This window comes from Trichosurus vulpecula, chromosome 5 (assembly GCF_011100635.1).
Source record: "Trichosurus vulpecula isolate mTriVul1 chromosome 5, mTriVul1.pri, whole genome shotgun sequence".
Lineage (NCBI taxonomy): Eukaryota > Metazoa > Chordata > Mammalia > Diprotodontia > Phalangeridae > Trichosurus > Trichosurus vulpecula.
The window spans coordinates 147,651,004-147,723,092 of record NC_050577.1 but is presented as its reverse complement, the minus strand read 5'-3'; the positions used below and the strand labels follow the sequence as shown (position 1 = coordinate 147,723,092).

Below are 72,089 nucleotides of genomic sequence, written 5' to 3'. Positions count from 1 at the left end.
TAAAGAAACAGTTATTTGGAGAGAGGCTGGCAGAAATACAAAGAGTGATATGGAAAGAGAGTTTGTGGAATGTGACATATATCCTTGGCAACATTAGAAGTGGCCTGCCAGAGAGCCTGGATGGACCTTTCCTGATGTGCACAGGTACTTCAGCCCAGTCTTATTTCACAGACATTATTATATTTGCCGTGAAAAGTCTGTCTCGGTCCTATCTATCTTTGCTGATATGATCACCCTTCAGGCTTCCTCCTCCTTCTCTTTCCCAGATGACAGGATTCAAATTATAGGACAACTTGGTGGCCCAGTGGATGGAGTGCTGGACCTGGAGTCAGGAAGACTCATCTTCCTGAGTTCAAATCTGGCCTCAGACACTTACTAGCTTTGTGACTCTGGGCAAGTCACTTAACCCTATTTGCCTCAGTTTCCTCATCTGTAAAATGAGCTGGAGAAGGAAATGGTAAACCACTTAAGTACCTTTACCAATAAAACCCCAAATGGGATCATGAAGAGTCAGACACTACTGAAGAACAACAGGATTCAGATTTAGAAAAGTCCTTAGAGGTTGCTAGTCCAACTTGTTCTTTTTTTTTACAGATAAAGACAGTGAGGTCCAAAGAGATAAAGTGATAAATAGCCAAGGTCACACAGGTAGTAAGTGGCTGGATTCAAACCCAGATCCTATTACCCCAAATCTTTTCCCCTACACCATGCCATGCTGCCTCTCTGCAGAGAGAGCTAGCCATGGAATAAGCGGGGGAGGGGGGGAGGAATTTGGGAAGCTGGGCAGAAAGGAGTAAGATTGCTAGGTTAAGAAAACCTAATAGCTTCCCTGAGGCTAACATACCCAGAATTCATCAAAACCCAACCCAAGAGCTAGCGCTGTTAACTGTGACAAGCTTCATAAAAGCACTCTCCAGGGCTAGCAGCACAAAAGAGGCCCTTAAGGGTGCACTGGGTGCCACGGACAGAGACTCCTGAATGCAGTGAAGTCACTCTATTACTTAGGAGGAGAGGAGGGTGCCTGGGTGGAGAGAGGGGTGGGAGGTAAGATGGGATCTTCTTATTTTAACATTCTCAAAAACTAGGTATTGAAGAACTAGGTATAGTTTTTACACTGCTGAAGGAGTATAAATGTTATTAATGTATATCTTCCCCACACACCAAGTTTTGGAGCAAGGCCCTGGTTGTGGTGCTGCCTAAAGATGACAAGGGAAAGACAGTAATTTCCTGGTTTTCCTTGGTTTACTGCCTTAGAATTTTTTTAAGGGCCTGGACACATAAACCAACTTGCCTATTTTTAGAACTGTATTAGGTACCTTCTGATGTATGGAGGGGGGGGCGGGGAAGAAGTAACCCGGGGGATTAAAAGCAGGACCATCATGCCCTGCATGGGTGACTCTTTAGCCTGCCTGGGTTATTGCCAGACTGGGTGAGGAATCAAATTTTCTAGTTTATTCTGTGGAACCACTGCCTGGTTATCCTTCAGAAAACCAGTCCAGCTGGGCTGGTTACCTCCCCCTCAATGGGAGAGAGACGTGTCTGGGCAGGGCCCTGTCAGTAACTGCTTGGTTTTGCAGCTCTCTACACTGACTTTCCTTTGGTGCCCAGACCCAACTATAGCTCCATTGTGTACCCTGGGCAGCATGGACCAAAGCAGCCCAGAGCCTAGCCCTGGGAGAGCATATGCTGACACCCAGCCACAAAGCCCCACTTTGTTCCCAGAATGAGATGATTTGTCATTAGCTGCAGCACTAGTCCCTGGCAGATCCTAGCATGTGGTTGGCGGAGAGCTCTGGGGATGGATCCCAATGTCTCGGGCTGCTGGCTGGAGAGCTCCCATGCTGAGCCTTCCGCCTTGAATGGAAAGGATGGCCTTTCATGATGTCTCTTTGGACGAATGTTGTCTCTTTATCCACAAACCTGGCAGGTCTTCAATCAATCCATACATTAACCAGGAAGAACTCATTAAGCCCCTACTATGTGCCAGATGCTAGGTACTGGGGATATTGGGACAAAAATGTCCCTAACTCCAGTGGGCTATGTGGCCTTTTGCCCAGTGATCTGCAAATTAATCTTCCCTCTTTGAACTCTGGACTAGGGCAGGTGGAATTCTGGAAATAGGAGTAGCCTGTCTTCTCTGGGACCTCTGTCTGGTGGTCTCCTATCATTGCAATTTGCTCTCCCTGCTACATGGCAGTTGCTTGTAGGACTAGGATTTCAAAGTCTAGAAGACCAACTCATGGAGAGACCTCTTTCAGACTAGTTATCAACCATGGTTCCTTGTGTCTAAGTGGGGGTCCTAACCAGTCAGGAGGATTGGGGTTCAAATCCTGCCTTTGACACTTGCTAGTTGTGTGACCCTGGGTAAGTCTCTTCATCTTTATACGCCTCAATTTCCTCATCAGCAAAATGTGGGGGGAGGGGGCTTCTAAAAGTCCCTTCTAGCTCTAAATCTCTGCTGCTAAAAGCAATCCTGACTCCAACAGGGTGATAGCTGGTGTCTTTTCACACAGCAGGAGTCATTTGATTTCATAAAACCCCTAGTATTGTGTCTTAAAATGGCTTCAACATCCCACAGCCCATTCTGTGTCTCCTTCTGGACCTGCCCACCCCATCTGTGACCCCAGCCACTTGATGGAGGCCAGCAGATACTTCAGTGAGGGTGGAGGGTGACTTTTCTATAGTCAGGGCAGCATCTTTTTATGTTCATAGTTGTCAGACTTTCCAAAGTGGATGATGAGGAGGGCCATGGAACAGAGAGATTTCCCCGTGCTGGCAGCAGGTTTCCTTTCTTCCCATGGACAGCTATTTATCCCTCTGACCACAGGTCTCCCTCCCTCCAGTTCTCACTGAGGAATAGCACAAACTTTTTTGTTGTTGTCGTTTAAGAACAATTCTTCGCGGTCAAGCCCAGGTTAAGTTCCAGGGTCAACAAGTCAGAGGAGTGCCAGCTATGGTTTCATTTCTCCAAGAACAAAAGCAAGGGTGGGGCATAGCTTTTTATGTTTGTATCTCCTTCCTGCCTATATCAAGTCCAAGATTTGGAATTGGTGCCGTTAGTCCAAATCCCAGTTCTGTGCATGGTCCCGTTGGGCCTCAGTTCCCTCATTTGTAAAAATGGGTGGAGGATTAGACCAACTGGATTCTTTGTTCTCTTCTAGCTATAGATCTATGACCCTGTGAGCTCTTTGGCTCAGTTTTCTGAGGTGTAAGTTGAAGGGGCTAAAATCTCGGCTCTAACATTCTGTGAGGCTGTTAGCTAGCACAGCATTCTGCACCTAACAGGCATTTATCAAAGAGCACTTAGAACGGGGAATTCCTGCAGAACTCCTATAGTACCACTGCACAGAGAGCAAGGAACATGCCTGAGCCAAGATTTATCCACCCTTAATTCGCACAGAGCAAGAACAGCTTGTGTCCACCAGAGGGACCCTCCACTAGGTTCGTTCTCCGCTTTCCAATGCGTCAGGGAGCAAAAATGCAAGCCCTCCCTAGTCTCTGCAACAGCCTTTTATGAAAATGAAACTGACAGGAAGGTTTCTGCCCTGCTCTCTCCGCCTTGTCCCTCAAGCCTCCTTTTCTCTTCTCTTCCCTCAGCTCCAGAAACTCAGGGGAAGGAAGGGAATTTAAAGCTGAAAGATCCTTTCTGAAGCTTTCAGGGAAGAAACATGCTTAGGGTCATTTGTTGAGTTGTCTGAGTTGTCCCCTGCCCAATGGCCCCGTCCAGCAGCTGTGGAGGAGAGAAACTCGGGCACTATCTATAACTAGGCATGAGCTGGGAGGCTGGCCAGACCCATCCGCTCTGCTGTTTCCCTGCAGAGGAGAGGTCCTCTCCATTCCGACCCGTAGAGATGCCTTTCAAATAGCCCTTTGTCGGGAAGCCGGGCCTTAAAGAGAACACTCGATGCACGCACAGTGACTAGAGGATATGCCATTCTATATTTATCTGCAGTAACATAAGGTCGCAAGCATCGGAGAAGTATTTGAACTTACCAGCCACAGTGATAAATGTGCTATTCACAACCAGTGGTCCACTGGGATTTGCTGTCTGTAGCTGGCACAGTAGTGAATACAGTAGAGGGAATGTACGAGTCAGAAGGGACCTCAGAGGCCACCAAGTTCAATTCCTTCCTTTTATGTTTAAAATTTAATTTATTTTAATTTAATTTTTTTAAAACAACCCTTTCCTTTTATAGATGACAAAGCTAAGGCCATAGAGGTTAAGTGACTTATCCAGAGTCACATAGCTAGTTGTCTGAGAAGATATTCAAGCCAAGATCTTGTTGACTCCAAGTCCAATGATCTAACCCCTGGAACATGTGAGGGAATTGAGGGGATTGGATCAGCAAATTTATTATTTATTTTTAGCGTTCTTTTTAAATCTTGAAGCCAAGTTCTCTCCCCCACCCGCTGGAGAAGGCAAGTAAAATGATAGCAACTACACATGTGAAATCATGCAAAACATATTTCCATATTAGTCATGTAGCCAAAAAGAGAGAGACCGTTATGCTTCAATTTGCACTGAGTTCATCAGTTCTCTGTCTGGAGGTGGAGAGCATTTTTCATCATGAGTCCTTTGGAATTGTCTTGCATCATTGTATTGCCGAGAAGAGCTGCGTCATTCAAAATTGATCATGATTACAACATTGCTGTTACTGCGGACCATGATGTCCAGATTCTGCTCACTTCACTTTCTATCAGTTCATATAGGTCTTTCTATTGTTTTTTTCTGAAACCACAACCTCATCATTTCTTTCTTTTAAAAAAAAATTATTTTTCCCCAATGATATGTTAAAACAACTCTTAACATTTGTTTTTTAAGATAGATTTAACCAAAAGGGAAAAATAGGGAAATTACACTATATGTCAGCTATATCAATATTGTTTTAGTCTATTTAAAATAACTAGACAACATAGGGTTGGAATATTGCTGTGGTGTAGGAAATGAGTTGGTAGACTTAGAAAAATATGGAAAGATTTGGACTTATCAAGGAAGATGTTATCCACCCTCAGAGAAACAGAGCACAAGCAGGCATTGTATGTTCTTACATAGATGCATATGAATATATATGCCTATATACGAGTCTGATTTTAGATATCTAAGCATATGTATGTGTATGTAAGTATATGTGTGTATATGTTTGTATATATGTGTGTATACATGAGCACGCACACACATGCGCGCACATGCACACATGCACACACACACACACACACACACACATATACATATCCGTGCTTAATTGTAGCCTTCTTGGGAGAGGGAGAGGGAAAAAAGAACAAAGTAAAAAGTGCACAGCAGAGAACAAAAGAAAACTTACAAGGAAGCAAAGATGGACAGCTCTGAACACAATGTGTAATATTTATTATATAGGTTTTCTCTAAATGGAACTCTATTGCTCTATATTTTGCTCTCTTACATTCTGCTGTGCACATGGCAATGCTTTTTTTCCTTTTCTTATTTTGTATTTAAGTTTTCATATTTAAGTTCATAATATGTTTCTGTTTCTTTTCTTATTTTGTATTTAAGTTTTAGTATTTATGTTTAAAATGAATTAATCTTCAAAAATAGAAAAGAGTTATTTTATTGATTATGGAACACTGAAGAAATTTTGTTTTTTAAAAATGTTTTGAGTTTGAAATTTTATTTCACCTTCCCTTCCCTCCCCCCTCCCTGAGATAGTATGCAAATCTGATATAAATTATACATGTGCAATCATGTAAAACACTTCCATTTTAGTCATTTTGTGCAAGGGTAAAAAAAAAGTATGAAAGAAAGTCAAAAATAGTATGCTTCAGTCTGTATGCAGGTGATTTCAGTTTTTTCTCTGCTGGTGGATAGCACATTTCATCATGAGTCCTTTGAGGTTGTCTTGGATCATTGTATTGCTGACAACAGCTAAATCATTCACAGTTCTTCATCATACAATATGGCTGTTACTGTGTACAACATTCTCCTGGTTCTGCTCCCTTCACTTTACATCAGTTCACCTAAATCTTTCCAGGTTGCTCATCATTTCTTATAGCACAGTAGTACCACACCACAATCATATGCCACGACTTGTTCAGCCATTCTCCAATTGATGAGCATCTCCTTAATTTTTCTTTGCCACCACAAAAAAGAGCTCCTATAAATACTTTTGTACATATAAGTCCTTTTCCTTTTTCTTTTATCTCTTTGGGGCAAAGACCTAGTAGTGGTATTGCTGGGTCAAAGAAAGGGCTGCTTCCTTAGTGGCCATTGGAACAAATAATTCTCATCTGCCAGTTCTGCTATGAAAGTGCTGAAGCAGGCGATGTGGAGCTCTTAGAGCTTGGTCAGTCTTAGATGCCAAGGTCATCCGCCATATCCTGGGCCATTGTCAGTGGTCTTGACTTTTGTCCTGATTACTCTGGAATGAAGAGTGAGGTCAGCACCTTTTTGCAACTCTGTCTCACTTAAATCCAATTTATGCTCAAGTCAAAAGACATCACCCGTATCATTACCAGAGATGTGCACATAGATGTGGTCAATGCACACATAGCCAGAGCTAGCTCAGAGTTTGGGAGGCTCCAAAGGAAAAGTGTGGGAGAGAAAAGGTAGTAGACTGACTACCAAGCTGAAGGTCTACAGTGCTAGATTGTTGTATGCCTGGGAAACCTGGACAGTATGCCAGCGATATGCCAGGAAACTAAATCACTTCCATTTGAATTGTCTTAGGAAAACTCTGAAGATCATGTGGCAAGATAAGGTGCCAGACACTGAGATCCAAGACCTGCCAATTATTCAAACTCTGCTGCAGAGAGCACAACTCCAAATGGGCGGGCCAAATGCCAAACATACATTTGCCTAAAAGACTATTTTACAGAGAACTCGCACAAGGCAAGCACTCACACAGAGGTCAGAAGAAGTGATACAAGGACACTCTCAAGGTCTCTCGGAAGAACTTTGGAATTGATTGTGAGACACGAGAGACATTGGCACAGGACTGCCCCACAAGGTGTGTCTGCATCAAAGAAGGCAGTGTGCTCTGTAAACAAAGCAGAATTGCATAGATTTTGCTTTATGATCAAAGAAAAGTGAGATGAGATGCACAAATTTAGAGACATCTCCACTCCAAATGTTCATATGAACTATTTGTGCGGGACATATGGTAGAGCATTCAGAACTCATATTGGTTTGATCAGCCACAGTAGTACCTTGACCTCAATGTAGTGATGTCACTTTGGTCCTCTTTAAGAACTAAGTATAACAACAAACACCATAAGCACCACCACATACTCTGTGATCCAATGATACTGTCCTCCTTACTGTTCCTTGAGCCGGACACTCCATTTTCTAACTCCAGGCATTTTCTTTCTTTTTTTTTTTAATTCACGTAATTTTTTTAAACTGTGTTTTTATTGATGTCTTCTATCTTTTTTATATCATCATAGTTTTCCTCAGTGTCTTTACATTCCCTTTACAGAGAGCCAACCTATATTTTTTTTAAAGAAAAAAAGAAAGGGGGAAAAATCAGTACACCTGACCAATACATCGAAAAAATCCATCAACGTTGAGTGTGCAACACCTGTGGACCTCCATGAAGGAGTGAGTTGGGAATGTCTTCTCCTATTTCTTCATTGGATTCATGCTTGATCTTTAGAATTTAGAATATATTCATTTTTGATTTTTTATGTGTGGTTGTTCTTTGCATTTACATTGTTGTAGTCATTGTGTGTGGCCTCTAGGTACTACTTCCCTTATGAGCTCAGGTGTATTAATTTCGAGCAGAAGCTTTTGTGTAAACAAAATGATCTATTTTTCAGTTTTATGTAAACAAAGTTACCTATTTTGTCTTTTTGCATTTACCTGGATCTCTTGTTTGGTTAAGAATACAGCTTTTACCTGTAGCTGTGAAAGATATATTATTTGCTTCTCTTCTTATAATTTTTATAACATGATCTTTAAAATTAAGATTGCATATCCATTTAGAACATATTGTGGAGTGTGATGTAAATTGTTGGTCTAAGCCGAATTTCTGAGAGACTGCTTTCAGTTTTCACAGTTTTTTTTAACAAATAGGGGGCTCTTTTCTTTAAAAATTACTTTCTGCTTTATTGAAGGCTCAGTTACTGCGTTCTTTTTTTCTGAATTTACCCTTGTGTAGTTTGTTTCATTGATCTATTTCTCTATTCTTTAGCCAATACCAGATGGTTTTGATGACTGCTACTTTATAATGTACACTGGGACCAAAAGTGCTATTCTTCCTTTAGCTTGACTTCTTTTCATCATTTCCCTTGATATTGTAGCTGCTTTGAATTTTGTTGTTTTATAAGTTCCGTAACCGTTTGATAATTTGATTGGCATAGCACTAAAAGTGTAAAATCACTTTGATAATATTGCTATTTTTATTATATTGACAGGATCTTGACATGAGCACTAAATATTCCTCCAGCTATTTAAGTTCTTTATTTCTTCAAGAAGCATTTTGTAATTGATTCTGTATAAGACTCTGTGCTTTTGTGTATTTATCCCCAGATTTTTTAACGCATTTTATAGTTATTTGTAATGAAATTTTCCTTTCTATCATTGCTTCTTGGGTTTTGTTAGGTGTTTTGTTGGCCTGAAACTTTGCTGAAGCTATTTATCTCAATTAGTATCTTTTCTGATTTCCTAGGATTTTCTAAGTACACCATCATATCATCAGCAAATAAAAACAGTTTTATCTTCTCTTTAACTATCTTTATGTCTTTAATTTCTTTCTCTTGTTGTTGCTGTTGCTAGCATCTCCAGGACTATATCAAATAATAAATAGTGGGGAGGGGAAGCTAGGTGGCACAGTGGATAGAGCACTGGCCCTGGAGTCAGGAGGACCTGAGTTCAAATCCAGTCTCAGATACTTGATACTTAACTAGCTCTGTGACCCTGGGCAAGTCACTTAACCCAGATTACCTTGGCAAAAAAAAAGGAGATTAGGCTTCCTTGCTTTTACTCTCATATTTATTGGAAAAGGTTTGTATCTACATTGGGTTTAGATAGATGCTTTTTAGGCTAGTTTTTTTTAATCACTCTACACTCATACTTTGTAGGGTATTTAGCATAAAAGAATGTTGTTCCTTATCAAAGGCTTTTTCTGCATTGACTGAGATGATCAAGTGATTTTGGATGGTTAGGTTTTTAATATGGTTAAGTTGATTGCTTTCCTAATGTTGAACCATCTTTGCATCGATGGCATAAATCCTACTTGTTCATAATGAAAGATTTCAATAGGAAATTGGCTGAATAAGTTATGGTATGTGATGTGGTGGTATACTATTGTGCTGTAAGAAATGGCAAGCAGGATGGTTTCAGAAAAACCTGGGAAGACTTATATGAACTGATGCAAAGTGAAGTGAGCAGAACTAGGAAAGCACTGTATATAGTAACAGCAATAATTTAACAATAGCTAACTGTGAAAGAAATCACTACTTTGATCAATACAATGATCCACAACAATTCCAAAAGCCTTATGATGAAAAATGCTCTCCATCTCCGGAGACAGAACTGAAGAACTCTGAATGCAGATGAAGTATATTTTTTTTTTACTTTTTGTATTTTTGGTGTTTTTCCCCCTGCAACATGGCTAATGTGGAAATATATTTTGCATGACTTCACATGTATAATGGGTATCATATTTCTTGCTTTCTCAGTAGGTGTGGGAGGGGGTTGACAGGAGACAATTTGGAACTGAAAGCTAAAATAAAAAATAATAAAGTGATGAGAGTTAGGTTTATGTTTTCTTCTATTTGTTTCTAATATTTTTTCAAATTTTGATTTTTTTTCTTTTTCCATTGTAAACACAATATTATGTCTTCAGTCATTTTAACTTAATTTTTCCTACTGACTTTTCCCCACTCCTTTGTTCCCCCTTTCCCTTTGAGATTTTGATTATTAATTCCTTTTTCTTGCTTGCTTTTATCTAGTTGTTTAATTCTTCCCTTCTTTTTTCACCTTAGTCAAGTAGATTCCTACTTCCTCCCCTCCTTTTCAACTAATACAATTCATTAATTTTTAAAACTTCATTTTTTCTGCACCCCATTCCAGAGAGAATTTTTTCTCTATTATCTATCCTCTCCGTCTACTCTAGACTCTCATTCTCTTGTTCATGACCCCTATAATTATATAGTCTCTCTCTATTCTCTCTTCCCTATGTAATCAAAACTTCTGAGGTACAGGCTGAAGAGGAGGGAACTGAGATGGGGCCTGGACACAGGCCTTCCCAGATGTTCCCCTCTCCCAGCTTCATCTCCACCCCCACACCTTCTGCTAGAATAGCACCTTTTGCCATTCAACACAGCCCCCACCCTCTTCAGCATCTCCATCCTGCACTGCTTCCCCTTCCCCAAGGTGATGGGAGGAGAAGAGTCAGGAAGGAACTCTGGAGGGGAGCAGAGATGGCTCTTCTTTCTGCTCCCTCCGTCTGCCCACCTGCCTGTTTGTCCATCATCCTGTTTTCTACTAGCCAACTGCAGCTCTCCGGTGAGCATGCCCTGCCCTTCCAAAGGTGGACAACTTCTGTGCAAAGCCATCATGATGCTCTTTATGTTCTAAACTACTGGTATATCTATTCCCCCTCCCCCATTATTTTTGTTTTAACTTTGTAATATATTAGAGATTCTCCCACATATTGTGATGTTTAAATAAATCACAAAACAAGCAAAACAGGTATTAAGGAAACAAACCTCTCCAATTTAAAAAGAAGCTGCATGCTGTACAGAGCTAAGAGAAGGAGATTTTGAGTGGTTACAAGAAAAAAATAAAGAGGTGGATTTGGGAAAACAAAAACAAAAAGCTTCTGAGGTCTCCATTCTGGGCTATCTCCTCTAAGCAGTTTCTACCTCTGCCTTGCAGAGCTTGCCCCTTAGATTCCCCCTTCCCATTGTGCCTCTCTCCTAGAAGGCCACTTCCTACAGGGGACAGTATTCACTGCCCCAAGGTAGGATCCCTCTCATCCACATCCCTGATTACATAGCCCACCATTGATCTATACCTTCTCCCTTGCCTCAAATTTCCTCATTTGCCTCAAAATTTTCTCTCTGGGTCCATGTCCTCCCACTTCCCCAGGTTCTACTTGCCCCAGGACTTCTAGCTTCCCCCACCCCCTTCGAGGTAGGATGAATGGTCTTTTCAAGCAACAAATTCCCTGGACAGCATCCAGCATCAAGGCCCCGTCTCCCCTCACAGAACATTTCCCTTGGCCCATAGCAGCATTTATCAGTGGAATGCCCTCCTACCACCAAAAAGGGCTTCCTTCTTTTCACTCCTCTTTTCAGTCCTTTCCCTCTCTTCCTCATCTACTTCCCTGCAGGTTCTTTTCTTCCTAGAGACCACAGAAGGTCACCTTCCCTTCATTGCTAGCCCTTGATTTAACCCATGTACATCACATACTCTCTTTTCCCCCCTGTTCCCATCCCCTCTTTCACATACTGTCCTATTTGGTAATATAGTCTCACACACAAAAAAATTGGATTCACCTGTAAGCAAGTCACCAAGTTCAGTCCATAATGCCCCAGGCCCATGTATCAGTAAGGCAATAAACACAACATCAATGATAACCGTGAATATGCCTACGTAGTTCTGTATTGCAAAGTATGAGAGACTCTCCATTTAGAAGGTAGAAGTATAACATTTATTCAGACATCAGAGAACCATATCCCATAACCAAATGTTCAGCTCCCGCAGCCAGTTAGCCCACTTTATTATAACAGCAAGGAACTTAAAACACCATATAACAGTCTGGAGCCTCACCATCCCCAAACCTCTCTGACCCCCTGCTGGGGTATTCCCAAAAACAAACTCACAGTACAGCTACCACAGTCTGTTCAGCTCTATCACAACAGCTATTAGCAGCCATAACAGCGGGCTCTCTCTCTCTCTCTCTCTATCTTTATCTCTCTGCATTTCCTGTGACATAACTTGCTTTTCCTGCCAGGAAGCTCCTCCCACCACATGTGACTTAGGCTTCCTGTGACATAAGCAGGTCACATGGCCTATTAATGGGTGGGAAAGATCTTCAAATCTAAACTGCTGTTACAGCCTGCCACTCTATGGTTAATCTCCACCTAACTTCTACCTTCACTCCGATGTCCTTGTTTACATGTGGAAGTCTTTTACTGGTCTCTCTGTCACTCTGTGGCTGAATTTGGCTGTTGCATTCATTTGCGCTGCCTTCATTTTTGATGTCTGGCATGTCTGAGAAGCAAATGATCTCTTCAGGTCTGGTTTTCCTTCTCAGAATCTTTCAGATGCCTCTTTATTATTGAATGTCTATTTTTTTTTCATTTATGGTTAAGCTTTGATTTTCAAAGTAGTTCACCCTGGGCTGCATCCTAAACTCTGCTGCACATTATTTTATTTCCTCCTGCATTTTCTGTTGAGTGCAGGGTAGGCTTGAGTTATTCAATTTTCCTTTCCTTTGTATTTAAAGGTCTTTGACCAGGTTGCTGGCAGAACTTGCAGTTTCTGAATTGAAGTATTAAATTTAACCACTACATGCCTTGGAGTTTGCAGCTTTGTTTTTTTTTTTTCCTGGAGGTGATCTGTGAATTCTTTCAATTGGCATTTCATTTTCTGTGTTCAGAAATTCCAGGCAACTTTCTTGTATTATTGCTTGCATTTTGGTGTTCAGGTTTTTTGTCTTGTCATAATCTTCTGGCGGACCTACATTCTTTAAAGTAATCCTGATGCATCCTGTCTTCAAGATCAGTGTGTTTTGGAGCCTGTTATGTAGATAATAAGCATATTTCCTTTTTGCGCTATTGTTTTTTGCTTCTCTTCTTTTAAATTGTCCTTCACTTCTGCATATTTGCATTCTCAATCTGTTGTTCTCTTTTTTGTTTCTTTGGTGAGAATGGCCATCCCAGATTCCAATTTTCCTATTCTGCCATGTGTAGTCCATAAATTCTGCTCTCATAATTCTCATTTCTCTTTTAAACCTCTCAGGAACAGCATGTTGTATTTCCTTGTTCTCTTAGAATTCTACAAGGTCCTCAAATGTTGAGTTGTTTTTCTTTGTTTTGCAGCATTTTTTCATAGATATCTGAACTTGTTTACTAGACTTGAAGGCCATATTTCCTTCCGTTGTTACAGTTTCCTCTGTTGATTTATGTACTTATATTTAAGGTCTTTGAGTTACTTTTTTCTAATTTCAGTCTTTTTTTTTTTTTTTGTCTTTGATTTTTCCCTGCCATTCACATTTTTGACTCCTTCCCCTTTGACAATGGTTTTTTCCTGGGGGCTGAATATCAAAGCATCTCAGCCTACTTCCACCCTGGGCAATTTACTGTTCACCAGACTAGGTCTATACCCCAAGTGACTTTCAGGCAGACAGAACTGGCCCCAGCTGGATGTTGGGTTCTTTACCCAGAAAGCTTTGGCTGTGCCAGCCATCAAGTTTTTTGCAAATGTTTGTAACCTTGATCCCAGATCTCCACAATGCTGGAAAAAGGGAAGGAGAGGAGGGAGAATGGGAGTGTAGGGTTGAGTCTCATTGCTAGCTTGTGGGTTGGGACCTTAGGTCAGTTAGTGTAGCCTTGGCATGCTAGGCAAAAGAGAAGGGCGTGCTGCATGAGCTCAGAGTACATTTCAGTTCGTGGTTTTGTTTTTTTAACCTTCTTTTGGGTCCTGGGTGTTCTAGGCCATGGTTTTGTTTTTTTAACCTTCTTTTGGGTCCTGGGTGTTCTAGGCCATAGCTGAAGTTGCTTTATCTTTGGTGCATAATTTCTATTTTGGAGAGGTCTGAGTAGCTGTGAGGATCAGAGAAAATGTCTGGTTCTCAGTCTTGTTGGTCAAGTGACCTGGAAGTAACTGAGTATTTTCAATGACTGTCCCCCATGCCTAGAACACTCTCCTTTGCCATCTCCACCCCGCCCCCACACTTCCTTTAAGTCCCAGCTAAAGTATCACTTTCTAGAGGAAGCCTTTCTTCATCCCCTTTAATTCTAGTGCCTTCCTTCTATTGATTATCTCCCATTTATCCTGTATATACCTTGTTTATACATAGTTGTTGGCATGTTGTCTCTTTCATTAGAATGTAAGCTCCTTGACAGCAAGCACTTTTGTCTTTGTATTCTTAGGGCTTGGCATGGTACCTGGCACAAAAGTGCTTATTGACTGACTGCCCAATGGGATGTTTGCAGGAATGTTGTACTAATGGACCCTGGAAATTGCAATGGGGTAAGTCTAAATGTAAATAACTGGAGTAGGCCCATGAAACCCAAATGTTTGGGTATACACCTTGTCCTAATTTTCTGTCAGGAAATTCTTCCTCTTACTTAATCTCCAACATTCCTGCTGTAATCAACTTAGAGGGATTGAGGATTTTTCCAGCAAATGCCCGACTTTAAAGAAATTCCACCTACCCTTTAGATTAAAGCTTCTGGAACAGGGGTCTTTATAGCATTGCCCTAAGTTCCCTGTGGAACCCAGTGAGGCAAATGGGAAAGCTTTAAACGCACCTCCATGGGATTCATATGTACCTTAGGAGAACTAAATCACTAATTCTATAATCCCCAGATATTCTTTTTTTAAAAATTATTTTTATCTATTGACAGCCAGGACATATATTCTTTCTTTGTTTCATCCCCCGCAAACTTCCACCTCTCTCAATCCTCATTTTGAAGGGCTTTTTAAAAAAAAAATTTGTTTTCATTGGCCAAGGTACACCTTCTCACCCTCCCATCCACCCCACCCCCATTAGAGAAAAACAAAATCCATTAGAAATATGCATAGTCTATCAAAATAAATTTCTACACTGACCATGTCCAAAATAAACCTGCTGTCGAATTCTGAGTCCATTACCTCTTCCCGTAACAGGTTTCATCATTGGTCCTCTGGAATACTCCTTGATCACCCAGATGTCTTTTTACTGTTACACTGAAGATTACTATCTCTGATCCTTTCTAAACTGCCCCCATTTAATTGCTAACAAACAACAAACTTTCTAAACTGCTCCCATTTAATTGCTAACGAATCAGCTGTACCTTAACAAATCCAATCAAATGTAATACACATTTGTTAAGCACCTACTGTGTGCAGCACACTCTACTAGCACTCACTCACTAGTGGTTCAGAAAGGAAAAACCAAACAATCCCTGCACTAGAAGCTTCCGTTCCACTTTTGGAGGTTGGGTGTGGAGCATGTACAGTGTGAAGGGAGGGGAAACAGCATGTCAAGGCAGTTTTTGAGGACAGCAATACCACCTAAGGAGATCAGGAAAGGTTTCCCATAGAAGAAGGTAAATAAACTGGGCTTTGAAAGCAGCTAGGAGTCAAAGGGAGAAGAGAGGGCATATTCCGGAAGGCCCTGGGGACAGCCTTTACAGACGTAGGAAAGTGAAATAACATATGGACACGTACAGAAATAGACTGCTCTTGGGAGAGCAAACAGCAAGCAGGTTAGTTGGGCTGTGTGCAACATGTAGTGAATGGAGGAGAGGGATGTGCAGTCAGCCCAGGAAGACAGCCTACAACCCCATTGTGAGGGGTTTATTGAGTTGAGGCGGTTTGTCTGTATGCTTTAGGAAGATTACCTTGGCAGCTTTGGAAGGAGGAGAAATAGATCTAAGGCGAGCCAGGAGAGATCCTTGCCTGGTGGTGATGTCAAAAGACCAGTGCTCTGGGCCCTTGAAAAGAATGCTTTTTCATTCCCTCAGTGCTTTAGTTTCAGAAAGGACCAGCTGGTAATCATTGCTTTATTCCCTGACAGGGAATACTACTCCATTGGGGGTGGGGTGGAGAAGGGGAATGAAGTTCAAAGTAGAGGAAAGGCAGGGATGATTCATATTCCAGGGGAGGGATTAATGAACTGAAGAAAATGCAAAAGCTCACCCTGCTCCTCCTTAATTCTAGTGCTTTCTCTTTGTTGATTACCTCCTATCTATCCTGTATGTATCGTATTTGTACATAGTTGCTAGCGTATTATCTTCTCCAGTAGACCGTGACTTTCTTGGAAGCAGGGACTGTTTTTTGCCTTTCTTTGTATCCCCAGAGCTTACCACAGTGCCTGGCAAAGAGTAGACATTTCATAAATTGCGTGTTGACTGACAGAAGTCCAGGATCTATTTGTCGCTGTTAAGTTGTTTCAGCCGTGTCTGCCTCTCGGTAACCCTATTTGGAGTTTACTTGGCACAGATACTGGAGTAGTTTGCCATTTCCTTCCCCAGCTCATTTGATGAAGAAGAAATTTTACGATGAGCAAACGGGGTTTAAGTGACTTGCCCAGGATTATACAGTTAGTAAGTGTCTGAAGCCAGATTTAAACTCAGGTCTTCCAGACTCGAGGCCCAGGGTTCTATCCACTGCACCACCTAGCTGCCCATTTCAGGATCTATAGAAGGATTTATAGAAGTTCACTCTGTGACACTGGCCTCCTTCAGAGGCTTGGCTATAAGGGACCCTTTAATGAGCTCATTATCAATCATTCAAAAGGTGTTTATTGAGGGCATCCTTTGTGCCTCCTACAATTCCTACGCTTCATCAGGGTTACAAAAAAGGGTTTAGAGCGTGGTTCCTTCCCTCAAGTAGCTTATCCCAGCCGAGGATTATTTGATTAATGTATATGAGACAGTAGGAAACTATACAAAACTTTGTATGTTGGATGCTAAAATACGTGGTGCAGACTAAAGTGCTGTGGGAATACAGAAGAGGCTGGAGAGAATAAGGAAGGCCAGAATAGTCAAGGAAGGTTTTCATGGAAGAGAACCAGAACTGGGCTTGAAATGATTGGTGAAATTGAATGAGTTCCATCTGTCCTCTTTAGGTCTTCACCATCATTTACCTGGACCATAAGGACTTCCTTAAGTGTTGCAACCCTCAGTCTCTGCCGTCTCTATTCCATGTTCTTCTTGGCTGCCCAAATAGTCTTTTTAAAAAATTTTTTGCACATTTAATTTTTTTTGTCAATCTTTTTTCTTTAGCATTTTACTTTTCCCCAGTTACATGTAAAAACAATTTTTTAACATTTGTTTTTAAAACTTTGAGTTTCAAATTCTCTCCCTTCCTCCCTCCCCGCCCCTACCCCCCCCCCCCCACCCCATTGAGAAGGCAATTCGATATAGGTTATTCATGTGTAGTCATGCAAAACACTTCCATAATAGTCATGTTGCGAAAGAAAACAGAGACAATAAAAAACTCAAGAAAAATTTAAAAAGTTAAAAAAGTATGCTTCAATCTTTGTTCAGACACCACCAGTTCTTTCTCTGGGGATGGATAGCATTTTTCATCATTAAGTCCTTCAGAGTTGTCCTGGATCACTGTATTGCTGAGAATAGCTAAGTCATTCACAGTGGATCATCCTACAATATTGCTGCTGCTTTGTACACAGTACATTTCACTTTGCATCAGTCCAGACAAGTCTTTCCATGTTTTCTGAGAGCGTCCTGCTCATCATTTCCTATAGGACAACAGCATTCCATCATAATCACCTACCACAATGTTTTCAGCCATTTCCCAATTGATGCTGCCCAAATACTCTTGAAGGCTGACCATATCACTCCTCTGTTCAGACCTTGCTATAGGACGTAAGAATCTTGAGCTTGGCTCTCCACAATCTGGCTCCAACTTAACTTTTCCATCCGTATTTTGCCTCCTTCCCTTCATTCCTCCTAATGATGCCTAACCATTCTGCACATAGAACACAGTATCTTCACAGAAAGTCTCCCACTCCAGACTGTATTCCCTCACCTTCCTCTAGGGATCAGCTCTGATGTTGTTTTCATCACATAGTTTTTTCCTGATCACTTCAAATGAAAGTGTTTCCTCCACCCTCACTGGAGGAAGTGTGGCTGTTGGGGAAATCACTAAATCTAGACTCAGATGACCTGAATTAAAACCTCAGCTCTCCCATTTATTATGTGACCTTGAGGAGGTCATTAAAAATCTTTGGGTCTCTGTTTCCTCATCTCTAAAATAAGTGGGTTAAACTAGGGGAACTCTAAGATCCCCTCCAAATCTTAATATTCTTAGAGCATCTTGCCCTCATTATTCCCTTTTGCTTTTAAGTCATTTTTCAGTCACATCCACCTCTTTGTGACTCCATTTGAGGTTTTCTTGACAAAGATACTAGAATAGTTTGCCACTTCCTTTTCCCACTCATTTTACAGATGAGGAATTGAGGCACCTAGGTGGCACAGTGGATAGAGTTCTGGGCCTGGAGTCAGGAAAACCTGAGTTCAAATCTAGCCTCAGACACTTCATAGCTGTGTGACCCTGGGCAAGTCTTTAATCCTGTTTGCCTCGGTTTCCTCATCATTCCCTACTTTGTACTTAGCCATCTGTTTCATTTTTTTCTTTGTATCTCCAGCACTGAAGGGACTTGACAGGCAACGTATTATGGTAGATAGAGGGCCAGCTTCAAAGTAAATTCTGTTACTGACATATACCGGCTGGGTGACCCTGCACAAAAAGTCACTTAACATCTCAAGCCTCTAGGCTGGCCTCTAGGATTTTAAGCTGCAGCCAAGTTTTGGACCTGCCTCAGGAAAGAACGATTCCTGTCCCCATGAAAGCTCCAGTTTTTGTCGCCAGCACCTAGCATGGCTCCTCAGACTTAATAAATATTTGCTTTAATTGAATTGAGAGGGGAATAGAAGCCATTCCAGGTGAGGCGAACAATGCGAGGCATGGCCAGAGGTGAGAGCAAGCTGGACTTGCTAATGGTACAATGAGACTAGCCAGACCGGAGTAGAGGATTTTAAGAGACTAGTGACTCAGTTTATCCCATAGGACCATAGCATCAGGAGTGGGAAGGAGCCTTAGCAACCTGGTCCAACCTCCTCACTTTATAGAGGAGGAACCTAATGCCCAGGGAACACAAGATTTGCCCAAGGTCACCCAAGTGGAATAAGGAGCAGAGCTGGTTTCCATATCCTGCCCTTGGAAGTCGGAAGATGAGGCAGTAGGAGTGCCATCTGGCCCCAAGTGCTTGGCCTCCAAACGGCCCTCTTTCTACTGTCCCCTGCTGGGTTTTGCCTTCTCTTGATTGCTGCCAAAGGTCTGTACGTAATGAGCTTGTTCAGCAGCTTCCTCTGATTGTCTCTCGTTAACCTGACCTTGACTGAGTGAGCTAGTCCTGGATAAACTGTTTCAACTTCCGCGGCGCCCTCCCATCTGGGACTCCAGCCAGAGATTTCGAATCTTTGCTTTTTCCCTTTCTGCCCTCCCTCTCCCTCTTACCCTCCCCACCAACTTGTGCGGAAGAGAAAACAGTGCCATGCTGGCAATACCTAACACACCTTGCCTCGGCTTTTTAACCTGCTCACCAGCTCGATGTTTCATCCTACAAAAAAGGAGGGGAGAAAAAGGCTGAGTGAGACTGAAGCTTTTGAATAGAGTGAGATTTTGCCACTTGTTCAGTCCTGTCTGACTCTTTGTGACCCCATTTGGAGTTTTCTTGGCAAAGATACTGGAGTGGTTTGCCATTTCCTTCTCCAGCCCATTTTACAGGTGAGGAAACTGAGGCAAATGAGGTTAGTGACTTGCCCAGGGTCACACAGCTAGTACATGTCTGAGGCTAGATTTGAACTCAAGTCTTCCTGACTCCAGGCCCAGTACTCTATGTACCTAATTGCGCAATTTTTGCCACTAGATAAAATTTAAGGGAAGCAGGATCCTGTGGGATTTTCCTGCATTAATACCTTTGCCATTGTCTGTTTTGGGACCCTTTGGTCTCTTGCCCCTCCGTATTCTTCTCCAGCAGGAAGGATATTGTCTTTTCTCTTGTCCTACTTACTTGTTACCTCTAACCCTGCCTCTCTTTTAACTTTAACTCCTAAATGCCTTTTCATCACAGTCCCAAGTAAACTTTCCAAGGGGTGGGAGAAGAGTCAATATGGGAGGGAGAAGCTTGTTTAATGGAAACAATTACAGAAGGAGTGAAGAGGTTAGTGCTGGAAAACTGGAAGAACTCTGAAGCCAGGAAATGGATTCCCCTCCCCTCCCCGCCCCCACCCTAACCCAGTGAAGACATGCCCACTGGATCAGAAGCAAGGTACTCTCCCCCACTGCTGCCAGTCTCCCCCAGAAACCACAGCGCATGGGAATATTTCACTGACTCTGGCCTGGGCTTCAGTGCAATCTGTAAAATTAAAAAAAAAAAACTTTACTAGGGAACTTAGGGAAAACACGAAATGAGGCAAAATAACGTACAGAAACATCACTGTCAGGCCACAAAAGTTCTATCAATATTCTCCAGCTTAACTCTGTATCTCCAGGGTCCTCTTCTTGTCCCTAATCCGTCTGCTATCTGTCCAGTGGCCTAGCATTCTCTGGTGGAGAAAAGATACCTAAAGTAAGCATTTATTAAGTGTTTACTATGTGCCAAGAATTGTGGCATAGGGGATAGCAACATAAAGAGAAGCTGGAAAGAGGGGTGGGGGCGGTCAAGAGGAGGGTCTGAGGGAATCTGGTGAAGAGGTGGAGAATTCCAGAGACTGAATTGAGCCTGGAAGGAAAGCAGCATAGCTGGGGCCCCTGATGGAATGGTGGACTGAGCTAGGTAATCGCCAGTGAGGAGAGAAGTTGGGATTTCAGGGGAGGGGTTTTTCCAGAATGTCTGAATGGGAAGGGGACTTAAAAGTCATCTAGTTCAAATTCCTCATTTTGCAGAAAAAGAAAATGAGGCTCAAAGCTAGTGGTACTTTAATGTTTATAGGATTAGACTGAATTGAATTGGATAGGCACATATAGGATAAAATGAAGAGGAAGGCAGACCTAGCAACGAAGAGGATTAGGGAAGGCTATGCCATGGGAGATGAGATGAACCTGGAATGAAGTCAGGGATTCTGAGGGGAAGAGAGCTTATATTCCTGGCATGGGGGGGGGGGGGAACCACCTATACAAAGAGCTCATGGAGAGGGGTGAAGAAGTGCTGAGATCGGAACAATATATAAACAACCAATAAACATATAGACAATATGCTGTACGTAGTTTGGCTGGAATACAGAGTGTGCAAAGAGGAACAATGATCAGTACGCCTGGAAGGGGAGGCCGTGACCTGATTAGCTTCTTCAGCAGCGGAATGATGTAGTGCCATCTACCCTTTGAGGAAGATTAATTTGGCAGCTGTGGGGAGGATGGTTTGGACAGGGGAGAGACTTGAGGCTATAATTAGGGGTCTTTGTAATAATCCAAGCAGGCTGGAAAATGGGAAATAGGTTATATGGGATTGAGAAATTAGAGGGAGGAGAGGAAATGTGGACAGTGAGCTTAGGAGTGTAGCTGGGAAAGGAAGGAGAATTACAGACTAGCTTGAATAAAGGGCAGGGTCAAGTGAAGATTTCTTTGTTCCTGTTTTTTGAACATTGGGCATGTTTGAGGCAGCAGGAGAGGCATCATTGAAGGGGAAAATATTGAATATTAAGGGCATGGCTGAGGCCTCTCTAGGAGACAAGAGAGGACCAAATCTGGGGTACAAGTAGAAAGCCTGGTGAAGTAAGAAGGACCACCCCTACATCAGATTGGAGCTAAGGAGACAATGGAGGAGGGTTTGAGGTACAGAATAGAAGAGAAGAGGAACTTTGTTTTGGAAGGCCTCTTTTCTTGGATGAAGATATCCTTCATTGAAAAGTATAGGTAGTGGTTGTGGAAGCTGGCAGAGATCAGCCACAATTTAGAAAAGAAAAAAAGAATTAGTGAAATTAGAGATCATTAATTTGTAGTGTACTCAGAATATTGCCTGATTGTGCGTTATTCTCCTCCTCCTCAGTAGCATGTCTTTGTTCTTTGTTCTCAAAGAGGACCGTGGCATCAGGAAAATGATGACATGACTGGCAGTTGACTTTGATTTGAGGGAGGGAGGGCTGTGCAAGGTCACCAGCCTCACTTTCTCCTCCAGAGCCATCTGCGTCCCATGGCCTGATATTCACCAGGATAACTGGAGGTGGCCCAGGATGCATTGCAAGGCCCTGGCCCATTCAGGCTAAGGTTTTTTCAGGTTCCCGCTCTGAGTGAGGTAAAGCTCGTTCAGTGATAGGTCTCTCTAAGAAGTTAATCGAGGGATGGCCCTTTTAATCAAAATCAGTAGCATGAGTAAGAGCAGGAAAGGCAAATGGTTGGGGTAACCCAGACTTGGGGGTTTGTCAACGTGTCATCTGGCAATACGACAAAAGGCCAATCTGAGACTTGAGGAAAGTTCAAGGTTGAACTGGTTAATTTAAGGTCAAAATTGGGAAGGCAGGAAAATCAGGTGTGGTGGAGGTACAGTGTGTGCTAATGAGGAAGCTGAGGGACTGGGAAGCTGGGATGTTTGAGGTGACATCAACACATAAAATGAAGACCTCAAGTATTAGTACAGAAGTGGGAGTGGAGGGGAAGAGGACGAGCCAGGTACTGACCTCCTGGAAAGGTGGGGAAATGACCTGAGAACTGGTAGGTTACTGCCAATCAGATCGGGACAGGCTGATATATCTGGATAGAGTGAACATTAATTAAATTTCACGGAGTGATGGTGAAAGGGGGAGGGTCTACAGGTACGAGGAAGGGGGTATGCGTACTGCTTTCCCTCAGCCAATGCATTGAGAGGGAAATACAAGAAGCACATTTAGTACTAGAGAGGGCAACCAGGAAGGCAAGGCAGAGTTTTGGGGGTAGGGAATTAAGGAGGATGGATAGAAAGTATGAGAGGAAAAGTCTGAGATAAATGGGAATCTGATAAGAGAACAGAGGTTCTTGAGGGCAGTCAACTAATGCACTGTTGGTGGAGTTGTGAACTGATCCAACCATTCTGGAAAGCAACTATACCCAAAGGGTATGTATAAAAATGTGACCCAACTATCACTACTAGATCTATACCTCAAAAAAAAAAGCAAAGAAAAAGAAATTGAGGGAATGCCCATCAAAGCTGTGGTATATGATTATGCTGGAATACTATTGTGCTGTAAGAAATGATGAGCAGGATGCTCTCAGAAAAACTTGGGAACACTTATATGAACAAACGCAGAGTGAAGCGAATGGAGCCAGGACATTTTACACAGTAACAGCAACATTGTACAATGATCTACCGTGAAAGATCAGCTGTTCTCAGCAACGCAATGATCCAAAACAATTCCAAAGAACTTATGATGAAAGATGCCATCCACCTCCAGAGAAAGAACTGATGGAGTCTGACTGCAGATTGAAGCATATTTCGCTTTCTTTGTTATTGATGGGTTTTTTTGCTCAGTATTTTCTTTTGAAACATAGTTATTATGGAAATGTTTTGCACGACTGCACGTGTATAACCTATATCAAATTGCTTGCCTTCTCAAGGAAAGGTAAAGGGAGGGAGGAAGAGAATTTGGAACTCAATGTTTAAAAAAAATGTTCAAAAAAGTTTGTTGACATGTAACTGAGAAAAAATAATTTTTTTTAAAACAGGGCAGTCAAAGCCAACCAACAACTAGGGAGAAGTAGAGCTGAAGTAGATAGTGATGAGAGATGGAGAGTGTTCAGAGGGGAAAGGAGGTTTTTGCTTAGGCAGCAGGTAACAATGAATAACCCGGATTAGGAAAGGAAGAAGTCTGCTGTTCAATAACACCAGGAGGGTGATGCCTTCACTTCCAATTGAACTGGATTTAAGTGAGGCAGGGCTGTGCAAAGTCATCAGCCTCACTCTCTCCATCTTAGTCTAGTGGCAAGCTGTAGGTCAAGAAGACTGGTGATGGCCCTGCATGCAGTGAGAGACCTTGGTCTTTTTAAACTAAAGTCTTTCCCAGGTCTCAGTTTGTCTGAGGCAATGCCCATTCAGTAATTAAAGGCTAGGTAAGAACTGAGGCAAAAGGTGGTCTAGTTTGCCTTCACAAAAGAATCAATCTGGGAGGGGAGGCCCCTCACGGTTTCTGGCCAGAACAGAAACGACTGCCATTTACATTCACTCTGAGCCATCAAAACCCAAACCACTGCAGGGGAAAAGAAATGGGGAGAGAAAGAGAAAGGGTCATGGATAGAGGACAGGAAAGCAAGGAGGGGAGAAAGAGAAAGCAATGGGAGACAGTAAAGAAGGTTGAGAAATATGAAAAGAAATAGGCAAAGACTATTACAAAGGAGTGAAAGGTAGAGAGAGGAAAGGAGAGAAGGCAGGTATCCAAAGGTTGGCCCTCATTCTCCTGGCCTACTTGGCCTTCATCTTGCATCTACTCAATCCTGCTTAGATTGAAAGCTATCGTGCCTATTTTTTTTCATGTATGTAATAAATTATTTTATTTCTCTATGCTATTTCTTTGTGTATTATCAGAATAAATATCAGTACCTTCCTACTGAACTGGTCCTTAGCTGAAAGCATCTTCTATTTTTTTTTATTTAATTTATCTAATATATTTAGTTTTCAGCAATGATTTATTTTCACAAGAGTTTGAATTACGAATTTTCTCCCCATTTCTACCCTCCCCCCTACTCCAAGACGGCGTATATTCTGGTTGCCCCATTCCCCAGTCAGCCCTCCCTTCTGTCAGCCCACTCCCCTCCCATCCCCTTTTCCCTTCCTTTCAAGATAAATTTCTACGCCCCACTGCCTGTGTGTCTTATTTCCTAGTTGCATGCAAAAACTTTTTTTTTGTTTTTGAACATCTGTTTTTAAAAACTTTGAGTTCCAGATTTTCTCCCCTCTTCCCTTCCCACCCACCCTCCCTAAGAAGTCAAGCAATTCAACATAGGCCACATGTGTATCATTATCTAAAACCCTTCCACAATACTCATGGTGTGAAAGACTAACTATATTTTGCTCCTTCCTATCCTATCCCCCTTTATCCAATTTTCTCCCTTGACCTTGTCCCTTTTCAAAAGTGTTTGTTTTTGATTACCTCCTCCCCCATCTGCCCTCCCTTCTATCATCCCCCCTTTTTTATCTTCTTCCTCCTTCTTTCCTATGGGGTAAGATACCCCATTGAGTGTGTATGGTATTCCCTCCTCAGGTCAAATCTGATGAGATCAAGATTTGCTCATTCCCCCTCACCTGCCTCCTCTTCCCTTCCTACAGAACTGTTTTTTCTTGCCACTTTTATGTAAGATAATTTACCCCATTCTATCTCTCCCTTTCTCCCTCTCTCAATATGTTCCTCTCTCATCTCTTAATTTGATTTTTTTTAGGTATCATCCCTTCATATTCAACTCTCCCTGTGCCCTCTGTCTATATATATGTATGTATGTATATATATATATACACATACATACACACACACATATACACACATACACACACACACACACATATATATGCATACTCCCTTCAGCTACCCTAATACTGAGGTCTCATGAATCATACACATCATCTTTCCATGTAGGAACATAAACAAAACAGTTCAACTTTGGTAAGTCCCTTGTGATTTCTTTTTCTTGTTCTTTTTCTTGATTACCTTTTCATGCTTCTCTTGAATCTTGTGTTTGAAAGTCAAATTTTCTACTCAGCTCTGGTCTTTTTACTGAGAAAGCTTGAAAGTCCTCTATTTTATTGAAAATCCATATTTTGCCTTGGAGCATGATAATCAGTTTTGCTGGGTAGGTGATTCTTGGTTTTAATCCTAGCTCCACAGACCTCTGGAATATCATATTCCAAGCCCTTTGATCTCTTAAAGTAGAAGCTGCGAGATTTTGTATTATTCTGATTGTGTTTCTACAATACTCCAATTGTTTCCTTCTGGCTGCTTGCAGTATTTTCTCTTTGATCTGGGAGCTCTGAAATTTGGCAACAGTATTCCTAGGAGTTTTCTTTTTGGGATCTATTTGAGGAGGCAATCTGTGGATTCTTTCAATTTCTGTTTTACCCTCTGCTTCTTGAATATCAGGGCAGTTCTCCTTGATAATTTCTTGAAAGATGATATCTAGGCTCTTTTTTTGATCATGGCTTTCAGGTAGTCCAATAATTTTTAAATTATCTCTCCTGGATCTATTTTCCAGGTCAGTGGTTTTTCCAATGAGATACTTCACATTGTCTTCCACTTTTTCATTCCTTTGGTTCTGTTTTATAATATCTTGATTTCTCATAAAGTCACTAGCTTCCATTTGCTCCAATCTAATTTTTAATGTAGTATTTTCTTTGGTGGTCTTTTGGACCTCCTTTTCCATTTGGGTAATTCTGCCTTTCAAGGCATTCTTCTCCTCATTGGCTTTTTGGAGCTCTTTTGCCATTTGAGTTAGTCTATTTTTTAAGGTGTTGTTTTCTTCAGTATTTTTTTCAGTATATTTTTGGGTCTCCTTTAGCAATTCATTGACTTGTTTTTCATGGTTTTCTCGCATCATTCTCATTTCTCTTCCCAATTTTTCCTCTACTTCTCTAACTTGCTTTTGCAAATCCTTTTTGAGCTCTTCCATGGCCTGAGACCAGTTCATGTTTTTCTTGGAGGCTTTTGATGTAGGCTCTTTGTTGACTTTTTCTGGATGTATGTTTTGGTCTTCTTTGTCACTAAAGAAAGATTCCAAAGTCTGAGACTGAATCTGAGTCCGTTTTCGCTGCCTGGCCATGTGCCCAGCCAACTTACTTGACCCTTGAGTTTTTCATTGGGGTATGACTGCTTGTAGAGTCTGTGCTTTCCTTACTCCTCCCTCCCCCTTAGTTTAGATAAGAAGAGTTTTACCTTTGCCCACCTGACAGAAGGGAAGGAAGGGGGAGGAGCAGCAGTTACTGGGATTTGAGTTTTACTGAAAGAAGGAGAACAGTAGGAGTTAGAAGCCTCCGAACCTGGTTTTTTAAAGTCAGCAGAACTGATAAGATTAGATTTGAGACAGGGTTTGGTTTTGGTAGTTTTCATTAGTAAAGCTTGCCATCTGATGGAAAAGAACCTCCACCCTCAGGGGGAGATGATATGGCAGGTCTCTGAAATCAGAAATAAGCAGGTAGTGACAAAAGGGAAGGTACCTGCCAGAATCTGTTACCATTGTGAAAGAAGTTGGTTTTATGGGGAAAAATGGAAAATTGGATAAATGCAAATATGTGAAATCTTGTTGTTTTTAATCAAATGACTGGTTACATTGGTACTCTTGTATAGTCAAATGAAAGATAATATTGTTTCTAAATATTAATGGGAATAATTTGGGAAAAGGGAAAAGAAGTTTTATGAGATAAGATACAAATGTAAGGTTGAATCATTATCCCATAGACTAAGGCAGGGATTTAAAGTTATATTGTATCTATGTGAGATAGGGTCCTTAGATGTTTTAAAGTGATATAAGAGCAATTAGGTATTAATACTAATAGTGTAATTAATCACTGGAACTAAATCAGACATCTTCAGTTTAGGGAAAAGAATTTCAATGCAAGTCTCTTTAAGAGAGATAAGCTGTAGAATATTTTTGTATTGATAGGAAAACTTAAATGTGGCTGTTTGAATTTGAATTCATTCCATGGTCTAAAACGTAGAGATGAGGTTAATATGTGCACTTCTTGAGGAATATCTCATACTTTCAGATCAGGCATAGTTAGAGGAGAAGAGAAGAGCCTGGAAACTGCACAAGCTAGACAGCAGCAGAAGGCTAGAATTTAAAGTGTATCCAACAAAAGTGAAGTGTATCAAATTGGTAAACTTTTGTATATGGACTGACTGAGGCAGGAACTTGATTAGCTGTGATTAGTGAGACTTGCTGTTTAAGGCAAAAGGCACTCGGGACCATAACTAATTTTGTTTTGAATTTAAATCCGGGTACAGTTGTCTGCATTAAATCAGTATCTGAGAGAAATGCCACAAGATAAGTTGCTCAGAGGAAATGTGATCCTGTATTGTTAACAGGTGGAGATCTGTATTTGAGAACAGCCGAGGGGACAATCTTAGCCTCAACCTAGGGTGGGATCCTCTTGGCTAAGTTCTTCCCCCTCGTGTTCTTTTGGAAAGGAATTATTTTCCCACCTGACTATCCCTGAGTTTAGCTATGGAGGCAGATATGACATAATTGGAGAACTGTAACTATATCTGAATTTAAACAAAGCCAAGAATCTTTTATCCTGTCATATTTGGTATGTCACATGTCCCTGCTTTCTTTCCTTCTATAGCAAATTTCTGTGACCAAAGCAAGTAGTCAATAAAAGATAGGAGCCCTTTTGTTATCTTACTGGGCAGCCTAATATTATTTTTATCTAGAACTAGAACATGTGCGTAAACTTATGCAAACTGCTTAAGACTCATCCTAAGATGTTTCCCTTTGTTTAAAGGGGATCCTAAGAGCAGTAGTGGTATGGAGACAATTCTCCATACCATAGAGTGGTATGGTCAAGGGCTTGTGAGAATATTATTTTGCTATTTGGTTAATATCAAGCTTGTGTAGGGTTTTGCTACAATTAATAATGTTAAAAGAAGAATGGCTTGTGATTTATTCTGTAAATGCCATCAAAGAAACATGGCATGACAAAAGTTTATGATGTTGTATGTGTTAAGAATTGTTTATTTGATGTGTTTATGTATGTACTGGAACCCATTGTTAATTCCTTAGTGAAATATCCTCCTGGTGAGGAAATTAATAATAAGTGTATGTAAAATATAAGAAACTGGGTTCTGATGTGAATTTCTTAAACAGAACAATTGGTCAAGGCTCCAATTTTGAATCTGTAAAATGATCAGGGTTATAAGGATTAGAAATGGTAACTTAAAATTGTGCTAAGGTGACTTTCGTAGGACAATGGACAGAAAGCTGGTTCCTATAAGAAGACAAGAGGAAGATGCTGGGATGCTGTGCTGAAGATGGCAGAGCAAATGCCAAGGACCAGGAGACTTCATTGATGCTCGCTGCCGAACAGCTATATAGGAAAAGACTTTTTGAATCTTAAAGGGACAATTGCATCATTGTTTTCCTTTGAGTCTCTGTATCTGTATTTACAAAGGGGACTGTCCCCTTTGATTTGTCAATGCGTCGGAGATTTTGAGGGTAATGGGGACACAAGCATGATGGGAAGATTAGTTGATGGCCAATTTATATCAGCAACGATATGTGAAGTCTTCAAAATCTTAAGAAATCAGAGGGGGAACTGAATGGGAAGGATAAATTGTGAAGACTTCACAGGGTAAAAATACAGGGGTTACACTCTTCTCATATTTCTGAAATAGGGAATGTCTGAGGGAGTAGGAGAGGCTTGGGATTTGGCCTTGTGGTGACTCTGAAAGGTCAGGGCCTGGAGCTGTGGGCGTGCCCTTCCCCCTCTTTCGGATGTTAGCACCAAATAAGGAGATAATGGACTACCTGTGAGCTGTTTGTTCTCTGCTCCAGGAAGGTCTTCCCCCCCTTCCTCATTTCTTCTCCTAGGCTTTCAGACACCAACCCCCCCACCCCCCAGTTGAGTTCCGGATAGGGAAAACCTGAACAGACCTGATCAACCTTGGTCCCCTAGTCCTTTGTCTAGTTTTTCGTGCCTAGATTATAAGCCTGCTTTCCAGCCAATGGTGAGAAAGGATAGAGGTGGGGGGGGGGGAATCTTTTCATTAAGAGTATAAATTAAGGCATTGTTCCCTTTTACCTCACCTCCTCCATTATGGAGGTGTGTCCAAATCTTGCAGGGTTTGTAAAATAAAGTCACTTTGCTTCTCCTAAAGATGTCTCTCCTATTATTTGAAAATTCTGTCCCATACAAGACCTATATCTTATAGATGAGCAAACAGACCCGGAGGTTATGTGACTTTCCCAAGGTCACGTGTAGCAAGCCTGGAATTTGAACCTACACCTCTGATTCCAAATCTCTCACTCTTTCCATTATGGTACCATTGTACTGGAAAGCAGACTGGAGATCTTTCTTTTCCTCCAAACTGAATGGGATTGTTTGGTGTCACACAGCTCTGGGGATCCATCTGACCCACTGTAGTGGATTGCTGGGTCTGCCTATGGGCAGTGAGACTCGGGAGCTATGGAAGTCTGGTTGATTTTGAGGGTGTGTGCCTATCAGGATGATATCACAATCTATGGTTTTTTGGGGAGAGCTGGCAAATGTGACTGAGATCATCTTGGGTAAAACTTCTTTGCACCTCATTTTCCTTATCTGTTAAGTGAGGGGAGTTCCATTAGATGGCCTCTGAGGTCCCTTCCAGATGGAGAGCTAAGAGCCTATGACTCTCAGAAAGTCACATATGAAAGTGTAGGATCAAATTGGCCTCAAAGAATGGGCTGGTAAATGGGTCACAAATCTAGGAATAAGGATCATAGTACGCTGAGTGGCAGGAGGAAGGAAGGACTTTGACCTCAGCAGATTTTTCAGGGTTCAAAACAAGCTAGGAAAGGTGAGTGGTTGCAACTTAAGTCACATTCTAAAACAGACGTGGTTCCTCTAGTGAGTACATGTCCCAAATGGCACCCTATTATTCACTTCTAGCAGTACCTGCCACAACTTGGGCCCTGTGAGCAGGCTTGTTTATCAATACCTTTTTTTGATGCTAGCAAGAGACGAAAGTTGTAAAGCAGTATTCTTGATGCACGGCCAGCTTCAAAGCAGTAATAAACTGCCTGAGTGCGTAAAACATAGCCTTGCTACATTACCCTAGAGGACCCAAGGGGAAGGGCTTGGAGGGTCAGCAATTCACTTGTGCAGAGAATGAGGGGGCCTTACGTATTAGTACTATTTCTCATTGGTCCTGCTCAAGCTTGTTGTATTTGGGGGACTGGCATATAGGAGAGAGCTAAGATGACAGAGCTCCAAGGTTGTAGGAAATAGGAATTCCATGCCTGGAAAGGGTAACAGCAGTAAAATGCTTCTTATTTAGCCTCCTTCAAAGCATTTGCCAACGGAGGGTAAACTGGAAGATTTGGAACTTTTGACTACTTGTTAATCTATGACAGATTCTCAGCCACCAGAAAAGTTTTACTGGGGAGGGAAGGGATGGGTCTAAATACTTGTTGCCAAGCCTATTTTTCCCCCACCCTATACTCTTAAATAGCTTCTGCTAGCTCTAAAGGAACCCTGGTTTAAAAAACTCCACTTTCATAGCATACACTTGTCTTGCTTCAGTGGAGACATACCGAAATAAACTATGTGAATTATGAATAAGTAAAAACCTGATTCAATGGGAGCCAAAGATCTCCTAATGGCCCACAAAACACTTCAGAGTAACTACGCTGGAGCAACAGAAAGCTTATTTCACTTTTCAGTGTTTTAGCAAATTCTTTTTAAATTTTTTTATTTTTTGAACGTAAATACCCCCAATAGAGCATTTCCACATACAAATGGCAGAACAGATTAGAAATGAAATCGTGAACGCCATCTGATTGCTTAAGTATGTATATATGTATACACACACGGCCAAAAGTTGTTTCCTTTTGCCCTTTTGTCCATAACCCCTCTACCAGGAGATAGGGAACGTACTTTGCCGTAGGTTCTCTGGAGACACGGTCAATCATTTCTTCAAGTTTTGAGGTGTCTTTTTTTTTTACAGGGTTGTTTTTGTATATATTATTCTCCTACTTATGCTCATTAGATTCATTTTCAACTCATACTATGTAGCATTCACTGGCATTTCTTTTGTCTTTTTTTTTTTAACAGGGTAATATTGAGGGAATGACATTTGGAAACATTAAAGGTCACTTCAAGCTCCCACCTTCAACCCCTCATGCAATTAGAACAAGTGGTCGGATAAGACAACACCTTGCCTCTTCTGTTGTCATCGAAAAGGTAAACCTGTGTAATGAATATTTCTAAAATTGGGATTCATGAGCTCAGAGGGAGCTGTGGGAAGGTAAAATAGCTAAGGTAAAGACAACAGATTGTCTTTTGGGTACAAGCTGAGAAGTAAACCAGTCATACTATGGTATTAAAGGGATCATTTATCTTGTAGTTCCCTCCCCCCCTTTCTATGACAGGGAAGGGCCTCAGACAGTAAGTCTATCGTTCTTATCACTGAAAACTAACTTTACAGATTGCTGGAAAAAGCAGGACACCAACATGAAGCTGCCAGATCTAAGTATTTTAATATGCACCACTTTGAAAAATAAGCAAGCAGAGCATCTCCTAGGGCACTTCTATCACCCTTGCAGAAAGAAGACACTGAACAAATGTGCACACCCACTCACCGACACACAGTTGGTACTGTAATTGCCACTGCTTGGCTAACCCTTAGTAAACTCAACCTAGGACTGAAAAAAAAAATCTGAATTTATCAGTAAGTTGACTGCATTTCCAAAAAATTATTCAGTTCCCAAATCTTCTACATAATTGTTCTCTTAGAGCATTTAAGGTTTGCTACCTAACTGCACAGAACTACTTCAATGTATCTCTGATCTTACTGTTTGGATACTAACCTGTATCTGTTCCTGCCCAACAAGCCAGGGACATTCCGCTAAGTCTTTTATTATTTCCCAGGTACCAGTGAAGTTGTTCATCTGCTATTCCTTGATCTCTTCCTCACCTCCAATCTCTCCTGAGCTTCAGTCCCACATTACCAACTGCATATTGGATATTTAAAACTAGATATCTTGGAGAGATCTCAAAATCCCACGTCTAAAACCAAACTCTCCTTTTCATTCAAAACCCTCTTTCCTCTTCTAAATTTCCCTACTTCTGTCAAAGGCACCAGGTTTGAAGTCTCAATATTATTTGCTTTCTCCTCACCCCACACAGCTAATCAGATGTCAATATTGTCATTTATAAAGGATGGACAGGGAAAGGAACAAGTATTTATTTATTAAGTACCTACTATGTGCCAGGTACTGTTACAAATATCTCATTTAATCTCCATTTTCATAATCAGTGAATTTTATACATATCAGTAAGTCATACTGATCTACATATTATCTGATTTTATTTTTACACACACTGGTCTTCTATGTCATCCCAGCTCTCCATTCGCATAGCTAATTTAGTTCAATCCCTCTTACTTATTGCAACAGCCTCCTAATGAGTCTCTGTGTTGGCAACCAAAAATGGGCTCCTTAGCACTTAGTCAACAAGTGCCCTTGACTAGTTTGGCTTTTTCCCCTGAACTGAAAGCTGTTTGTATGTTGGATTGGAGTAAGCTTGTCAGCCCCTTCACCTTGCTTCCCTTGCTTAAGCTGATCAAAAGAACCTGTGCTTTCCTGGTCAACCCCTTCACCTTGCTTAAGCTGATCGAAAGAACCTGTGCTTTCCCCGGCGTACCTTACACCCCCGCAGAAGCCGGATGGTTAAAAACAGCTTCCGTTGGAGCCAGAGGCTGCTACAGCTACAGCCACAGCCGAAGCTGAAGCAGGAGCTGCCGGGAGCAGAACTGACCTACAGGAGGAAGCTGAACAAGGACTTGAGGCCAGTGGGTAATCTTTTTACCATAGAGGGGAAGCATGTATATGATTTTGCTGTACACCATCATGCTTCTCTGTGGCCTCCTGATTACTCTTGTGAGGCGGACTTATTGGGCCTGGAAGCTTTTGATCAATTATGTCAAAATGGGGATGCTGGTTCATGGCTTGGTTACCATGGAGCCTAAGTATATGCTTTGATTCTTCTGCCTCCTACTTTGAGAGTTACTTATATCCATCGGTTCCGAACCTTTCAGACATGTATATGATCCTCTTTGAAATTATAAACTCTGCCCTCCTAATACAGTCTCCTTGCTTCAAGTCTCATCAGTCCATTCCTTGTTTTGCACTTCTGCCAAAGAAATATTCCTTAAGCACAGATCTGACCATGTGTCTTTCCTGTACAACCAACTCCAGTTGCTTCCTATTGTCCCAAGGACAAAATATGAACTTCTTTGCTTAGGTTTACACAAGCTGACTTGAAGCCATCTTTTCAGTAACAATGGATGTAGCAATCACTTCCCTTTCAATAGTCTTACCTGGCCATACTATACTTTGCTTCTCGCATAAAACACTCCATCATCTCTCCTCAGTTGAGCACCTTTGCACTGACCCTATCAGATGCCTAGAATACATTCCCTTCACTTCAGGCTCCTCCTTCCTTCAAGATGCAGCTCAGGCACAAACCTCTACCTGCAGCCTTTCATGACTCAACTGGCTAGTGTCCTCTCTCCCAAACTACTTTGTATTTAACCCCTCTGAATATATCCCATTCATTTTCTTCATATTTACACTACCTATATGTATCTTTCTCCCCATTAGAAGTTAAGCTCCTTTGAAATAGGGATTATTTCATTCTTTGTACTTGCATCCCAAGGGCCTAGCAGTTCCTAATGCGTAGTAGGGGCTTAATAATAAATGCTTGTTGATTCCTTTTTATACCTCCAGCAAGTGGACATCTAGCTTCTGCCTGAAAACTCCTGGTGCTAGCAAACTATATAATGCCTAAGGCAGTTGCTTCCAAAATTCATGGTTAGAACTTTGAACCCACATTTGACTGTACTTTTACTAATGCCTCCGAATTTCTGCCCCAAGGATTTAGCAGAACCAAGCTCTAACAGGCCTTTCCCCACTAAGTTTAAATTTCCCCAATTTTAAAGTTCTACTTTGTTGCCTCGTTGGGGCATGGAGATGACACTGGTTTCTTGAAGGCTATGGCCACTGGAGGTATTAAGTTCTGGCAGGTCCTACCATCAGATCTAGCGATGGACTCAATGGCTATTTTCTAAGGCCTCAAAATTTTCAAATGGCTTATCACTAAAAGGTTTCTCACCAGGTGATGAGCAATAGGTGTAGTGATTTTGGCCACAACCACAACAACTCATAAAATCCATCAACAACTAAGACAGAGAGCTGTGATCTATATCAACAACACAACTGATCTACTCCCTTCAATGGTGCAGATTTTCAACAAGTCCATGTGCCTTTTTGTCCCATGTTACTTTTATCTATACATCTCCTATCTTGGAAGCCTTCCTCTTGGTATTTTATCATTCAGTCCAATGATTCAGCTGCCCCTTACTCTCAATAGTGTTAAACTTAACGGGCACCTATTACATAAAAAGTGGGGTATGAAGCACTGTTGAGTGCTGGGAATTCAAAAGGTACACAATTAAGTGAAGAATAAGCAAAATGGAAGGAGGGAGCACTAACAAGTGAAGATGGAAGAGAAAGCTTCATGGAGAAAGCAAAGCTACTGGGAGGAGTACTGAAATACCAATCATAACTTCAGAGAGTTGGCATTGTAATGGTAATCAAGGCAGGATTTTTTGCTGCTGTTTTCCTTTGGGATGCTAAGGCTATCAAATGCTTTTAATGAGTCTGGCCTTTGTTTGAATAGGACAGGTAAAGTGGGATCTTTTTTGTCTTGGAGGGCTTCTCAGCACTAAGGCAATAGGGAGTCACTGATTGGCATGTAATGTGGTGTTGGTGGTTGAGGAATTTTCCCCACATGCTAAATGCTAGGTTAGCCCCAGCCCTCAGGGTCCTGAACAGGGTATGTATGTATACTGGAAGGTTAGCGTTTGACTTTTGGGGGTACATTCACTGAAAGAATGATGAGATTCTGGGCAAGCTGTTGAAGCAGCCCCCCAGCTTTGATAACCCAGATGTTGGTGCTTCTCTGCTATGTATTGCCGCGGATAGACTGGTTTGTGTTATGCTCTGTTTATTTAACGTATGCTTGTAATTTCTGTTTGTATTTGCCTTGAAGTTCAGGTTGCTGATCTTTTCCCCCTGAACTAAGTGAATGATGTATGTTGTTTAAACTGAGGTTGTTAACCCCTTAAAGTTGCTTTCCTTAGGAAAGCAGATCAAAGAACCTGTGTTAGTACATTGATTTAATTGTGTGCTGGTGTTTTTGGTCTTACACAGCCACAGTAACTACTAGCAACATTGTTGCTACAGGCAGTAAAAAGGTATTCTCTCAGCAAAAAAGGTGGTAGACTGATGAAAGAGAAGCATGTATTTCAGCCATGACCAATACATTTATTTATTACAAAGAATGGTTTATTGGAAACAGGGCTAGGTAGAACCACTTGTGTGAGGTAAATAAAAATGTGAAGACTTCACAGGGAATATGTATGTATAAATCGTATCTATACTTAGAAATGTTTAAAAAATCAAGAAATAGGGAAGTGGAAAATTCTGCTGAGGCTGTGACAGTCTGATGGCTCAGCCTCTGGGAAAGTTTACCCTGAAACTTTTTGTTCTTTCTTCTGGTTCTTGTTTAAAGATTTGTTCAGTAAGGATAGGGTCACTGTGACCTGCTTTCCTTTACTGTAAAAAGTACTGTAGAAGAATGGAGAGGTTCTCCCCCTCCCCTTATCCTATTCTCCTTCTTCAGATTTATAGATGTCACCTTAGTTGTAATCATTAACTAAGGGAATGGGAATTGGAGTTTCTGTGCGTTGATTTCCAGGTTCTTTGTCTAGTTTTTTGTGCTCAGATTGTAAGCCCGCCTCCCAGCCAATGGCGAGAATGGTCAGAGGTGGGTGGGAATTCTTTTGTGTTAGGTATAATTATTGGTGCTTTGCCCCTTGTACTCCCCTTGCTAGATCTCTTCTGGCAGAGGATGCCCTGTTCTCACAAGAATTGAATAAAATTCAATTTCTGTTCCCACCTTGAGATGGCTCCTTATTAGTATTATTTGGTGAGGGTCAAATATCCCACACACACTGGAAAACAACAATCATGTTTTTTTTAAAAAGCATCAATAAAACATTAAAAAAAAAAAACAATTTCTGACTTTTTGAAAAAGCACTACATTTGAATTCAAAAAGACCTGGGTTCTGTTCTTGGCTCTGTTACTTACGTATGTGACTTTGGGAAAGTTAAAACCACTCTAAGCCTCAGTTCCTTCATCTGTAAAGTGAGGGGTTAGAAATTCTAATCCCTGAAGTCTCTTCCATTTAACAGTGAACAGTCAGCATTACTACGTCTCATCTCCAATAGCACTCTTCACATTCATCCAAAGACCAAACGGGGGTGGGGGGGGGGAGGTGGGAAACCTACAGCTGAGGCCACATGTGGCCCTCTAGGTCCTCAAGTGTGGTCCTTTGACTGAATCCAAACTTCACAGAACAAATCCCCTTAATAAAAGGGTTTGTTCTGTAAAACTTAGACTTAGTCACAAGGCCGCACACAAGGACTTTGGCTACAGGTTCCCCACCCCTGGACCAATCCAATACATTGACAGTTAGGTTACCATTCATAGATGAACTAAAATTTCATTCTTAGAATGCTGCCTGCCATCAATGCAAATGATGCACATGAATGAGCTAGAGATATTTTTTGTGTTTTTCTGTTTCATGGCTTGCCAAATAAAGTTCTATCACTTGGTGACCAACCTTCTAGTGATGATCTTCTCCCTACTCTGGTAACAATCTATTTCCAAGTCCATACCTGAAATCTTTCTAGCTTGGTAATAACAGCAGCTGGAGCCAATGCTTATATAGTACCTTAAAGGTTACGAAGACCTAATATGTATCATTTTTTTTGAGTTCAATAATCTTGTGAGCTAGGTGCTTCATGTGTTATTTCCATTTGGGAGATAACGGAACTAGGGCTCAGAGGGGTTCAGTAATTTTTTTTGTGCTCTGAAAGCTAGTAAATAAATGTCTGAATTTGTACTCAAACCCAGGATTTCCTCATTCTAAATCCAATGTTCTTTTTGCTACACTATGTAGTAGCAACCCAAAAATGTGTTCTGATGACACTGCCTTCAAGAATCCAAGGACACCTTTAGGCAGATCAAGTTATACATGCCCTTAATTTTATCTGGAAAAATCATCCACAAAGCAGAAATGAATCTTTGAAATGGTACTGGTAAACAAGAGGAGAGAATTAGTTACGTGAAGATTTTACCAACTCTACCCTGATTTATTCCCTGCCAAAATAATTGATCAAATCAGTTCCCATTTTTAGAGGGAGTACCTTTATGCCTGACTATAATTTATCTTACACACTTTAAAAAAAATTTTATGTATGTACACTAAGGGACTTACTGTAAATCAATTCACTCATTTTTCAACTTTTTTTTATTAAGTTGGCTGCATAAAAGACATACATTTCTCACATGGACAATTCTTGTCATGAATAAAGGCAACAAAAATGTGGCAACAGTGAGTTGTGCTTCACAAAGTAACAACCAATTTGGAAGAAAATAATTTGAATTTCTGTACAATGTAACTATAAGATTAGCAAAGAATGTGAATGACTTGTGCATACTCAGAATACAACCAAATATGTGTACAAAGAAACAGGCACCCATTATGTAGCTAGCTCAATTGTGTTCCTTTGTTTACCACACATACATAATTTTAAAAATCATCCATTTATGTCATAAGAACAAGAACTTCAAGAAAAAATGAAATTTGGATCTCATTTCTCATTTTCATAATATCAGTGCTGAGCTTCCAATAGTAACTTCATCGACTCTAAAGATTCAAACGTATTTGAAAAGTAAAAAAAAAAAACAAAACTTAATTTCTTCTCTCCTCTGAATGGGTTTAAAAATGGAAAAAAAAAACTTAAAATTTTTTTTTCTATACTTGCAGGATTATCCCATCCTGAAACCAAGTAGCATTAGTAACAGAGGACAAATATTAATAAGACTATGCCTGCATTTTTCAAAGTGCCTAGGTGAACCATTTAGAGTGTACTTAGTCTAAGAAACCAACTGGCATAATGTAAACACCTCAAATTGTAGAATTACTATACTAACCGTATCAAAGAACATTTATACATACTTGAAATTTCCAATCTCCATCCTCAAAACAATTTTTGTACAACTATTAAGTATTTAAGGTTATTTTAAAACTCATCTTTGCATTCAGGAATTTTTGTTTAACATGAACCGTAGTTACTGTATTTAGATTTAAGTTCTGAACTAAACACTTTTTTTTTTTTGCTATGCTATATTTATAATGCAATAAGCCTTTTAAAAATAAAGACAGGTCTTAAGGCATATGAACTGTACAAACTTACAGTAGTGTGTAATTCAAATGCAGTTTCTTCCTTTTAAATAAGATAACACATCCCCTTCCTGAACAAAGATACATGTGTTAAGGCCTAAGGGGTAAACACTTTTGCTATGCAAAAAATTTAGTGAAGAAACTGCATATTCTTTTTATGTATACAACCTCATAATAAATCCCTAGATCTTCGAGTCTACAAATTGAAACATTTACATCCAGAATTTGTATCTAAGGCACATATTTCATGTAAAAACTAGCAGAATTTTCAATCCATCAATTTATTGCAAACACCGTTACTTTTATTAGAAACAAAATGCATTGTCTCTAAAGATGCTGGCAATATGTTGTAGAATATATTCTAATTTCATACAGTGTAGTTCTCTCCTTTAATTACATTCCTGTAGGAGGTGCAACTGTTCCTGCGCCATGGGTAGAAACGTTTGACTGACCGTGCAAGCTGGTCTCCTTATATACAAACCAAGCATTTCCTCCCCAAAGTATCATGTTCAGAAAACCAAAGATCTATGGGAGGGAAAAAAAAAAAGACTTAATCTCTCCCACACCTCAAAATCCAACTTAGTTTTTCCATGATATTCAGAGAAAAACATCTATTTCCCCATTAAATTCTAAAGTACTAGAAATTTAATGTATACTTCTCTTTCACAGTAAGTTATGACCTGGAATTCTCAATGAAAATTTCTAAAACCATAAAAATAAAAAAGCACATGCCCCGAATTGTGTTGAGCATATGATTTAAGGAAATAAGCAACTAAAAAGGTACCTCTAACTACTTTGCCTGAATGAGTGTGTCTTATGTTGCTGGTCAGAGAAGGGGAATTATGCTCTAAAGTCTTCTTTTCATAGCTTTCATTTCACTCTCATTTCCAAGTAAAGTCTGGCTTTAGAAAGCCTCTTCTCCTCCTTCCCTTTCATTCTGTCTCCTTTTTTCTTTTTCTCTTTCCCATCTCCCCTAAGATCCAAAGTTACATGGAGGAATGTGGAATGGAATCTTCAAACCCTGCTCCATTCCCCAACTCTCAAGAGAAGTGAATTTCCCAAGAAATGTGTCAGAGCCAAATTAATCTGTACTTCCACAAGGGCTCTTCAGAGTATTAAGAAAAAGACACTTAATTCCCAAAGAGCCATTTAAAAATAATTTAAAATAAAACACTAACTTTTACTATTCTATCTCAAATTAGTTAATGTAAATGTGCTTGAAACTTAACTCAAACACTAAAAAGAATATCTTCCTGAGTGGAAACAAGCTCCATTCCAATGTTTTGATTTTGGATAATGCTATGTGGTCAAACAGTATTTTTTACAAAGCTCCTTATTTACAGTAGCAATTATAATACTGGACTAAATTGGGACAGAATATTTAAAGGTAAGTGTTGAGGTGGGCCTTTGAGGATCCTTCCCAGCTTTATATCTGTTGTGTCAGTATCAAATATTTTCATCATAGTCTTTAAAAATTTGTACTTTTTAAGCAAAATATTTTATTCCACACCTCATTATTAATATATTTGAGACAATTCTTTCAGTTTAATTATAAATTATAAATTCAATTAGGATCTTAATTTAAGATTTTAATAGCATGTTCAGTTTTAAAAGTAACTATACATGGCAATAGTTAACAATAAATCTTAAATATTAAGACTTAAAAAGCTGGTCCTCTCCTTAATCACCAGGTAAGACATTTCTAAAAAGCAAAACAAAACCTCTGGGAAAAATACATACGTACCACAGATACATTCAGAGATCCCATACTGGTCACAGAGTCAAAGGAGCAGTGTATCTCCTTATTATCACAAGAGACAATCTGACCAATAAGATTTTCACCTGTGGTCATCTTAATGTCTGTCAGAGCTTTAGCCCAAGCTGACGTGCTCACCAACCATAAGAAAGTAGCAATAAGAGTAATAAGGAAGTCCTAAAAGAAAAATAATTACTTATATACTTAATACATCAGATAACTAATTATACATCATTTTTTTAAGATCCCACTAAGCAAAGATACTTAGACTTGTCTAAGATACAGTATGAGATCAGAGCTGATCAAACCCATTACCCCCTCTGAAAGTCTGTGCACACAATTTTCTTATACTTTCAATTCAACAACTTAACCAGAAATTGATTAACTAGCATTTCACTAGACCTTACCATTCTTACACAAATCTCCTTTCCCAAGATTTCCGATGATCTCTTAGTCCTCATCCTTCTCAAACTATGTGCAACCTGTGACACTCTTCATCCTTGCCTCCTGCATACTCTTACTACTTCTCAATCTCCATTACTGACTCATCAACCGCATCATACCCTGGAAATGTGGGTATTTCCTACGATTGTGTCCTGCTCTTCTCGGATCTCTCTTGGTAACCTTATTAGACACAACACCTCTATGCAGATGACTCATACATTTATATATTCGGCCTCGGTCTCTCTGCTGAATTTCAGTCCTGTATCACCAAATACTTATTGGACTTTTCAACTAGAATGTATCAGACATCTAAAAACTGAGGTCATCTTTCCCCCCAGCCCTCCCCATCTTCTCAACTTCTCTAATGCATCTCCATCCTTCCTGTCTCCCAGGTTTATAACTTTGCATTATACTGAACTGCTTACTGTCCTTCACCTTACTCAGCCAACTAAATTTTGTCATTAGTTCTATCTACCTTTATAGTATGTCTTGCAACTTGACCACTTCAAATGCAACTACCCAGCTTAGTTCAGATCCTTACCACCTCTTACCTAGAAGATGACAACAGCCTCAAGACTCTCATACTCCAACCCAACCTACATACTGCTTGAGTAATTTTCCTTAAGCACAAATCTGACTAATGATTCTTTTTCAATCAACTCCAGTGCTTCCTATAAAACATATGCTTCTAATTGGCTTTAAACCTAGTTCCTATCCTATCTTTACAATTGACTAACATCCCTTTGCCTTTCCCATTCTGTGATCTGGCTAAATTGGCCTTTTTTCCTGCTCCTCACAGGATATTCCTTATCTCCCCACAGTCCAGTGTCTTTGCACTGGCCCCCCCACACACTTGGGATATATTCGCTCCTTACCTCTACGTAAAGAGTTCCTCTCTTCCCGTAAGATGCTGCTCAAGCACAATCTTCTACATGAATCCTTTCATGATCCCCCACTTGTTAGGGTTCTCCTCTCCAATAGCCTTGTATTTAACTATGTTTATTTATAAACTTCATGTTTATGCTATAAATACCTTCATTTGTACTTGAAGTCTCCCCCATTAAAACATAAGCTCCTTGTGAGTAGTTAATTGTTTCAATTTTGTACTTTGTATCCTTAAGTCCTAGTAGATAGTGTATGGCATATAGCAGGTGCTTAACAAATACCTGCTGATTGACAGATCAATGACCCTGAAGCACCACAGGATTTTGAAAATCATAATAAGATCAAGTCCTCTCATAATCAGATTATTTTCAGTATAATTTTTAGTTTATTAATGTATGGTAGAATTTTTTTTTAAACTTAAGAAAATGAAACAGTTTACAACAAGAAATTTTACTTAAAGCATGAATAGGATGGTCATAACAAGTATAAAGCAGGCTTTCAAATGGCCAGACACTACAAAGACTATTCAGAGAATTCTAGTTTACAGTTCCTACCAAATAGGTACTTAAGAAACCTCCTGTTAAGCCCTACTTTAAGATACAGAAGAATGTTTAAAAATAAGGTAACAGAACCTTTGCAAAGTTTCTAAGAAAATAAGCAACTTCAAGTGACAAATATTTCACACTTACCATTTGTTTTCTTGTTAGCCATGCAGCAAAAATAAAAATAAAACATTTTACTACTTGTTTAGCCAACTGCTTCTGTCTTAGAAATTTCAATACCCTTTAATAAAAAAAAAAAAAATCTTTTTTTTTTTTTTTTAAAGAAGGCAATGTTTGAAATAACTTCTTTAAATTTAGAATTCCTGGAACTATCACAGTATGTGAGAGTTGGCCTCAGAGAACATTTAGTCCAACCCATATATAATGATACCAGGCTTCTAGATCTATAGTCACATAAAACATATGTTTGCTTTAAGACCTCCACTGAGGGAGGACTTCCTGAGATAAATCCATTCACTTTTGAATAGAATTCTAGATTATATCAAGCCTCAATTTGTCTGCCTCTTAAAGCCAATGTTCCAAAAGGCAAAGCATGGATCTCATCTCGCCAAGTTTCAGTAAAAGCAAAGAGGTTATATTTGCCTACATTGGGTAGAATCTTTAGTTTATCTTCTATGTTACTAATACTCTATATATCGCTCAATACAATTCATTTGTAATATTTTAAAAATTACATGTCATTGTTATTATGTTTTAGGGGCATGGGTAGATTGGCCTGAGGGGGTGTAGTTCTCCAAGAATCATAAAATTGTATAAGGCTGGCACCATGAAAGCACTTTCTGTTCTCCACTCCCAGAATCTCAGTACAAATAATTGTTTTAGGAACGAAGATTGATTTGGGAGTTTGTCAGAAATCATTTTCTTCCCCTCCTTTAGTGAGCCTATCCTATCATTTATTCCTACTAATGAGAAGACTCAGGTTTACAGGGTATGATATTTTGGTTTGCAGACTGACCTTTGTTTTTCAGGATGTGCTATTCCATTTTTCATGAATGTGGAATTATCCTGTGTCATACACATTTTTCTTCCTTGATACTTGAAGGTCTTTATCCTGGCCATTTGCAAAATTTGCTCTCAAAGAAGTGGGGATTTTTTTGATGTGCAGCAATTTGTGGATTCTCCAAATTTGCTCTGCTGTGTGTTCTACACAGTTTTATTATTTACTGCATTATGGCATTCTTTTTTGTTTTTTCAAAAAGGTCCTGTTGTTCTAGGAGATCCCTGATCCTTAGGTTCTTTCTTCAGTCAAATGTTATACTTTAATTCTATGTAAAAGCTCTAATATCTGACCTAATTCCTAATTTCTTTAATTATTTTCCTTAATTGCTTGTGCTAGTGTTTATTAAGATTTTTTCTCTTGCAGTATTTTAGCCCCCTTTTGCTTATGCTATGGCAGATACTTCCTAAGAACTAATCTCTGGTAGTAGTGATAGTAATGGGCAGTAGTAGTTGTTCTTCTGGCCCTCTATGGGGCAGGCAGACTATCTCCTCCTCTAGGAGCCATGATATTTAGTGGCAGGGAAGGATATCATACCAAGACCAATGGTCTTCAGCACTGGATGCCACAGTCTTACAGACATACTAAAAAATTCTAACTATGTGAGGGGCAAACTACAGATATTCTCCATATGGTGGAGATCTACCTAGCCTGTTGTTACGAATCATCAGTGATTTTGCTGTCTCCAGTCTGGTTGTGTGCTCTATTTCTCATGCAGTCAAGACAAAGTCAAATTCAAATACTGTTGTAGCATCACAAACTCAGAAATATTTGCTCATGGATATCACAAATAAAAAATGTCTGGTTAGATTCAAAAAATAGGGAATTCAAAGATAGACTGTCAAAGTCTTAGAGGTAAATTTAAAGTGAGTTATTAAGATTTTTGTTTGCGGGGGGTGGGGAGAGGAGGAGATAGAAGGTAAAAAAAAAAGAACTATGAAAACTACTTAGTTTTGAGGTTCTTGGTATTTAACCAATTCTTCAGAATTGAAGTATACTTAATAGCCTGTTATTTTCTACCGAATAGCTTATTTAAAAATCTAAACATAAACCAAAAAACTAAAATCTCTCCCCATTTAGGAGTTGATTATATGTTTACTACATAGAAAGCTGTTCAAAATATTCGAGTAATCTCTGGTTCTAGAATGCTGATAGATGAATTTTTAGATTAAAAAATTTAAGCTAATCTACACATCAGTTTGACTTATATTCCATGATATTTACAAAACAGGAGCCAAAAGTATTCTGATATATGAGAACCTGTATTGCAAGTCAGATAAATTAGCAGAAATGCCTTACTTTTCTCTAAAAAGAAAGTAACATCAACGTGAATATAACTTACAGCAAAGGGAATTTTTCGACTCTCCCGATATAGGTTCATATAACCAATATAAAGTACAAGTGCAGCAATGCAGTATAGGAAGACCAAGGCTGCAAATGTAACATAGAACTGGGCAGAAGAAGAGAAATCTCCTATGAGAAAATAACTGCTCCAAGCTATACCACACAGAGGCTCCTCTGTTGCATGAAGTGTAACTTGATTCAACCTAAAAAAAAAAATTTAAGAAATTAAATTCTTGAAAGAGGATAAAAAAGATCTTTAAACACATTTTAATAGCAAGAGGTAAGACAAAAAAAAATGCAGGCACACATTTAGAGCCTTTTCTGGATAGAAGCATCAATATTTAATCAAATTCTTATCACAGGCTCATAGAACTATCATTCTAAGCTAAAAGAGACCTTAGAAAGGATCTACTCCAGCCCCATGAACTTTACAGATGTAGAAATTGAGGCTCAGAGAGAGTGTGACTTGCCCAAAGATGGTTGATGGTAAGCTTGGAACTAAAATTCAGCTCTTGTAGTTCCTAGACTGGTACTCTTTCTACACCAAACTACCCCTCTCTATTTGATAGTTTTAAAATAAATTTTTTATGTGCAACATATTAAAATAAAATAATTTGGTTGGCAAACATTATTAGTTATTAACTAGAATTGAATACTCTCACATACATGAATGCTACTTTGACATACGGGCTTTGTTTTTGTTCACTGTCTAGACTTTAAAGTGTTGCAGATCCCCCAAGATCTGGCTGTTAAACATTTAGCAGAACATCCGATAAGAGTCCACATCAAGTTTAAATGAATCAAGTTGTTTGAGATATAGTTTCTTCTGTTGGAATAGAACTTTATATCTATATATTTCATTTGACAGAAATAAGATTCCTAACTTTGTGTGAACTGAATTTTTGCTGATGTTTTTTAAAGACACACTAAACAAAGAAGTATATTTTATTTCATACTAATAACAATCGGTTTGATGATTTATCCTTTTGGAAATACTTCATTTTCATACGTCGTGTTTGCTTAAAAAGAGGTATAGTGTAACTCTCCAAACAAGGCACTGAGAATATTACTTTTGATTCTTAAAGCAATTAACAAGCATTATCATGGAACTTCTATGTACCAGACACCGTGTGTGCGTGTGTGTGTGTGTGTGTGTACACGCACATACATATACATATCTATATATAAAAACACAAAAATGAAACAAATTTACAACTGAAAATCTTATTTTGGCAATATAAATGCACGTACACACAGCAAAATATTAAAGAAAAACAAAAGGGGAGAAGGGAGGATGGATAGGATGGATAAACACACTTACCTGAATGGATAAGCAAAGGCTGCTTCAACTGTACCATTGGCAGGATGTAAAGCTGGGCAGGAAACTTGGAAACTTGTCTTGCCCTTAAACCCTCCACAAGTGGCAAAAGAAAAAATGGAAGCTACCTACATAAAAATTGGGATAGGACAAAGGAAAGAGTTTATTCTCTTAAATATCCCTAAAATCTTAACTATCAGAGCATATTTTAAATAATGGACTAGAATTAAAACATAATTTAAAAGATTAAAAACACTACACCATTACTGAGTATAACTGATATATAAACAACATCCTATCTGGTTTTACCATGATGAAGTCTATCTACCAGAGAGGCAAGTGTGGTATGGCAGACTGAGCAGGCCTTTAAGTTGGGCATAATTAGATTCTATCATTTCCTAGCTGTGTGACTGAACATATCACTTAACCATTCTAAGCTTCAGTTTCCTCATATATAAAATAGACACAGTATACGCTTACCTACATTATTGGACAGCCACGAAGAAAGTCTGTAAACTATTAAGTGAGATGGAAACCCGAGCTATTCTTACTATTAAAATATTGTAGTGGAGTTTGGTAGACAGCCATAGCTTTTTAGAATTAAACATGTTACCTTTACTATCTTTTTTGCAAGAAGACTTATTCAAGGTAGGCACAGAAAGGGGAGGCCAATACTGGGGTGGGGGAGAGGAGGCAAGTGGAAATGGAGTGCTTTAAAGAGAGGTTCAGAAGGCATATAAGAATTCTCAAATATGAGAAATATAGAAAAACACTTCACCTTTGACATTTTAAATCCAACTAATTACTAATACAGTAATCTTTCGCAATACTTTCACTGGGTTATATGTGTGAAGGGGTCATAACACAATGAAATCACATACGAAATTGTAACACAATGAAGTCACATGAAAAGTTAAATCATAAGATTAGAAATAAAGAGGAAATAGAGGTGACGTGCCCAAGTCACCTAGTAAGTAGCAGAACGAAGGTTAGTATAAACCCAGGTCAGCCCTCCTTCCACTGTACCATACTGATTCAAAAGCTATAGTACGATAGTAATCTCCCTTAAAGTCCTCCTTGGATGCCTCATTCTGGTACGGAGGAGAACATGCCGACGAAGGACAAAGTCTGGTCACCTAGGTCTTACTTAGTTGGACAGACTTCAGAGTCCTTCATAGCCTACGCCCTTCCTACCATTTCCACTCTCCTTATGCTTTAATTCCCCCAAAGTAACTCTTTAATCCAGTGATACTAGCTCCTGGCTGTTCTTTGAGCAAGATACTCCATCTCTCCGCTTTGGGCAATTTTTACTGGCTGGAACGTTCTCCTCATTTCTGTTTGCTGACTCTGGTTTTCTTTGAGTCCCAACTAAAATCCCATCTACAGGAAGCCTTTCCCAATCCCTCTTAACTGTAGAGTCTTCTCTCTCTTAATTATTACTTATATGTCTGGCACAGAGCTTGTTGTCTTCCCCACTAGACTGTAAGGTCCTTGAGGATGTGGACTACCTATTTTTGTATCACCAGTGCTTTGTACGGTGCCTGATGCATAATAGCTGCTTAATAAATCTATATATTGCTAAGTCACAGGCTCAGCACAATAATGGTTGCCACCAAAATTTTTTTCTACGACAAAACATCATAAAACCACCTAATGAGACTATGGGAAGGCAATATTTTGTGTCTATTTAAAGAGTATCCTACACAGAATAAATCACAGCTCTTCCAAAAGTTTAACAGTAATTCAGAAGGGTAGAGTAAGCAACAAATATAGGTAAGGTATGGTGCTGGGATTAAAGAGAAATACAGAGTCCCTGCCAGGTAGTGGCTTACACTCTAATTAGGGAGATAAAATACATAAAGGAGGGATAAAACATATAAACTAAATACACACATGTATGTGAATGGATACACATACACACAGTAGCATATTCCAAATGATTACCAGGCCAGTGATCTCCAAACTGTGATAATGTACCTCCAATATATGCACATTTACTTATTTATAAATCATGCATATAAAGTCCAATTATGTATATCATAAAACTTAAAAGATGGAATAACATTAATTATTTGATCCTAAGTAGAAGAAGAAAGCTCTGAAGCTTAATGAGTAGAGAAGTGTCATGGTTAGACTTGTGGTGAAGCAAAGTTACTTTATTAAGCTGTGTGGAGAATGGACTGGAGAGGGAAGAGAATTGAGAAAGAGGAACTACTCAAAGAAGTGAGAGGTGATGAAGTCCTGAATTAGGGTGGGGACTGTGTGAGGCGAGGGAAGGGGACAGGTGTAAAAGAAGATGTGGAAGCTTCAGAAGTGACAAGATTTGGCAACCAAATGAGTATGTGGGGGGAGGGAAAGTGATGAGTCAAGGAGGAAGGCACCCTTGACAATAATATAGAGGTGAGTTTTGGGGGATAAGGTGGCGAATTCTATTTTGGAAATGTTGAGTCAGGGATGCTTGCACAACATCCAGTCTGAAATGCACAATACATAGTGTTTATATGAAAGAAGTGGGTGCAGGATGTAAAAAACCAAACCAAACCATGATATTCAATCAGGGAAGAATAAAATCACCTCACAGTAGTGAAAGCCCAGTTGAAATCAGATAATATGAATCTGTACTTGACTGTGTGACCGCACAACTTCCTCCAGCAGCAGATAGTTCATAGCTGAACTGATCAAGTATAGAGCGAAGACTATAGGAACAAAGAGGCCAGAGTAAGGAGTGGAAGAAGGGAGAAATACAGTGTAATTACAGCGTGGATCAAAAATAAGTTTAAGATTTAGAAGACTCATCAGGAGACATGAAAAGAAATGAAATCAAAAAGGAAAATTCTACAGGTTAGATTCATGGAAGTGGTACAATTTTAGGCAACTAGTTGGATTTACAAACAGCAAAAGCAGGGTTGGTTCAGTAAAAGGAAAATTATACATAAAATGGAGAATAGTGAAAATCTGTGGTTACATCAACAGGGGCAGCTTCCTGGCATAAACCCAATCCATCACCCAAATGTGGGAAATAGGAACTGGGAGAAATTAGGTTTAGATCAACACATACCACAAAAATGCTCAAAATAGATATATGACCTACTTATAAAAAGTCTTATGAACAAATTAGGAAGGAACAGAAGGGATGCCTTTCATAACCATGGACAGGGGAAGCATTCTTGCCTAAAAGAAAGAACCACAGTTAACAAAATGGACCATTTGGCTTACGTATAATTGCAATGTTTTTGCACAAATAAAAGCATTACAGTTAGAATCAGAAGGGAAACAGTTAATGGAGAAGGCCTGGGGATTTGTAGCAAATTTCTCGGATAAAAGTCTCATGCCGGAAATATGTAGGGAACTGATCAAAATAAATAAGATCAAGATTCATTCCTCAATAGGTAAACGGTCAAAGAATAAGAAAGGGAGTTCAGCTCTCAGGTAGAAATCCAAGGTTTTAACACCATATGAAAAAATGCTCCAAACCACTAATAATGAGAATTGTAAATTAAACTCTGAGGACATACATCAATATTTATCGGGTAGGCAAAGATGATGAAAAAGGAAAATGGCAACTGTAGGAGGGGAGCCATACTAACATGCACTTTTAATAGAACCAACGTAACTAAAATATGTATCTCCTCTGATCCAATACTACCACTATTAAACACACACCTCCAAAGGGATGAACTTTTAAATTATAGCATTTGTAAACAAAGTGGCTGTCCGTATTAATGCACAATTGGTGGACTTGTGAACTGGTCTAAACATTTCAAAAAGCAATTTGGAACTATGCCCCAAAAGTTGTTAAACTGTTACATAACCTTTGACCCTCTGATACCAGTGCTAGGTATATATCCCAAAGAGATCAAACAGGAAAAGGACCCATAGGTACTAAAAAAAAATTTACAGCAGCTATTTTTTGTGGTACCAAAAACCTGGAAATTAAGTAGATGCCCATCAATTGAAGGAATGGATAAACAAGTTATAGTATATGAATGTGAAGGAATACTGTGTCCTAAAAACAAGGTTTGGGGGATAGTTCAAAGAAATCTAGCCAGAAAGGCAAACAACTCTGAAATACTTAAAAACTCTTATTAATGCAGTGACCAAAAACAATGCTACTTACCTCCTATCAAAGGTTATAGACTCAGAGGGCAGCCTGAGATATACTTTTTTGGACATGGCCAATGTGGGAATTGGTTCTGCTTGACTGTGTATATTTGTTATAATGGTTCTGTTTCTCTTTTTCCCAGTGAAAGAGGAGGTAGAGAAGAAAATAAATGTTAATTGGGATAAAAAAAGCCAAGTGCTCAGCATTTGGGGAGCTCATAGTCTACAGCTGAAATAATTATGTACAGGGAGGATAATCTCAAAGGAAAGGCACTGGGTAGGGAAGGAGTGCAGCACACCAGGAAATTCCTCTTACAGCAAGTGGGATTTGAGCCCAATCTTGAAGGAAGCCAGGATGGTGGTGGTGAGTCACAAAGCATTCCATGGATAGAGGACAGTCAGTAATCATGTGTTGCTGGATTTTAAGGTATGTATAAAGGACAAGGGCAGTTGTGAGGTGGCACAATAGAGTGCTGGGCCTGGAGTCAGGAAGATTCATCTTTCTGATTTCAAATTAGTCCTCAGATACTTAGTAGCTGTGTGACCCTGGGCAAGTCACTTAACCCTGTTTGCAGCAGTTCCTCATCTGTAAAATGAGATGAAGAAAATAGCAAACCATTCTAGTATCTTTGCCAAGAAAACACCAAAAGAGATCACAAAAAGGCAGATATGACTGAAAAATGACTAACAACATCAGGAAGGAGAGAAGTGTAAGATTATATATGATCCTGGAGGTAAAAGAGAGATGGTGGAGTTTACTGAGTAAGGGAGTAGTGACATGATCAGATCTGCCCTTCACGGAATTCACTGGTGGCTCTGAGAAGGTCTGAGTGGGGACAAGATTTGAGGCAGGGACACCAATTAGAAGACTACCTTAATTGTCTTAGGTCAGAGGTGATGAAAGTGGTGGCTGTGTGATGAAGACAACTATATCAAAGATGTTTGTGAAGGTAGACATGATAAGACCTGTCAACAGATCAAATATGGGGAATATGAGAAGAATTAAGGAGTACATGCAAAGCGAAATAAACAGAACCAGAAGAACTACTTATAAAGTATATACAATGCTGTAAATGAAAACAAGTTTTAAAGACTTGACCTTTGAGCAAAAAAGTCTAGTCAATCATAACTCCCAAAGACAGAAAAAAAAAAGCATACCTCTTAAAAACCGATGGATTGTAAGTATAAAATAAGACTTTTCAGTCATAATCAATACAGATTTGTTTTACTTAACAGTGTTTGTTACAAGAAAAGGTTTTTATTTGGAGAAGGGAAGAACTCTCAGTGATGCTGCAACAAAAAAAAAGGCAAGAAAAGAACTGTCAATGAAACATTTACAAAACAAACACAAGAGAGCAGAAGGAAGTTCATAAGGTGATAAACCAACAGGCAGGACAATGTTGGTACTAATTAAACTGGAGATGATCAAAGGTGCAAACTCCAAGAGGAGATGGATGGGAAGGGATCAAATGGACAAGTAGAAGAGCTGGCACAGGTAAGGTTCCTCTGAGAGTAAAAGAGCAAAGAATAGGAGATGAGTCAAAGAACACAGATGGAGTAATTTGTCAGTTCACAAGCATTTATTAAGCACTTATGTGCCAGGCATTGTGCTATATGCTGAGGACACCAATAAAGTAAAAAGCTCCACCCCATTCTCAAGGTGCTAGGTGGCACAATTGGCATGAGGAAGACTCATAAGTTCAAATGTGGCCTCAAGACACGTACCAGCTATGTGACCCTGGGCAAGTCACTTAACCTTCACCTCCATTCCTCATCTATAAATGAGCTAGAGAAGGAAATGGAAAACCATTCCAGTATCTTTGCTAAGAAAACACCAAATGGGGGTCACGGAGAGTCAGACAAGACTGAAAAATGACCGAACAAAAAAAACTGCATATGGAAAGACGAATATTAAAAGCTCAAAGAAATATGGGAAAACTTGAATCAAGTGATGTAGATGAAAATTTTTTTTAAAAAAGTATCTACCATAGCAACTATATAAAGAAATTAAGGAATATGGAATAAAGGATATAAGCAAACATATATATATAGGAATAAAGGATATAAGCAAAGGAATAAAGGAATATGCTAAACACAACAGACTACATACAGCTGTTAAAGTTAAAGCATAATATTCCTTTCTTTTAACAAATGTACCATCAGTTGTAGTTCCCATTTCTTACCAGCTACGCTGCTTTTGGACATCTCCATCAGGCTGGGTCCCTACCAAGCCCTTTCCCAACCTCAAACTCACAAGTGCCCTCACATATTTTTAGGCTTCCTTTTGTGTGTGGTCTTCCCTCATTAGATGGGAAGGACCTTGAGGGCAAGGACCGTCTTTGGATACCCAGGGCTTAGTATAGTGCCTGGCACATAGTAGGTGCCTAACGTTATTAGTTACTCTTTAGTGTTATTTCCTTGTTTTTGAGGAATATGCTTTCTAAATTTATGTTTGTCAGCTGTGTTAAGTCAAAATTTATCCAAAGCAAGATAAACTTTAAAAATTGGATGTATTGGTACAGACTAAAGAAAATGAGCACCCTTATGAGTAGCAGAGGTAGACTGGAGATATAAATAAAAAGAGCTGAAAAGGCTGACAAACTGAAGGGTTAGGGTCCTTCACCTAGACAGCAACACCTACATAAAACAAAGAAAAAATCAGTGCAGAAGAAAAACTGGGTCAGATACTAAACTCCTTAAAAAAGGCAAGAAGGCCAGCAGATTTTAGTGATAAGGAGGAGATTGTAGAGGAAAGTGACAAAGGGTAGGTCTGAAAAGAGCAGTAAGACCTGAGAGAAGAAATAGCATTTAGCAAAGGTAAGAAATGAAGTGTGTTGGGTTTCTATTAGCTTAAGATGGGTAGTATGTTAATTAGACTTGTAAGATAAAGGAGATTTTGTTAACAAGTAGGGAGTCTGTTCCACCGGACATGGAAGAAGAGGGCAAAGGAGAGAGGGACTGAAGGAATAGGGTTGAATTTGGACTGGCATGAAATCTAGAAGAAAGGGGTTTTTATATAGGCTGATGACAAAAATAAAGATGCTTGTCATCTTAGAATGAAATGCCACTGTATGTTCACATTATCTTTTAAGATTTTAAAATTTTCTAGCATTATAAGAGGCATTTCCTCGAAAATAATTTGGGTTTTTTTTTGAAGTCCGAAGTTATTTCAAATGAACTTTTGTACATTTCCAAATTAAGTAACTGTTCTGTTTCTAACATTGTTAGAAACATATTACAAAGGTGGGGGACTGGGGTGGATGGTCAAACTGAAATGATGTGTTGGTTAGTTCTCAACTATTTACCCCTTCTTCCATCTTTGTTTTTGAAAAAGAGCAATAAAAATTGTTTTAAAGAAAAAAGTGTATTTTTCTTTTCTAAACTTTTTCCTGAAATAACACAAGACTTTAAATCCAATCATACTCTTCCCTTTTACTTAACCAGAAATTATTTAATGCTCATTATGTGCCAGGCACTATTTCAGATTAATTTTTTTTTTTACAAAGGCTATGATCAAGTAGCAATAATTTGTTGGGAAGAGAAAACTAGCATACATTAAAAAAAAAAGTAAAATCCACAAATCTTTTTCTTAATAGTAAGCTAAAGTCCTGCTCAAATACCTTCCTTCTGGCACAGAAGCTGACTCTAGGTTCTCAGACTATACCAGCAATGCACAAAATTTAACAAGGACTACGGAACTGAAGAAAGATTTGCATATAGTTCCAGGAATAGAGTAACCACTTTTCTGTGTGAAGGTTGGTCATCACTCCTGTTCTGGCTTCACTTTCTGTCCCTATGCTTATCATCAGTGCCTAGCATATATTAAGTACTTAATAAATGCTTGAAGACTGATTACGTCCACTCAAATGCATTCCTTCTTCAATGTATCCTCCACACTGCTGATTAAAATAATCTTCCCAAGACACAGTCCTTGCATACCCTGCTCAAAAACTTTAGTTTCCTGTTTGTTTCTAGAATAAAATAAAAATGCTTCAGAGGGATTAAATTCAAGGTTTTCCAGAGATCTGGCTCCAATCTATCTTTCCAGTTTCATTTCACATTACTTTCTCTCACATACTTTACTTTTAAAGTTACTATACTGTCTGTTCCCCAACTAAAGTTTCCATCTCTTGTCTCAATGCCTTCACACAGGATCTCCTCCATATCTGATATGCATTCCTTCCTCACCTCCATTCTCAGAATCCTTATCTTCCTTTGAGGATGAGCTTAGGTGTCACCTTACAGGAGGCCTGTCCAGATTCTCTCCCAGTTTTTTAGTGCCTTCTTTCTCCTCAGATTATCATTGTTACACATACATCCTTCTAGTAATAAGCACCTTGAGGGCAGGCACAGCCAGTTTTTCTCTTAGAATGTGCCTAGCACTGTAAATACTTAATGATTGTTTGCAGTCAATACTACTAGTCAATAGCAAATCACTACTGTTTAGTAACACAAAGTAGAGAAATACAGTTTGATTGCTGATAGGTTGCTAATACCAAGTAGATCTTAATCTTATCTAATATGATCTTTCACTGGATTAAGAATGTTACTCATAGCTTGAGCCATTCCTAACTTCCCCCTTTCTCCTACCCTGAACAAAAGAATGTTCACTGAAGCAACAAAAGGTAAACTGAATTAATCCTGTCTTTTCTTAGCAAGTAAGTTTACATAAAATATATTATTAGTGTAACATACAAACGTGAGCTTTTTATCAGGACTAATGAGATTCTAAGTATTGTTTTCTTCTTCATCCCAGAATCTAGTCACCATTAGAAATCAAATCTTAATGTTTTGTAGATTCCTATTCAAAGGAGTTACAAATACTAGGCTCCTCCATTTACATGCACTTTCCTCATGGTGTTCCTGTAATATAATTAGTACAGGAATTATCATCCACATCCTTCAGAGCCCCAGAGAAGCTAAGTGCCTTGCCAATGGTTACAGGGCTAATATGTGTTGGAGCAGTGACCTGAATTTCTAACTCCAAGTCTAGTTCTTTTTTCTTTTCTTTTTTTCTTTTACTGTAACACAATGTAGTAATTACAGCAATCTTAATAACCTGTGGCATCCACTTTCATTCCCTTTTCCCCATACATTTCAGGGCTTGTAATCAGCCAGCAGCATTACCCGAGTCACAGGCAAAGACCAGTGTTCTAATAAGAAATTGAGAATGGTACATTAAGTGTTACATCCTCCTCCAGGTAACCATGTCCCTCAACAGCCCTCCATTTCTGTTATTTTCCGTTCACTTACTTAGAGTTGCTAGTTAAGACACATTCTAGTCTAAATGTTCCTTTTATTCTTAGTTCCACCTCCAGGATCTTGAACTGTTAAAAATTCCCCTCTGACCAGTCTCTTATCTTTCAACATAAAATACTCTTCATTCTTGATGAACCTTTTCTTAGTCTTCATCTCAACCTCCAATCTCTTCATTTCTCTCTAGTCAGCCCTCTTCTAATTTCACTTACCTCCTTCAACCATACTTCATGATTGGTGTAATCAACAACAGTCTTGCTGGTGACCCAGAATCCCTCTCACTTGATTTTTAGCTATACCAACCAAACCAGGATAACTTTCAGCACATCTGCTTTCTAGGTTTCTGGGCTCTAACAACAGACATTGACATTTTTGTATGTTTACAAAGGCACTTTACATACATTATCACATTTGATCCTTACAACCACTCTGAAGGGGTATAGGTATTTTTGTCCCCATTTAATAGACAGAAAACTGAGAAGTTATGACTTCTCACTTGAAAAGTTAAGTGACATTTAAGCATCTTAGATGGAATTCAATTATTTCCTGACTCCAAGTCCAGTGATCTCATCACACCAACCTGCTGAATAGGTTCTCTACAACACAGTAATGCTATATAACCTTATACCTAGAACCTTAAAGTTACACATTCCCCCACAACGGTTGTTCCAATCCTTTTTCACTGTTCTCAAACTCTCCCAAACCTCTGCCTTCAGAATATCACAAAGACTACTGTATTGAGATTAAGGAACTCCCTCAATTCCCTTCATCCATACCCTCAAAACAGTCACTTCTCTCCCTTCCTCTTTGCAAGGTTAACTCTTACCACCTACCTGTGTTCTTGACTTTGTTCTATCCCTTCCTCCCTTCAATCTTCTTGCCTGGTTGTAGGCTCACCCACCATTTCCCAGTTAGCTCCATGGCAGGCTCCCTGCTGTCCCTGACCCAGACTCAAGCTTTCATGCAATGTGACCTGGACCTCTGATTCATGAGCATTCACTTTTATCTTTCTAGCCTCTGAAAGAGCACATCACTTCCCATCTGTGTGTTATCATGTAGTAATCAGATCACCACCACTTCTGGAGAGGAGCAAGGACTGTCTCTTGCCTTTCTTTGTATTCCCACTGCTTAGGACAGTGCCTGACACGACAGGTGCTTCGTACTACATGACTATGATTCCAATCATTCTCTCGGACTTCCCATTCAAAAACACTCCTTTTTAAGTATTGTCTTCTCCAATTAGGTAAACTCCATGACTTTCTTCTTTGCTTCTATGTGCATTTCAATTCCTCTTCCCCTCTGTCAACAAAAATACTTAGCTCTCTGACATACAAAGTCATACTCTCACACCACCATCTTAGAGCTCTCCTTCCTTTCACTGCTAAATATCTACAAAGAATTGTCTACAGTCAATTTTCCACTACCTTGCCAGTTAGTCTAGCAATTTGGATTCTGCCCCTACCACTACAATGAAACAGTTCTCTCTCTTGAACTCCAAACCTAATACTCCAAATACCTAATGTATATATCAAGCAAACATCCTACTTAGAACTTCGAATTCAACATAACCAAACCCAAGGCACCTCTGATGCTAAATTACGTCCCTCTTCCTGACTCCTTAAATCTGCATATTATACCATTATTCTTCCGGACAACCTCTAGTCTCAAAATCTCAGTTACCTGATTCTTCTCCCCTCCTTCAACTGCCATATTTAGGTATCAAATTTTTACAACTTAGCCTATACAGTATTATATTTTAATTATATACTATTTCATTTTCCTTTCCTTGCCACCATGCTAATTCAGGACCTCATTATCTCCCACTTAAAATATTGCATCTTTCCAATTAGGGGTCTTGCCCAGTAGAGGGATAGTGTACAGACAGACCCTCAAAAGATTTTGGAGTCTGAGGGTGCCTGTGTACTGTGGCAAGCATTTTACTACTCATGTAGTAGCCTGCAGGAATCTACTGATGCAGAGAAGTATACTGCATTTGGGGGAAGAAGGCATAATGATGATAGAGAGCATAGAAAGTTTACTGTACATAACTTACTATATATGACTAACCAAAGGATGTTGTTCACATAATTATATGTGATCTATGCAAATTATGTATCAATACCTGGTATAATTTATAAAGGCTGAAAACTAACCACATACAATGTAACAACTCTAAAAATCCTCCTCTCCTTTGGCAAAGTAGTCCAAAATGACAAACTCCATAATCTAGCTCACATGCCCTAGAGCAGTTCAAAATACATCCCACAGTGTGATTTTATGCGGCCTGCCTGTAGGTTTTAATTTTCACAAGCAAAAAAATAAAATAATAATTTGCATGGAATGAGTATTAGATTTTTTAATTCCATAACTAATAAATAATCTTCTTGATGTTAATTTTCTTTGGTGTTTTTAAGCAGTATTACAGATGGAACATACTGCATGGAATTTGCAATTAATCTGTGGGATGTGTTCCATCTGTACGATGCAGACTAGTCAGTATCTACCTTTATACTGTTGTGCTGTCGTTTTGTGTTTGTTTCGTGCTTCCTGCCTTACCTGTCATATTGATGACGCGTATTCCCCCACTTTCTATTAGTGTACTGTATTTTTTTATTCTGCGTGCGGCCCTCGAATAATTATTTTAATTTAATGCAGCCCTAAGATAACCTAAGGTTGGACAGCCCAGCCCTAGAGGAAGACAGAAAGCAGAAAGGCAAATTAGAAGAGTGAAAATGCCTTTTGAAACTCCCAATTTCAGTGGCAGGTGCTAACTGAATGGAAGATATACCTCCTAAGGCTGGAGGAAGGGGAAGGGAGCAGTGAAAAGAAGCCAGCCTGAAACAACGGAAAAGAGATGTGGTTTCTGAGCCAGAGTACAAAAGTTCAAATCCTTTTATTGTTGTTCAGTAGTTTCAGTCATGTCTAACTCTGTGACCCCATTTTGGGAGTTTTCTTGCCACAAATACTGCAGTGGTTTGCCATTTCTTTCTCTAGCTCACTTTCCAGATGTGGAAAGGGAGCAAACAGGATTAAGCGACTTGCCCTGGGTCACACAGCTAATGAGTGTCTAAAGTCACATTTGAACTCACAAAGATGAGTCTTCCTAATTCCAAGTCTAGTGCTCTACCCACTGTGCCACCTAGATGCCTTTTCTCTCTGTTATTTACTACCTGTGTGACCTTGGACAAGTCACTTAAAATCCAAGAATATATATTTCTTATTTCACAGCATTGTTATGGGGAAAGTGTTTTAAAAATCCCAGACACAATATAAATTGTCAATCTCATTTGAAAACTTCTGATGACTGCCCAAACTCCACCCTTTTTCTGATTGTACACTCTTGATTTCATTTCTAAATGAACTACCAGTGAGGAAAACTTCCTCTCTACCAATGCAAGTCAGCACCTGCTCTGCAACTAAGTCTCAAAGAGTACTGGGAGGGTACTGAAAAATTAAGCTGACTTGACCTGAATACTACATATCAGAACCAAGACTCAAGGCCAAGTATTCCTTAACTGAGGCCGGAACCCTATCACACCAAATCGCCTCTCCTTTTTTTCCCCAATAGCTCACTATTGCCTAATAAACAAACTCCAAATTCCTTAGTTTGACATCAGAGTATTTCCAGAGTCTGGCCCCAACCTATCCTTTCCAGTTTTATCTCACACTCCTTCCCTTCACATACCTTGTACTACAGCCAAACTTTATTACTCATTGTTCCTTAAACACCTCCCTAACTTTCTAGACATAAGGAATGGTATGAGTAAAGGTATGGAGTTAAGAATGTTCTTTATCCCCTATTCCCCCCTTCATATTTTGGCCAGTTAGTTCTAGCTGTACCTCTTCCTCTGATTCTCCTTCCAAAACCACAGGTGACAGCTTCCATTGTTGAACTCAGAATTGTCCATCTAATTAACTTTTACCTTCTAATTTGCATCACAATTAAATTTGTCCCATCCTTATTTTCCCCCCTCCCAATGAAGTTACTTGACAATGAGACAGTGTCCTCTCTATCTTTATGCTTTGAATATAGTATTCAATACATATTAGCTCAACTTAATAGGATTCATTCTACATATACTTCAATCAAGTAGTGATCCCATCAAATTGGATGCTCCATGATGAAGACTGTACCATATCCATGTCTGCCCATCCCCACTCCTCACCACACCAAGCTCTCCTGAGGAAGTCTACCCAACGTGCTGGGATTCTTACCCATACTCTCTTCAAACGAAGTACACACCACCAGTAGATCACTTTTAAAGATATGTAGCTAGACAAAAAAAAAAAGCTACAAATATTCAAGCAATAAACGGTCAGGTGTCTATACTTAATTATATACACTGTTAGGTTTTGTAAGATGCAGAAAAATCATAAGGCAAGGTCTCTACCTTCAAGAAGGTTATGATCTAGTTGAGAAAACTAGGTTTGAAACAACACAATTATATGACAGCCCTCATAAGATGGCATAGTATTTGAAGATGAAATAGGATACTACCCTGGTCCATTACAATTTGCAATTAAACAGAGGAGATATTTATACAAATAGTAGAGGACAGGAGAAGTAGATACGAACTAGAGATAATTAGAGACAACTGGACTGAGTGCTTAGCTTGGAGTCAGGAAGATGTAGGTTCCACCTCTCAGACTAGGTGAGTACTCATGGGCAAAAATCACTTAACTTCTAAGGACCAGCAATTATTTACTAAATTACAGATGGGCTAAACTATGGAATTAGGGAGAGGAAACCAGAAATCACTGATATAGGGATGAATTAGAACATTTTAAGGGAAAGAGAGGGGTCTAAGCAAAATATTCCTAGAAAGCTGAGGGGAGAAGAGTAGTTTATTTTTTTGGGGGTGGGGTGGGATTTCTAACAGAAGAGATCAGGAAAGAGGTAGTATCTGAGTTGGGCACTCAAGGAAGAGAATTTCAACAGGTATCAATATTGAAGAAGTCCATTCCAAGTATGATGGACTCTAAATACAAGGAGGCAGGGCGCATCTTAATATTTCAGTTTGGTTTTTGACAGTGCCTAAAGAAGAGTAGAGTAAAATAGGATGGGAAAAAAAATACCGTGGAAAGCCAAAGTCCTGGTTCAGGTGAAGCAATTTGTATTTTCTTTACAGGTAATATCTCTTAACTACTAAAGGATTTTTGAGCTGGAGAATATACCTTAAGAAATATTTTCATGGTTGTATGAAGATTAGGGGAAGGAGTTACTTAACAGAGGAGACAATTATAATTATCCAGACCAGAAGAAATCAAGGCCCAAACTAGGATGCTAACAATATGAATGGAGAGGAGGTGAATAGATGTAAGGCTAAAGACTGATTGGAAGAGGGTCTACAGAAGAGTGACAAGAAGGACAAACACAACCTGTGAGTAGACCTAGCTGCCTGAATGGGGACCCAGCTAGTTGGGTAACTCAGCTTGTCCTCTCCCTCATTCATTCTCCTCTCCAAAAAATCTCTTATTATTCATGTTCTCTCTGTCTGTCTGTCTCTCTCTCTCACACACACACACACACACACACACACACAAAAAACTTTAAAACCAGTTCACTCTGAAGCTCATAGGTTGTAGGGAATGTTACAGAAAAAGGGATGATGGAAACTAGTAACTTTCATCAGTCATGTCATTAAGGCTTCAAGTTGCAAACTAATTTCCTGATTTTTAAATCTAGTATTAATTTATTGTCTCAGGTTATAATTTATATAAAACTCTCAGAAAGAATATTACTGAAAACACCTAGGAAATGCAGTACAGTTATCCCTTCCACATCACTAGGGTTAAAGGTATGGCACCTCCTGGATCTGGAAAATCTGCCTAGAATTTTTTGGTCCTCCCTTCATACCAGAGAAAAAGCTCTGAATTATTAATGGTATTAAAAAATAAAATGTGTTGATGTTATACAATACTACACATATATTTTATGCATTTCTGAATTTCAAAATTTTTTTTTTCTGTGCTATCTACTGGCCTGTGTCATCTGCAGCTTCTGCAAAACTCCCCAAAATTTCCATTTAATTTCTTATTCAAATCCATGATATAGAGAAACATTAATGGGGTAAGTTGCAATGCAGAATGGATAACTGTACTTTAAGATTTTTATCATACTGGACATAAATATGAACTTAGAAGACTACAGTAGTTTCCTTGGTCTTGTGGATTTGACAATATTAATACCTTAATGAAGGCATAAATGTTATACTTTTCAAATTTGCAAAAGGCAATGCTAACATACTGGATTATGAACAGGATCCCAAAAGATCTCCAGACCAGAACATAAACACAAAATCAAATAAGATTAATTGAAACTAGTGGAAATGTATAAAGCTGCACTCTGAGGCCTTTTTTGTGGCAGGACAATTGCCGGGGGTGGGGGGTGTGTGTGTTAGGGGGGTGGAACCTGCAGCCTTGAGGCCACATGTGGCCTTCTCTGTCCTTTGGGTGCAGCCTTTGGACTAAACCCAAGTTTTACAGAATAAATCCTTTTATTAAGGGGATTTGTTCTGTGAATTTTGGATTCAAAGGGCAGCACCTGAGGACCTAGAGGGCCACATGTGGCCTCTAGGCCGCAGGTTTCCCATCTCTGCCCTAGAACATAGATTCTCAAAGAAGTACAAGCTGTGAAAGGCTGTAACAAACTAGAAAGGGTTCCAATAGAATCTTGGCAACAGACTATGTCTGGTTTTGAAGAAAGCAGCCCAGCTAGTTTACAAAGAGGTTTATCATCAGTAGGCCGGCTAATAAGTATGTTAATTCCTTGGTCACAGCAATTCATTTAAAGAAAGAAAAACAGGAAATATCCTTAAGTCCTAAAGGACCCTTTTCTGATTCTACAGTGATAATGTAGAACAAAGGGTTCTGAGAAGCAGTTTTTAGAATATTAACAGCTGATAGATATAAACATGGGATCTTTGTCCAGTGAAAAATGTACATACCACAGAGGAAACTAAATCCTATCAATCTTGGCATTTTCACTATAAATGGAACTAAAAGACAAAGTTACAGATAAATCAAAGGATGGCTCACTAGTTCTCCTCCGGCAAATAAAGGAGAAAACATTTGGTTTCATCATACATGCAAAGGCAACAAGAAATGTTATTTCACAGGTGATAGTTAGTTGTCATATCACTCCTTGACAGATAACCATTTGCATAAAGACAATTATGAAGATAATTTCAGTCTATGCACCAAAGTCTGTGCTGAAGTTCAGAAGGCAGAGAAATTTTATGAAGAACTCCAAATTAAATATGTGTGCATACACATACTTTAATAATAATCAATGGCTTACATGCAAAGGTAATTACCAGGTAGGGCAACAAAAAATGCTGGAAATTAAGAAAAGATGAGAAGTTAGACTTGAAGATCAAAAGTGTCAAACACACAGCCACGGACTGAACGGAGCTGACATTACCAGGTATGGCCAGATCCAGATTAGCACGTAATTGGGCAATATTTAACAAAATAAATATGCAATAAAATACGGATAATATTAATACTCCATTTTCTTAGTTGGTATGTGGCCTGCAATATGTGGCTTACATACAGTTTAGTGACCCCACTTCTATTTAAGATTGACACTTAGCACAGAGGCCTCAAATTCAAGGCCACCAAAATTCAAGTGCTACCCAAATCAGATTAAAATATAATCGAGAAATAATTAACAAAATAAAGAATACAACATAGGTAATGTTAATTCCAGGTTTTCTTAGTCAAATATGGAACCCACAGGGATCTGTTTCTATTTGAGTTTGATACCACTGTTGTAGAACATACAGAATCCCCCTGCCTCCAAACCAAGGACACTTTCATTAATAAGTGAACCAGAAGGCAATGGAAGCAATAACATCACCAAAAATTAAACTGACTATATATTCTACAGTTATCTCTTTTACATCTTGACTTTCCCCATCATGATTTTAATATATCCTGGGTTGGCATGAGAAACTGGAATTTTGGGGGGAGTTTTTCGGAATCCAAAGATGACACAGAGCCTATAACAAATACTTAACCCAAATATTACAATAAGGTATTGTAAACATCCCATGAAAGAAAAAATTCAAGACTTCTCTGGTACAAAGGGAAGGCCAAAATATTTTACTTGGCCCCAATCCCCTTGTGGTAGAAAGGATACTGGACTAAAAATAACTTACTGATAGGAGAACCACTCCCCTATCAATCAACAGCCTGTTAGCACACACACAAAATCAATATCAAATTAGACATGGAATAAGAATATGGTGTGATTTAGTCAATTCTGATCTGAGACTTTAAGAAGAGATACGGAGGTTCAAAAAATGGGAAATGGTTATATTAAGGAACAATAAATACATATTACAACCATTTCCTTAGGAAATTTAGTGATAGTCAAAAATTGTAAACTAAGGGGCTGTCCTCTTATTAGAGAATGGCTAAACAAATTGTGATGTATGAATGTAATGGAATATTACTGTGCCATAAAAAATGATGAAAGAGACAATTTCAGAGGAAGTTGGGAGGATCTTTATGAACTGATTCAGAGTGAACAGGGCGAGGTGAACAATTTATATAAGAGAAAAAAACAACTTAGAATTCTGGTCAATGTAATGATAAACCACAAAGACCAAAATGACTACATAATAAACTATCCTCTTCTTGACAGAGAGGTGAAGAACTTTAAAAAGAGACATGTTTTGGGACATGGCTAATATGGAAATATTTTGCTGCACTATGTAGACAGATATTGAATGTTCTTTTCATTTTTTAAAAAAATTACTTGTGAAGAGGGATTAATGGGAGGGACATACTAATTTTAAAATAATTTCTTGAAAATTTGAAACATTTGCCCTCCTAATTCAGTTTCCTATTTGTGACATGGGATCTGATTAGAAGAATTTGGTAATAGATAAAAGCTATTTTTAATGAAAATCTTCAATTATATTTATCGAAGTAGTAAGGTACAACTTTTAAATTGGAGGGAGATTAATCTGGCAGCAAAGTATAAAATGGATTTGGGAAGACAGCTGTGGAGGCAAGAAGATCAATGCAGAGACTTCAGGAAACCTAGGTCCAAAATGATTGAGGGCATAGTTTTATTGATAGTGGGAATGGGGGCGGGGGGGACCCATAAGAGACATCTATAAAAACCTCTTTACTGGGTTCTGTGCTAGATGTTATAAATATGATCAATAAAGAAAACGGCATCTAAACCTGAGATGGAAGTTAATTCTTACTGCCTACCTAATAATCTGTTCCACATTTTAAAAATTCTCATAATAATGTCTAAATTTTTCTTGAAACTAACCAGTATTTCTTTAGGGCAGAGGTTCTTAACTATCTTGTTTTTGTCACGGTTCCCCCTTTGGCAGTTTAGTGAAGCCTACAGACCTCCTTCTCAGAATATTTTTAAATACACAAAGTAAAATACACACAAAATTACAAAGGAAACCAAATACTGAAATAGTTTTTTTTTTAAATTGAATTCCCTGTTCCCAGGTTAAGAACCTCTGCTTTTAGATGTTAAGACTCTCCCACGTACACTCACTTTGCATACTGTTTCCTAAATTCACCCCTAAACTAATATGGTATAGCAGAAAGATTTTGGCATTTGAAGTAAACTGAATTTAAAAATCCACCCTTCTACACTTTAGCTGTGGCATGAAAAAATAATTTAATCCACTCTGTGCCTGAGTTTCCTCATCCAAAAATGGAGATAACACTTGTATTATCCATGTCACAAAACGTTTAGGATTAAATAAGAATGTATTATAAAATCTTTGGAAACTTTGAAGCCCTATATAAATGTAAGCTATTATTATTTTACTTGATCATTATGGATTAGCAGTGACATCTGCAGTGCTAAAACATTAGGATTTATTATGCAAAATCCTCCAAGGATCTAAAGGAATTTAATTTCTTCTCCAGATGCTGTTGGCAATTTTCTTTCTGACTTGGGGTGTGTGTTTTTGTGTAGGTATGTGTTTTTTTTTTTGTGGTTTTTAATGTCAGACTAATAATAAACCAGTACATAGTCCTGGTTTTGTCATAAAATCCACAGATTTGCTTTGTCCCCTATTTTGTGAAAGGGGGAGAGGGGAACTCTTGAAATTAGTATGTACCATTTGGCTGGGGACTTGGTAGTCATACAGCAGCCTATGAAATATAGCATGGCAGTTGACAGCTATATTTTGAAGAAAGATGGATAATATTCTATTTGCTATTCCTGTCCAAAGGTGCCAGTGATTTCTTAATCGCTATATCCAATAGCACTTCCTCATGCAATCTTCTTTTCTCTTTCTATAGTCTTTCATTTGGGAAAAGCTGGACTTTTTGTTATGTTTTCATTTATGATTTCTTGAAAATACAGCCCTGAAAGAGAGTTGGCTTAAAAAAAAAAATAGTTTCAAAGGAGTCCAATGATTCTCTAGACCGGCCATTGTGTTTCAAATGGAGCTACTAGACTCCTTCTTTACACCCCAAACACTCTGGTTTTCATTGAATGGCAAATAACAGCTCCCAGCCCAAGCCTCCAAGGTTCATTGTGTAGGTACCCAAGGTACTTAGGTATCTAAAGCTAAGAATGAGTGTAAATAGCAAACACTTTTGAGGGTCTTTCAGAATGGTATTTTTGTGATAGTAAATCAGGCCATCTTCAGTATCTTTACTTACCTAGCCCTTAGTCATAGAATAGGCTTTGTGTCATGAGAACTGACGACTGGGAAACACCTTAATTAGAAAGGCCAAGGTCAGTAGTCCTGACTTTTGTCTGGCCACTGGACTTCCATGACTACAGAGAAGTGAGACTGAACACTATGCACAGCTCTGTCTCACCTAAATCCAATTCACTCACAAGTCAAGACATTACCCTCAGGATGGTCCTCTTCAAGAACAAAGGACAAACAAATTTAAACTGTAAAATGAGAGGGCTGGATTAGATGACCTCCGAAACTCTTTACAACGCCAATTCTACGATCCTATTATCTAATAGGATAATAAAAGAAAGAAAAAGGTTTAGAAAAGACCTTAGCTGAAATAAGTTTTTGAAACCTAGTAACTGGTTTTTAAGAAAATATGAATTCACAAACACAATTAAAAAAGAAACTAGCTGGCACTTCTAGTGCCCAAAATAAACTATAAACATATTTCCACAATCCTTGACATACTACAAATAAAATACAAGGTTGTCCCCAAAGTTTTAGTGCAGTTTTAAAATTATTAATGTTCTATACCCTGTATTGGAAAAGTACATCATTTAATTATTCTGTGCACTACGGGGAAATCTACATATCCCAGTTAACATCAAAAGGAAATGCTAAAATCACAATCTCAACTTATTTCTGAGGGGGGAAGATCTGAAATGTCAATGGTCAATTACACTGGTCTGATTCTAAGCTATCTACTAAAGAAAGTTATTTGGTCTATGGGTGTATGGGTTTAATTCCACCTGAAACAATTCTTTTAGTTCTTTCTGTACCTCCCTATTTTCTCAGCTATCTAGAAATCTAATTAAAATTTGCACTTAAAATACTAAAGATATTTTGATATCTCAATCTCTTCATTTTCATGTACCAATTCAAAAGCTGGACCCTATTCTAGAGAATTGTCTTTTAAGAAATAATGCAACTGTTTTCAAATGCCAAAACTATGAAGAGACAAGTTTGGGAGTTTTGTATAAAAATGATCCTAATAAAAAACTGGGCTAATTATGCTAAGTGGTTAGAAATCTTGTTTCAATCTGATAAAAAGTCTAGGAAGCTGTATAAAAGGTCTCATACAGAAATCTGGCCCTTCAAAAATTTAAAGATACTAAACAAATTAAAGTAATGCTCTTAAAGGCTGCCAATATTTTATGGAACACTAAATTATAAAATATGAGGAGAAGTTTATAACCTAGCTCACAAAAACATTAAACACATTTTGGTTTTATCATAATAAAAACAATATGATGAGAAAAACAGGACTCTGAAATTATATGCTTGGATTAGAATAAAGGAGAATACCTTATATTAAGGGCTCACAACCTGATTTTTAGACTCCTAATTTGAAAAATAAGTGTAATAATTTTTATAATACATACCTCTTGGATATGTTATATGATGCAAAGCACTATGTAAATCTCAGAGCACTACATATATACACATACTTATTCACACCTAGTGAGAGAGAGACTTCACTTTTAAGTAAAACTGAATCATTTGTTTAACAAAGCAACTGGGGTGGGGTGAGATAGGGAGCTGTGTATACTGTAGTTGATTGGACACAAAGTTCTAGGGTGCTTGGGATGAAGGCATTATATAACAGCTCCAACACAATACTACCCAAGAATTAAGCTTAACAGTAATATTCACTCTTGCGTGTAGGTGCACATAGGCTGCTTTTACTACCTTTATGACTGAAAGCACATCTCTTCCCCTCCCCCACAAGGCAATAGGCTCTGAAAGGGAGTGGCAAATAATTAAAATGTATGTGATAGTGTCTTTGCCTTCAAAGAGTTTCTAAATACTAAAAGCAGCCTTCCATTAAAAATCCAACCAGTTGCAATAAACTTCTTCTGAGGATTTCAGCAACTTAGGTAACGCATACTTAAAGAAGCAGTGTGGTACAGTGGAATAAACACTAGATTTAGAGTTAAGAGAACCTAGGTTTGAATCCTGGCTCTGCCATTTACTGCCCGAGTGACCTTGAGCAAGTCACAACCTCTTTGAGTCTCAGGTTTCTCATCTGAGAAATTGGGGGGTTGGAATAGATGACACACCCCCACCCAAGGCACTTCCAGCTGTTATATGACCTTACTATTGGTCCTAGTATAGGTACGTGAAAATTGCTCATTTTACAAGGTTATAATGTATTTGAAACTTCTAAGAACCATGATTTTTAAAAACATATTATTAATAAATCTAAGTGTAAATAAAATAAAACAGCTCTTTCCTTATCTATAAGATCCAGAAAGCACTAATTGCTAATTTACATTATTTAGTATACAGAATTTGACTGAATAAATTAACCCAAAAAAAGGCAGTGTGGTATAGTGAGGAAAAACATCAAACTTGGGAGTCTGAAGCATTCCTTCAAATATCACTAATTAAATATGTGACCTTGGATAATTAATGTCATTTCTCCGGGTCTGTTTCTTCATCTGTAAAAAGGAATTTGAAGGAATAATCTATACCGTTCCTTTCAGCTTAAACAGAAATACAGCATTGTTCTTTTATTTTACATTAGATAAGGCTGCTTAATAATTTGTGAGGTTTTTCCCTTTTCTTTTATTTTTGTGTCAAATGCCTTTTTTAAAAAAAAAAAATGCTGGGCTCAATGTTAAACGCAAAGGGGGGAGACCAGGTGGTGCACGGATAGAGCACCAGGTTCAAATCCAGCCTCACATTTATTAGCAGTATGGCTCTGGGCAAGTCATTAAACCCTGACTGCCTCCACCCGGGAGAAAAAAAGGGACAAACAACAACAAAGTCACAAAGCCCTAACCACACATTCACTAGTTTCAGGAGGAAGGGACAGCCACCAAACTCTCATATACTGTGTTTTCAAACTCCCTGATAAAATCACTTTCCCTAAATTTTATGCCTAGTTTTTGTTTTGGAAAAAAAAAAAAGTAATTTGGTCGTATGAGCTAAATTAAAGACTGCCAATTATTTAAAAACAGCAAACATCTGCAAGAATCTACTATCTTCCTATCTGGTTTCATAGACAAATGGCTTTTTCCACCCAGCACCATTCTTATGTTATTCCAGAAGAGGCCAATGAAAGCAAATCGTTCAACATGAAACTAAGTGTTTTCTAGCATAATTTCAGTTTTCCGAAACGCTCACCAAAGGCTTAGGTTAGGTGGCAGCACCAAAACACACTGACGAAGAGCTATTACTGTGTCATCTACAGCACACTTATCCTACACCTTACGAGAAGATATCTATCTGCAAACAGAGCCTGGAAAAATCATATACAAGATAACACGCAACGTCCAACCGGCGCTTCCTCCAACGTTAAGGACCGCGGGTGTCCTAAGCAGGGAGAAGAGCTAACAACTGCCCCTCTGCAAAAAAAAAAAAAAAAACACACACGCGCGCACGCACACGACTCTACCAGCTCCTCCGAGTGTTTACGGGGCGTCCCGCAGGTCCTAGTGCAGTCCTAAACTGAAGCTTTAGGATAAAACCGCACTAAGACGAAAACGCCTTTTGTTCCAATTTTAAGGTCTAACGGCTTAAAACAGCACTAAGATTTTTGGGGCACCCTAAAGGGTCCCAAAAGTCTTAATGAAGTGCTTTAATAACTAAGTACGAGGTTTTCCAAAAGTCTTAGCGAAATTATTTTTAAAACTCTGTATTTAGCATATCGACTCCGACTCTGACAACTATTGGACTTTGCAAACAATGGAAAGTGAGTAACTCGTTCATTTCTGTGCTTGCTTCACAAAAAAAAAAAAAAAATAAATTATTTCAAACACTAGGCTTTCCCGCTACAGCGGCTCAACAAAAATAAGCTGTTTGTCGTTCCCCCCCTGAACTTTTCGGCGCTTAACAAACTCTCATTAGCCTCCGGATTCCTTCAGCACGTGTTCTCCTACCTGTTCATCCTTTCTAGGCAGTTGGGGAGGGGGAGGTTCGGGAATGGAAGTGTGAAGACCGGCTTTCGGTTAGACCACGAGAGGAAGCGTTCTCTTCCCCGACCGAACCCCGCGCCCGCCCCGGCCCCCGGCCCCGGCCCTAGCCACCGTCTTAGGGTGAAGTGCTGGGGAGGGGCTGTTCCGTCCCGGCCGCCGCCGGACAGCGCCGCCGCATCGAGATCCCCTTTGACAGCCGCATCCGCCCGCGTCCCGGGGGCTCCGGAGGCCTTTTCCTGCCCCCCACCCCCCTTCCCCCTCCGCCTCCTGCCCAGCTCGGCACAAGGGGCGGGGCACCCGCCAGGCCTTCCCGGCCGAACTCGGGCGTCGGAGGCCTCACCACTCCGCCCCCAGCCCCCTCCCCGAGGCCTCCTCTGCGACTGGGTCGGGCGGGCGGGCCTCCTCCCCAGCCTCCCTCCTTCTCTCCCCCCCTGGGGAGGGGGCGGGAGCCGACGGCGACCCCCGGGTCTTCGAGGCTGGGCCTACGGACCCCACTCACCCACTGGAGAATCTTGATGAAGCCCAGTGGCTCCTTAAGCGGGCTGAAGTTAATCTGGAGGCCCGACATCCTCTGAGGGAAAGAGGGAGAGAGGGCGAGAGTCAGGGCGGCCGGACCGCGCACGACGGAGCCAGACCAGGACGGCCCAGCGGCGGAGGGAAGGAAGGAGGGAGGGTCAGGCTGACGGAGCGAGGCTCCGGGAGGCGGGGCAGGGCGAGGCCGCCCCGAGGTGGGGCCGGGAGGCGGTTAAGCCAGGCTGGGTCCGGAAAGGAGGCGGGGCGAGGGCGGGGAGAAGGGAAGGGAGGGGGAAGGAGCGGCTCCGCCCCAGCTCTGCACCTGGCCGAGCCGGCTGATCCTCTGGCGAACCCTATAGCTCATATCCGAGGCCATCTTGAGCGTGCTAACCCCCCCCTCCCCCTCCCCTAAACTAGTTGCCCGAAATGGGCTCCCGCCCCGGGTCCGCGCGCGCCCCGCTCTGCCTCTAGCACCGCGCGCCCCGCGCTCTCCCTTCCGGCGGCGCTGCACCGCTCACAAAGACCCGGCGGGGGCGGGGGCGGGGGCGGGGGGGGGGTGGCGGTGCGGTGCGTGGGAGGAGAGGGATCGGAGGGGGGGAGGGGCGGCACCTGTTCTCTCCAGTCTCCAGGGGGTCGGCGCGTTACGTCTCGCTGCCTCTGCTCCTCGGAAACCGGCTCCTGGCCAGTTGTCCGGCCACTGTGGGTGCGAACGTGCTTCCTGTGCGCCGCCCTGCGCCTCCGGGGTTACTCTGTACACGCGGACTCTGCCCTTCAATCCCGACACGCGAGGGGACACGCCGGGGTACACGCGGGGCTTCAGTCGCTCTGCCCCTCCCCTCGGTCTTCCGGGCTTAGCTTGGGGCGGACTGACTTTGCCGCGCTCGTTACCATATGTTTGGATTCAGATTTTCACATTTTAGATTTTAAAATCTTATAATTAGAATCATGTGTCGGGGCATGCGCTAATGTGAGCATAGGACAGTGTTTGCTTCCTTGTACGGTACCCACCGTATAGCAGGTGATTAATGCTTGCGGACCGATTGATTCAAAACCCCAGGTTCTGTCTCCTCGATGAGTAACGAGCAAATCCTCAGCCCTTAAGCTTTTGGGTGGGAAGGTCGTTTCAGTTCATAAAGAGTTCGAGTTACCAAAAAAAATTTTTTTAAAAAGAATTTTAGTTCTAGAGCTTAGCATAGAGCCTAGCGCACGGGAGATTAATAAATGATTTTGTATTAACATACGTGATTGTTCACCGGGTCGAAGTAGGCTGTCAGATATCTTGCAGTTCCATGAGGATTCCCCAAACTCGTCCCCCGGGGCCTAGCACCAAGTTCTGTATACAATTTACATTTAATAAATATTTGGTATACAGAATTCTATAAGTACTTTATCCTATATTGTATGTTAGCAGTGTCCATTTGCTCTGACTCGTGGTCATCCAATAACAGCTTGAAAACTTCCAGGAATGGGGAACTCACTACCCTATATGGCAAACCATTTCATTTTTCTAAATGGCAATTTTCCTTTTTATTTCCATTCAACAATTGCTAATAATTTCTATGGAGAATTTCTTAACTGTCACTATTGGTCATCTTTTTTTAATTTTATTTTTTAATAATATTTTGTCTTGC

At 39.7% G+C, this 72,089-nt stretch overlaps 1 protein-coding gene across 1 annotated transcript; it reads right to left on the bottom strand.

The window, feature by feature from the left end:
* Nucleotides 1-37,720: 37,720 nt before the first annotated feature.
* SYPL1 (synaptophysin like 1) lies at nt 37,721-71,289 on the bottom strand. The gene is made up of 6 exons (XM_036760009.1): nt 71,068-71,289; nt 70,445-70,516; nt 45,990-46,114; nt 44,667-44,871; nt 40,424-40,612; nt 37,721-39,204 (listed from the first exon to the last, which is right to left on the bottom strand). Exons 2-6 carry the CDS (start codon nt 70,511-70,513, stop codon nt 39,073-39,075), a joined length of 720 nt encoding a protein of 239 aa, XP_036615904.1. The 5' UTR covers nt 70,514-70,516; nt 71,068-71,289; the 3' UTR covers nt 37,721-39,072.
* Nucleotides 71,290-72,089: the final 800 nt, after the last annotated feature.

Coding starts and splice junctions, on each gene's coding strand:
- SYPL1 (XM_036760009.1), bottom strand. CDS start 70,513: ATGTCGGGCCTCCAGATTAACTTCAGCCCGCTTAAGGAGCCACTGGGC. Junction 44,872..45,989: donor GCCTTTGCTTATCCATTCAG/GTAAGTGTGTTT, acceptor TTTTTTTTTTAG/GTTGAATCAAGTTACACTTC. Junction 40,613..44,666: donor GTCGAAAAATTCCCTTTGCT/GTAAGTTATATT, acceptor TTTTTCTTTTAG/GACTTCCTTATTACTCTTAT.